The following is a 72,089-nucleotide window of genomic DNA, read 5'->3' as shown; positions in this document are numbered from 1 at the left end:
TCTTTTTATTAAGTAAAGCATTTTTCAAATCCTACCACCTGAGTCGATAATTCCTATAGAGTGTGCAGAACTAATTTCCTATACTTGTTATATTGTGTCGCTTAGTAGGGGCGACTTTTGGTTTATTTGCACCTTGTTTTGAATATTTGCCTGCGTATTGTCTAATTAGGTGTGCTCCTCATTTACCTATATTTGTACATTCGCCATCTAAAACCTGCAGAATTGCTGTTTTAGCCTATGGGGGACCTTCTAGAACCTAATTGGAGTCAAAACTGACCTATTCGGCCAAAAAAACCCTTAGATTTAATTTTGGTTGGTCTTTTTGAATTCGTATTTTGAAGTTTTTATAATTCCAAATTCGACCCTTGATAAATCTGCCCCTTAGTCATTATAATATTTTTAATAACATACTATTTTCTGAAACCTTCTTTTTGTAATGTAAAGCTGTTAGCAAAAGCATCGGAAGTACTTCTATTAAACTCTGCTTTAAAAATGTTTGGAAAGCTCCAGGGGCTCCTATTGCAAGTGATTAAATAAAGCAATTCTGCATGACAGATTGTATTTCTTCCCCTCCGAAAAGAGATTAGAACCAGAAGACAATGCGGAGTTTATGTGTGAATTTATTTATTCAGTTCAGAGATGGAGTAATGATAGATTTTAACAGCTATTTTAACAGCTTATAGCTCCCTTAGGGCATTATTTACTTTAAAACTATTGCAGTTTTGATCCAGCAGCCTAATATTTTCTTTATTTATCAGGTAACGGTTGAAATACGGTTGACCCTGAAACAAATATTGTTATTTACTGAACTGGTTATATTTAGAGAAGTAATCAGAATAGGGAAGATATACCACATTCAGGCTTTCAAATCCAAATCATTCTTGTTTTCTGTCAAGTACATGCTGAATTGTCATACAAACAGTGGCATACAGATACAAACTACTGTTTCACAAATGACAAACAGGGTCCTGCTTATTAGACTTTACATCCTAGGTTACTATGCCAACATTAAATTGATGTCTCATGTTTTTGGCTAGCTTTGGATTCTTTGCAGCTGCTCAACAGTCCTTGTTAGCTTGCAATGTTAATCATCCATACGACAGATGGAGGTTTATCCGTTAGCCCAACAACATGGGGGCAAATACTGAAATTGTCACAGCTCACATGTATATGTATTCCCCTAGGAATCTTTGGGTTCTTCTGAACTTCATCCAAAGTCATAAAGGTTGCAATCCAGTGGTTACCTGTACAGAGTAAATCACAAGGCTGATGTTTTATGACTATAGGTGGCTTTTGTGGAAACATTGAGTAATAGTTTTTTACATTTTGACATCATATCTTTTATTCAGTATCTAGAGCCCCCATTTGTTATTATTGCATTTGAAGTCTCTGCGCCTACCATTACCATAAAATGAATAGAAAGAAGAAACGTTCAGATATTTGTAATCATTATTGAATCACACTATTTCATCCTCTAGTAACATCTTGCACTTGTATGTATGTGTAACTTTATTTATGAAGTGCTGCTGGGATAGGTAGTGCTGTACAATTTTACAAAAAGGTACACACAGGGAGGACAAGCATTAACGTAAATGTATGTCTAGTACCTTTCAGCAACAGTACCTTTCAGCAACAGTACCTTTCTTTCCTGTTTTAATCTCTAGTCATTAACCGAGACTGCTCCATCAACTAGTGCTAACCAGCACAAAAATCCATGGGCACATAAAAACCCTCACATACATAAAAAAAACGGAAAATGAAAAAATATAAATATGGATAAATAGGTGTAGTGACCTTATGCATTAGCCTGCAATTAGTTTTTACCCATGATGAAACTGTCTAATGCAGGGGACCCCAATCTCTTTTACCCATGAGCCACAATCAATTGAAAAAATATAACAAACAAGGGAAAGTTGTGCTCACGACTAATTTTTAAAAACATTAAAGGACAAGGAAAGGCAAAAAAATAAAATCCAATTTTTCTTTCTTTAATGAAAATCTCCAATATACTTTAATTAAAAAATGTGTACCGTTTTTATAAGAAACCTGACTGTATGCAGTGAAATTCTCCCTTCATTTACTGCTGTGGATAGGAATTGTCAGACGGTCCCTAACTGCTGAGCAGGGAAACAATCACACTTATGAACAGCAGGGGGAGCCCCCGCCTACTTCCCAGCCATGCAGAACTCAAGCAGCTTTGTTTGTTTCCCTGTAGAGCAGTCGACGACTGTGTAGAGATTTGTATTGGATTTTATTTTTGCCTTTACATCCCCTTTACTGTTTCCAACTCTGCAGGGACAAAGATCATGGAGCCAGATTTAAACAGATAAACTGGGATTCAATTTGGAGGATACTTTGCTGCAGCCACTGGCTCTGCAGAGTTGGAGAAAGTTTGTATTAAAGGACATGTAAACCCTATAAACCCTTACCATGTTTTTAGGTTGGGCACATATTCCCCACACAAAATGCATCATTGTCTCTGTATTGGGTCAGGTAGTATCTGTATCCACTCCGTTAGACTGTACTGTAGTGTTTTCCTGAATGCAAAATGTGCTTCAACTAGGTGGCCATTTTCTATTGGCTACATCATCATTTGCATATCCAGCCACGCCTGATGACCTTTCTCAGAAGTTCTTTTTGGTAATGTAACTTTATTAGCAAGTATGTGTAATCCTACTCACTCCTACATGTAATCTACTCATATGCATAATTCCACGCACTCATGCATAATCCTGATCACTCATATAAATACTCATGTGTACATGTAATCCCATTCACTCATATGCATAATCCCACTCATATGCATAATTAGTTATATAAAAACACATGCAGGGAAATTGCAGATTTTCGCAGTTCATCCCCTCAAATTACATCCAAAGCTTCTCAAGAAAATAGTCCTAAAGTGCATTCACAGCAGTGGCCGGGCAAGGACATTCAAATTTGAAAAATCAATGCAAATGTATTGTAAATGTTCAGAAAATAATGCCAGAGCTTCTGACCTTCCCACATAATTAGCCTAATCCAATTTGTGTTTCATAAAAGTTATGTAAAGCTTCAGGCTTTTTTTCTCTACAGGGTTAACTCTTTCTGCGAAATGTAAACGTTGCATTCTTTAGAAACAAAGCCTAGTTAAAAAAAAAGTATAGTAGAATATAGTACAGATAGAAATGTTATCTACATAGTCATTAATGAAACACTCAAATAATGCATAATGAACAATGTGTTATTATCACTTACATTCTGAAAAAAAAAACAGTATTTCTCTATATCTGCTGTGCACATGTTTACAATGCAGCAGCATATTGCAGCCTTTATAAATGCATAGAAATCATTATAAAGATAATATGTTGTATGGTGGCCCTTGGATAAATATACGTTTTTGAATGGCAAATTTGCAGTTAATTCAGATAAAAACCAATGGATAGGAAAATAGGAAAAGTGACTAGCTATAAAATTTATTTTTCCAAGGAGACTGGCAGGAAATTTACTTTATTCTCCATATACGTAAAAGAAATAGCTAACTTACCACAATATAATCACATGTATTGATAATTAAAATTCGCTGAAACTATTGCTGGTTTGTTTTTTACAGTGTTAAATAACTTTCAGGAATATACAGGAAGACTTTAAGAAGGCGTAATTTACAAATTCCCTGGACTCAAGTGCAAAAGCACTGAAGGGTGCACCTTAGTGCTCATTTACTGAAACAAATCCAATGTGTGGTACATAGCATAGCCAAAGGTTTTTTATGCATCCACTAGGACTCCCAAACTTGGGCACATTAATGGTGCAAATAAGGGCAAGGGTATGGAGCAGGATGAGGGGGGTCTACATGCCTCCCCCAACCCAACCTTTATGAATAAAGCACTGTTCAACACAGACAGCACTTTATTCATCTGGAAAGCACACGTCCTTTTGTTCTATTCTGATCAATCACAGTGGCACAGGGTGCAAAATATGAAAAACATTGTGGCTTCTCTATGGCACCTCTATTTCTACCCTGCCCCACTGATTATAAGCCCTTGACTGTCAAGTATAAACTCTTTGCCGATTTGTGGCTGAGAAATGTTGCATCAATTCAATAAAATGTAAGACTTTATCACATTGATTGAAATACACTGTGTATATTCCATCTCGTTATTAAATTAAGAAGCATCAATATTAAAACCTAAGGCAAATGGTACAAGCCTATAGCAAAATACAAAGACAAAGTCATGGAACAAAGAGACAAAGACAAAAAGATAGCATTGGAATGGTTGCATTGATTTATTTTAAAAAATAAAGCCATCACACTTAGCAACACAGGTGCTTTATCTATAAAGCCCTCCACCTTTTTATAAAAGTCTGTTAAAACATGTCTTATTGCATGCTTTCTCTTGTTGTATTGATTACAAAAAACTTTGAAATCATGTTTGACCAAAATATAATTAAAATGTATTCACCAGGACTGACAAAAATCTATTATCTCTTGTGGGAGGAAGAAGAACCTCTTTTTTGGCAAATATGAGAGGAAAAGTCATCAATATTTTCCGGCGCATCAATAATTTTGCTGAAGTCGTTGAAATGCTATTGACATAATGAAAAATCGTGTCTCAGTAACATTTTTACTACAACTGAATTTCCATTTCTAAATTGCCTGTTTATAAAGATTTAAAATGAAACAGCTTTAAAGCTCAATAAACAGGCATTGCTTTGCGATCAAAGTAATAAACTTTACTATTCTGATGCTTTATAAATAGATCAAAAATTATTTTCTCTATTGATTTTGTGCTGCTGGGCAATATTCGCATTGAATGACTGCAGTACAGTATCATTATAAAATAAATATTTATTCTCCTTGTGAGTCTCTATCAAAATAGAGCTGAGATGAGATTTAAAACTTTTGTAACACTATTTTGGTGGTGTATGATGTGCACCTGGACCCCCAGCTGGCCTCCCCACCCTCCAAACTTGAACCCAACTGTGGGCCTGGATGTGACCCAGCACCCCCGGTAGTTCCGCCTCTGAGGACAGCTGTGTCAAGCACAACTATATGGAGGTACAAGAAGCTTCTTCTGGCGCAAGAACCTTTAATGGATGACATTGTTTGGCTGGCAAGTACAACACTGCAGGTTTAAATAACCCCTAATAACATTTGGGCTGTGAGTGTTAAAACCAAAGCTGGTCCAAAATACAACTTTTGTTCAAGTACTGGACAAGTACAAGAAGCCCATATACGACAGGTATGGGATCTGTTATTTGGAAACATGTTATAATCAAATGATCCAAAGACTCCATTATAATCAAATAATCCATATTTTTAAAAAATATTTTCTTTTTCTCTGTAGTAATAAAACAGTACCTTGTACTAAGATATAATTAATCCTTATTGGAAGCAAAACCAGCCTATTGGGTTTATTTACATGATTTTCTAGTAGACTTAAGGTATGAAGATCCAAATTATATTATCTGTTATCCAGAAGAACTGGGGATGCACCGAATTCACTATTTGAAATTCGGCCAAATCCCCAAATCCATGGTGAAAGATTCGGCCAAATACCGAACCGAATCTGAATCCTAATTTGCATATGCAAATTAGGGGCAGGAAAGGAAAAAGTGATTTCCCTAACCGCCCTTAATTTACCTATGCAAAATAGAATCCGAATTCCGTTCAGCCAGGCACAAGGATTCGCCTGAATCCGAATCCTGCTGAAAAGGCCGAATCCCGAACCGAATCCTGAATTCGGTGCATCCCTAAGAAAAACCCATGTCCAGTGCCTTCTGGGTAACAGGTACCATACTTGTATTACTATTTGTGGTTGTGAGAAGCTGTAACTTTATTGTAATCACACTACACTAACTGGGGGGGGAACATGTTTGTAAACATGGCATAACTGTTTTTTCCAATGACCCTATTTTATTCTCAATAACTAGCATAATTTGAGAAAGAACTCAAGACTGAAAAAACCCAATTGTGGTTTGTCACGAAAAACAAATTTCTTGGGTCTGAAAGGTGATGACGAGGGGGTAAACTTGTAGCACTAATTCTTTCACAAGTCTGGGGGAAGTTGGAGATTTTATTTTCAGCTAAAGTGCAAACTCTCTCGTCTTCATTTACTTTATTCTGTATTAAAGAGAACTCTTGGTTTTAACATAATAAAGTGATAAAGTTATATCTTAACTTGTTATGTACCATAAAACATAATAATCATCATTTTTAAGATCTAACAGGAATTCTATGTACTTGATTTTATCTTGTTATTATTTACCATTTCAATGCAATTTTTTTCAACTATTGATTATAAATTATTAATTTTATGGATTACAGATGATTTGGAATATGTTATGGTTAATGGAAACTGCAATAAAGACAATTGAAATTAAACAAAATCCATAACCTTGAAATAAACTTATTTTTTGTGTCTTGTTAAACAGTTTGTTAAGCCTGTCTTTTGGTTTATAAATGCGCATTTGTGGTCTAAAAAGTCAAGCAGGTAAACATGGAGGTGGTTATGGATTTTTCAACTGTAAAGTAATAAAAGATTATGATGTCATATATTTGTAGCAGGTATCTTTATTGCAAAACAGATATTCCAGTAAGAATAATGCAATATCAATTTAGCATGCTCAGTTCAGTTCACCAGATTATAAAATGTCACTGTGATTGTTTTTGGGTAGGCCTATAATATCTAATGAAAAATTAAATGTGATTTTCTGCTTTACTCCCTGCTTATTGTATTTGTAAGATGCAAGATTCCATAATTGAATTGGTGGAGAATTAGAATGTTGATTCGTTTGGCAATTAAAATTGTGTTTGTTTAACTGATAATTTGTAAATACAAGCAAATTTAATTTACAGTTACTAGATTTGCTAAACAAAATTGGGTCTTGTTGTAGGTGATAGATTTATTCGCTCATTTGCTGAGGGAGGATATTAACAATAGCAAGGAAAACAGTGTGTAATGATTTTCAGCATTGAGCCAAAAAGGACATTTTTCACTTTAAAAACAAGGTACATTTTTGAATATATTTCTTTATAAACTGGTAAAGACTAGTTACTGATGAGGCTATTTTAAAAGCTGAATGTCCTATATAGCTGATAAAAAAATGTAGCACATGGGGGGGGGAATTATTTTTAAAAATCCGAGAATTTCTCATTTTCTCATCATTTTCGGTAAAATAGTCCAACCAAATTCCTATGGATTTTTATCCCTTATTTATAAATAAATTTTTCCAAAAATTTGCTGTGTGGGAAAAAACTCAAAATTGTGAAACAATTTGCGAAGTTGCGCCCTGGGCGCCGAACGATGGCGACTTTTCACTAGCGTTACTTCGGCAGTGTGAGCATTTCATAGCAAAGATGCGCTAGCATTCATTTGTGCCGAAAAACCATCGAAAATTCGCTGTTGAGCTTGCGCTCAGGTCAATTTGCATACAGCGGGTAATTTAAAGTTTTATGGAGGTCTTTATGATAAATGTTGGTGCAAATGCTTTTTGCACATGTCCAGGGAACCTTAATAAAGACAAGAGAGTTAATATAATGCCCTACACATGATCCCACTGTAAAATGAATGTCCCATATGTTAGAAAATGTCTGGAGAAAACCAAAAAAACCCCACAAAACTAAGTTAGGACTTTTCCAGCCAATTCCGTTTAAAAAAAAAGGAAAACTCGCCAGTGTTTTTTGAACTTTAATGCATTTTCGGCACACAAGATATGATGTAAGTGACAGAAGACTGAGGAAGATGAAGCTTCTTCTTAGCACTTTGCCTGGTCTTAGGTGGCGAAGTCAACTTAGGCGAAAGAGGTAAAATCTGCACTTTAGTGAATTAGCGGAGTAACGATCGTTCACCAGAGCAAAAAGTCGCCTGGCTATAGAGTGCAAATTAACGCTAGCAATGGTCCCGTTCGCTAACAAATTGGTGCCTGCGCCTGTTAGTGAATTGGCGATGTCCCTGCGGGTGGCAACGCTGGAAAAAGACGCTAGCGATAGCCACTTAAGCCTTTTGTAAATCAGACCCTTGGTTTAAATAAATTCCGAAAAAATTCAAGTTTTTTTTCACTAGAAATTCAGATTTTATAGTAAAAAAACTGGAATTATTTTAGTTTTTGGCATTCAGACATTAATAAATTACCCCCTTTATTTTAGTATTTGTACACAGGCAGTAGGCTGCTTGGAGTCAAACTGGTGCTGAATTGAAAGTAAATAAGAATTACACAGCTATATGGTACTTTAACCTAAGAAGTACATTTCCTAGCATCACAGAACAAAATAATGCACTTCCCAGGTGCAGCAAGGGAACTTATTCCAACCACACTACACAAAGTCAGCTCACAACTGTGAATTGGGTATTGTGTCTCTGTAATGTCATTCCTTTGGGGATGTCCTATTTATCCCTTTAGCAGAACTTAGGGATGCCTAGACTAGAACAGACTGACTTAAAACCCACTTAAACCCACAGTTTACAGTAATTGTATAGTACAGGTATAGCTGTTCATGCTGTTCATGCTCTGTTTTGAAAATTTAAATGAAAAAAGTAGGCAGCCAAAACCTTGTTTCTATAGACGTCAATGGGAGGTGTATTTTCAACACTCTAGTTTTCTTAACAAGTTGATTTTTTAAATAATAAATTAAATAATGTTATTTTTGAGGGGATCTGATTTTTTTCTGTGAATAAACAAAATCAAGTTTTCAAGTACAGTCCTGTATTTTAAGATGCAGTGTTCAATTTGAAAACCTTCAATAACAGAAAAAAACTTGATTTTTTTTAAAGGGCCCAAATTCAAAAATGAGTACATCTGCTTCCCTGTGTATGGGTTTGTGGCTTTTAGAGTAGGAAAAATGGTTCGGTAATATTGAAAACCACTCCAATGAATGGTCACATTGTTAAATTATTACTGTATTCACTGCATTTATACTATAACAGGTGCAGATATGTAATAGAGGGAGTTATCAAACATTTTGACTCTAATTTAAACTCCCAATAAGGGAAAGGAACGGTACAGAAAGGGGGTTATTAATCAAAGTCCAAATTTATCGAAATATTTTATGCTACAAACTCTGATCAAATACGCTCAGGTTTTTTGTGCTTATTTATTATTAAATTTTCCCGAAAATTTGCTTTGCAGGAAAAAAAAATCAGATTTTCAGATTTATTCGGATTTTTCATCCATTTTTTTCAGATTTTCCCCCCGAAAACTGCATGTGGGTATTGCATGAAACCCATTGCACAAAAAAATCATTGGGACTTCTCCCATTGACTTATATGCAACCTCGACAGGTCTGAGATGCCGGATTTCTGATTCTGACTTTTCGGTCCTCTGGGTGTAACAAATTCTGAATTGTTTGTGATTTTTGCATTCGGAGTTTAGTAAATAACCCCCCAAATGCATTATTATTTTGTTGCCAACTTTTTTTTCAAAAGTTTTTATCTCTAATTTATCCCTTTGCCGTTTTTTTTTGCCAAATCTCCCTTCCCTCCTTTTGCTAAGAGTCAAATCTTATTAGTGATCTACCAACTGCAGACAGAATGGCAATAAAATGTCAATTCTCAAATTCACAAAAAAAACAAACTAAAATTTTACTATTCAGGGGATAAAAGAACTAAATAAGAAATTTTGATGATATGTGTGCCATTTTTATAACTGAAATGGTAAGATCAATGTATGCAGAAAACAGCACATCAGTTTCGATTATATGTTTACAGCTATTCAGTCAAACTAGTTGGCCTGCAAGCCAAATGTGGCTCTCATAAGGATCTTTATGTCCCTAAAGAGATTTCTTTGTATAAAATCGTCATTTTGATATTATCTAGCCATCAGATTTGGTGGTTCAAATAATCTGATCACTTCATGTCTAAAGTGAGACAGCACTGTATTTTAGAATTTACACATATACTAGCGTCCACCATCTCAAGGCATCACCACCCCAGTTGTGGAAACCCTCTACCCCCTTCCTATCTTCATACCCCCACACACTGCCAAAAGACCCAACTGCAGGGCTGAAAACTGCTCCCCACCCCCAGTCCTTGGCAGGCAGTGTGTCTGGGGCAGCAGGGCCCATAGGGTTGTCTTCCCCTCTGAATCACTGACAGTCTGCCTAGCAGTATAAAACTGTCAATGTCTCAGAAACCATGTAAAACTGAAAATTAATGTGGATTGCAAGTGCTCAGTGCACCATTCTGAATAAGTTTTACACCAATCCATATCTTTTTTTTCTTTTATGTTTTGAGGGAAGGGGGAGAACATGCCTGAGCCAGTGACTTGAATTATGAATTCATTCTATTTGCTTTTTTTTTTAAATAGTTGCATACATAATATGTTGCATGATTATATTTTCTTAAGTTTAATATACCATTGTCTAATGCATGCTAGTTTTAAAGGAATACTTTCAGATGTAAGAAACTTATAGGGTTAACTATCCCTGAACCTGCAGAACCCCTACACATAAGTGTCTAATTTCTCGAATCTAATCTATTCATGTTATTCGTTCTTAGAGTAGTAGTGACCATTTTGTGCCACACTTCAACAATGATTGGAAAGGGGTGTCACTTCTACTTTGTCCTTCCTCTTCTGTCCTAGTTGGATTTGTCTTGGATGCCGGTGAGGGACTACCCTGCTAGTAAATTCGGGGAATAGGGGCCCTGTGAATGAGGTAAAGAGAGTTAACGCACATGCTTTTGTTATACTGAAGCACATTCTAGGAATGTGATATAACAAAGATTGTCAGGAAAACCTAGGAAGAGCAGCTGGTTCTTCAACAAGAATTCATCACTGGAAGTAACTCTTTCCCAGGCTCTGGTAGCCTAAGGTGAAGGGACTACAGTACTGAAGAGGGATTCAGGTGATATTCACTCCCTGAACCATTTCTGCTGTAGGGGATCTGGACCACTATTGCTGGAAACCCTAAAGGTGAACCTTGAAAATACCAAGCTGTCTCCACAGTATTTTCACAGAACCCTGATCTGCCTGGCTCTGGGTTAGAGTCTGGGTGGTAAGTTTTGGAACAAGTTCTCTTAAGTGGTCTTAGGAAGTCCTGGTACTACCACCATCTTAGGAAGGATATAACTATAATGGGACACAATTTTGGCAGATATAGATCTACACAAGGTTAGTCTCATTCTCCTTCACTGCCTTCCAGCATTGGACTGGGGTGTCCGGGGGCCCACCAGCGCTGCCATCTGGGGCCCCCCACCCCAGCTGCAAGTGTCACCAACCCCCCCCACTTTTTTGAATTCGAAATTTGAAAGCTTTTCAAATTGAAATTCGACCCTTGATAAATATGCCCCTAAGTAATGTGCCACAGTGATATTAGATGGGCTCCCATGAATGGTTGTAAATAAAATACAAGTAACTGTTAAAGGGGTGGTTCACCTTTAAGTTAACTTTAAGTATGTTAAAGAATGGCTAATTCCAAAAAATAAATCAACTTTTTAACTGGCCTTCATTTTTTCTATTTTGTAGTTTTTGAATTATTTGCCTTTTTCTTCTAACTCTTTCCAACTTTCAAATGAGGGTCACTGACCCCATATAAAAAAACAGAATATCACTCTCTACATCAGGGATCCCCAACCTTTTTTACCCACGAGCCACATTAAAATGTAAAAAGAGTTGGGGAGCAACACAAGCATGAGAAGGTCCCTTGGGGTGCCAAAAAAGGGCTGTGATTGGCTATTTATTGGCCCCTATGTGAACTGACAGCTTACAGGAGGCTCTATTAGGTACTATACTTAGTTTTTATGCAATTAAAACTTGCTTCCAAGCCTGGAATTCAAAAATAAGCACCTGCTTTGAGGACACTGAGAGCAACATCCAAGCTGTTGGAGAGCAACATGTTGCTCACGAGCTACTGGTTGGGGTTACCTGCTCTACATCATACCAAAAGTTAATTTAAAGGTCAACAACTCCTTTAACTGTTATTTTCTTGCCTGATAAAAAGAATAGATATGCATTCAATTTTGAGCCTTTACTTCTCGCTGCAGTCGCCATTGTTATCTAGTAGTACCAAGATGAGGCTACCAGAAGAGCTTGACTTTGGTACTGCTTATATATTTTACTGTTTCAACCTGTGAATTGATATTGTATTAATCATGTGTTTTGTTCTTGTGCACCTTTGTTAGGATGAAACGGTTTCATATTTTATTTCTGTTGTTTTATATTTACTGTAAATAAATCCTGTATTTATTAAATATATGCAAAAACTGGAAAAACAAGTCTCATCTTTTTCTTGTTTAGAGGAACTGTGTTTTTTGATGCTGTTAACCTTTTGGGGAAAAAACAACAATCAGAAGCAAACACTAAAGACGAAATTCAAAACAACAGCAGTATAAAAGCACTATAGCCCATCTAAAACACTGATTGTAGGTTACAGCCAGGAGTCTGTAGCTCCTTGTTTTATTCAGTGAATGACATTTCAAAAGTAAAGCAGTAAAGGGCTACCATTAACAGGTTATGTCAACTGTATATAATGTTCAGCAGCTGCAGGTTCCTCATAGCTGTCAGGCACAAGGACAAATAACCTATTGCAGTTTTTTTGCAAATGCCTCTATTTGGTTTATGAGAAGCTTTTCATATTACAGAGTGGCTACATGTTTGTAACACAAAAGCATTAACATTGTTCCTGGTTGACTGCAGGTTTATTTCTCAGGCTGAGACTTGATATGACTCTTAGATGATTGGTAAGCTTTATTTTAGCATGTTCTGTTTATCTGGGCAATGTACTCCCTTGAAATAGATACCGTAACATCTTCACAGACATGAAATGGCTTTGATTTGGCATTTGTTTTCATCTTTTTGACATGACATATATTCTCCCTAGGACCAGAACTAGTTTATGATCCTGGAAGCCATGGAGGATCATTGGATGCCAAGCAGTAAGGTGCAAGGGGTCTGGGCTTCTTGCCTACCCGATCCTGCTTGTCACTCTAACGCCCCATGCTTATTACTCGAGCAAGGGCAGGAATCTATGGTATCTTGCCTAGGGCGCACTAACTCCCTTGCCCGGCACTGGTTCTCTCCTTGCTTTCCTGGGTTTCATTTTGTTTCTTCCCACCCTCCTACACTTACAGGATTGTTAACTATTTATGATAGAATTTACTAGAAATGTTTGTGTGAAAAGCATCTTAATATGGGCAGGGACTGATGTGAATGATGTATGATCTCAGCCAATTACTGCAGAATATGTGACCACTTTATAAAAAATGGATAATAATACTCTGAAAGAACCAAAATTATCAGGTTTTCTCAACTCATTACATAATGACTAGAACACAGTCACACCAGGAGCCTCCTGGATCATTTTATTTATAATTAAATTTGTAAAGATTGATGTTGAATAATCTAATCCTTGTGTAGTGGTGTCAGCTCTGTTTTCCCTATTTTTACATCTACATAGTAGAAGTTCAGGGTAGAGATGCCCATCAAGTTGCCTAAATAAATCCTACCTAGTTTATATAGTTGATTCATATGAAAGTAAAAAAAAAAAAGAAGCCTTTTGAATATGTCTAAAGTTTTTCTTCAAGGGGAAAGAAAATCAGTCTTCACTCTGTATTGCCAAGTAGACCAGTCTCGGGATCATTGTTGTTCTAGGAATATTAATACTTGTACTTTGCTAGAAGGTATCCAACCCTTGCCAGACAATCCGAAAGTTGAACAGAACAAAGTTTTGAGTCTATGAGCAACATAACCAGGGACAATACTTACCCCTATGCCTCCCTGAGGCAGCCGCACCAAAAAAAAAAAACCCCACTCTCTCCACTGTTCTTAACTTTGTCACATCGGAGGGTGTCTGGGGGGAGCATCACTAGGGTAGAGAGGGCCATTGTGCTCTCTGCACTAGAAAAGCTGTATTTCCTGTTTATTATCGGGAAATTCAATCTTAAATTTACCACTCCAGGAGTGGCTTTTTTGCCGCCCCTGGTAACTTGCAAGGCAGTGCCACCTGAGGCAAGGTTTTTACCTCATGGCACCCCCTAGCTAATAACCAGTGCTTCAATTAGAGTGAAAAAGAGTGGAGGTATGCAATATGCACTGTCGGTAGTGTGGTGTTCCAAAATAAGCCGCTCCCTCAATCATAAAACACTTCCAGTGTTAGGGGCAGATTCATCAAGGGTCGAAGGAAAAATTCTAATTTTCGAATTCTAATTTTTGAGTTTTTATGACCAAAACTGTCAAATTCGACTAGGGGATTTATAAAATTCAATTCTAATTTTTTTAAAAATTGAAATTGGATTTTTGAGATTTATCATACACTGGCCCTTTAAGAACTCAATCCGACTATTCACCACCTTAAACCTGCCCAATTGCTGTTTTAGCCTACGGAGGACCTCCTGGGATCAATTTGGAGTTGTTTGTAGCCTTGCTGACATTCAAGTCTTTTTCGGAGAAAAAACTCGAATCAAGTTTGATTCGAGTTTGTGGGTTGATCCTATTTGCCCGAGTTCCAAAAATTCTATTGTTTTAATAAATTGCAATTCGTCAAATTTCGAGTTCATGGGAATATCTAGAACGCCAAATTAGTTTTCATCCCAAATCTTACCCCAACTAATACTCAATCTGTTGATTGAGACATATCTAGGAAAACACACAGTAATTGTCCCCAAATCATAACCCAGCTGTCCTTCAGGCTGGGTCCCTCTTCCACTGCTCCAATTGTAATTGTTGCTTTAAAGTGCTGGGCTCCTAGTTTCTATTCCAGCCACACTACCTGCAAGGGTTTTGTATGCTCTCCACTAGCTTGTTATTGGTACTACCGTTTCTTCCCTCATCCATGACATAAATGAATGATGTATAATATATATAAAGAACAGTGGAATATATGAAATTATATAAAATGTGACAAAATAAGCAAGGCACCCAATTTCTCTGTTATGAATATTATGAGCAACCCAATGCCACATGTACTATTTATCATTTGTTACTATAAAAAATAGGTAGGTAAAAACATCTAGATATCATGTGCAATGAGGTGCATTGTACAGTATAATTAATTGTGTTGAATTGTCACATAATAATAATAATAATAATAATAATAATAACGATAATAATAATAACGATAATAATAATAATTATAATAATAATAATAATAATAACTATTATTATTATTATTATTATTATATAAGATACTCCTGTAGTAAAACTGATTTAGATTTTGCCGACTAAATCCTTTCATACTATGAAATATATTACTCCCCCATCAGAAACATTGCCTTCTCGCAGTTGCTTGAGATTACAGTGGAAAAACAATTTTTAAAAAATGCATTGCTCATGCTAAGGACAAAGATTAGTGGTGTCGTTATCATGATTTATTCTTTCATCAGCTGTACGTAGAAGGATTGCAGAGTCACTTTTCTAGATGGATAACAAAGTTCTGCTTGAGAGTGATAAATACTTGTCATAAATAACAACAAATCGAAATGCAATGTTAATTTATTACATGTTCTTAATATATAATGGTTAAATATTTTCCAAACTAATGGCCATCTTGAAGGAACATCGCCATCCAAAAAAAAAGGCTGACTTAATTAAAGAGCATGGTGTGATATGCAGAAATGACATCAAGGTTTGATGGACTGAAGAGAAAAATAGTTATGCTATATTCAGTACTTTATTACTAAGGGAAGACGTTTTGCCCTATTGATTTTATTAGACCGTGTTTCCATTAATATGTCAAATGCAGGGAATGGAACTAATACATCCAATCTATAGTCCAACTGCTGTTCAGTCCAACACCACAAGTTTTTGAACATCCCTGGTGTGATATTGCTATTCTCTTTGAAACAAGTCCTGTCCTGTTTCTTTGCGGTAGACATTGGGGCAGATTTATCTAGGGTAGAATTTCAAGGGTTAATAAACCCTCGAATTTGACCCTTGAAGTAAAATCCTTCGAATTTGAATATCGAATTCGAAGGATTTTAGCGCAAATACTTTGATTGAACGATCGAATAAAAAAACAATCCTTCAAAACGAATGATTCGAATGATTTTAAGCGATCGATCGAAGGATTTTTATTCGATCAAAAAAACGTAAAAATGTGCTGGGGAAGGTCCCCATAGGCTAACATTGCAGCTCGGTAGGTTTAAAGTGGCGAAGTATGAAGTCAAAGTATTTTTTAAAGAGACAGTACTTCGATTATCGAATGGTCGAATAGTCGAACGATTTTTACTTCGAATCATTCGAATCCTTCGATTCGATCTAATTCGATCGAATTTGACCCATTCGATGGTCGAAGTACCCAAAAAAATACTTTGAAATTCGAATTTTTTAGCATTCGAATTCTTCACTCGAGCTTAGTAAATCTGCGCCCTATTCTTATTTGCTTACCAGATATACTGTCAATTTTTGCCTAACATAATTGTAAAAGTACTGCAATTTTTGTAGTTACTGAAGTCAGTCCTTCAATGAATGAATTTTCAAGGTATGTAAATTAACTTTCAGCAACTATTATCTTCAAGTTAAATGAGACAGTTGTTGTGAAGGACACACGTCAACTCATATATCCTTCACGTGTCTGATATACCCTATTGAGCTGACTTTTATTAGGCATTGAAAATAACATTGTTGTCAGCAGTGTTCTACTTGCAGAGTGTACCCAGCCTTCAGCTAATAACAACATCGTTTAGAATAAGTGCACCTTATTTTAATAACTTTATAACTCTCAGAGGCTCTAGAGCCCATTTATCTTTATGTGTGGTAAGCACTCTCTAAACAAATCTGTAATATTTAATGAACTGTATAAATGTACTGAATCTGTAGTTTAAGGTGAATTATTCTACTTCTTTAACTTTTAACTTATTCTTATGGCAGAGAGAATTGTGAGAAATGAGAAAAAGACAGTTCCATGCAAACAGAAATAAGTCCTGTGTCATACTGTGAAATCCAGATAAATATATATATATAAATCTTTACCCACCCTTCCCATTCAACAGTTGCGTTAATGATTTCTAGCATTGTACGATCGTATTCCGATCGTAGTACGATCGTACTTCCAATCGCATGATTCAAACGATTTTATGGTACGATTTTCCTTCGAATGCCAACAACTTCCCGTAGGCTAACATAGCACTTCGGCAGATTTAAGTTGGCGTAGTATTGAAGTTTTTTTTAAAGAGACAGTACTTCGATTATCGAATGGTCGAACGATTTTTTCTTCGAATCGAAGTAAATTCGAAGTCGTAGTATCCTATTAGATGGTCGAAGTATTCAAAATATTACTTTGAAATTCAAACTTTTTGTACTTCGAAAATTCACTCGAACCTTAGTAAATCTGCCCCTTAGATTTCAGCCATCCCACTGAACCTCATTGTTACATAATGAAACACCAGGAGCCAGAAATGGTTTAAAGTGGCCACAGCATTTATTCACATTTTATCAAATAAATAGGACCTTGCCAGGCTCACTCCAAGGCAATATTCAAAGCCAGAATTCCATAAGGGATCACTACTATGCTCTGCCGCTCCTCACTTGAGATCAGCACTGAGTCATTATATCCACTGAGTATTAGGCTGAGTATTAGGCTGCCTCTGCCTACAGAGAGGATGGCTCCCAAATCTGCTGGGGAAAATGGGCCAATATTAGTGTAAAAAGATAAAAGGTAAACATCCTACATTGGGAAGCAAGTGTAGCAAGCAAATAGCATTACTTTTAGTAACATATAGTACTTTTCTTCATCGGTGAATTTTCTGGACCATGTTTTAAGGATCTACTGGGCAAGGAGTGGCTCCACTTCCTCTGTAACAACTTAAGGGTATGTTTTAATATAAAACCAAAAAAGGAAAAAGAGTTTGTAGACATGCTGGGGCTCATTTTTAAACACTGGGCAAATTTGCACCTTGGCAGTGACCCATAGCAAAAAACAGAGGTTGGCTTTTATTGCTCAACCTGTAGGTAGCTGAAAAAAGCCACTCACTGATTTGTTGCTATGGGTTACTACCCTGTGGCAAATTTGCCCAGTGTTTATAAATGAGCCCTTACTGTCTCTTAGAGTTAAAAAAAACACTATTATTATGCCATTAAAAAACACAAGTGGCTGCAGTGTGTTAGACGCCAGGAACAACACACAGCAGGCACTTGTGTTTATTAATAGCATAATAAATAGTGTTTTTTACTTTAAGAGACAGTCGGGGGAATGTAATAAAAATCGCTAACGGAAAAACTATTCGCAATGCGAAAAGTTATGCCTTTGCGCGAACAAATTTTGCTTTGTGCGAATTTAATATAGCTTTTGCGAGCCCGGAAACTGTTTAGCGACCACTTCCGACAGTGAAAGATGCGCAGTCAATGTAATAAAACTTCTTACTGAAAAAGTCGTTATGTTTGCTCCAAAAGATTACGACACCTTCAAGCACTTCTTATGAGAGCGCAATTAAAATTCGCAATGCGCAATTAAAATTCGCAATGCGCAATTAAAATTCACAATGCAATAACAGTTTAAGGAACAATATTACATTGCGAGATGTGGATATTTAGTCTTATTGGTGCGAATTGTTTGCGACTTTTATTACATTCCCCTGAGTGTGTCTAAAAACTCTTTTTCCTTTTTTGGTTTTATATTATTGCAGCCGGAGGAGCCCTGCATGAGCTGAAACACACTGAGCTCTCAATAGTCCCTCTTTTATTCAAGAAGCAGGGAACCGGGTTGATTGAGCTTTGCTTTGTGATTTTTAAAGATTATGTTTTAGTGATATCTCTGCAGTGAGCACCAACAGTTTGGTTTTTTGGTTACTAACATTAATGTGAACATGGTCTTAAAAGTTCTTGTGGTAACATGGGTTTAAGTGGGTTTGATTTAAAAGCTGTGAGTGGTCAGCACTGGTTCCATTATCGGCCCTCCACCATGTAGGCCAGAAATATTCCAGCCCTCGGAACCACAGATGTTGGAAATGTAGCTAAAGGATGAGTGTAACCATCAGAGAGTATTATTATATAATTACAAGAGGGTCGTCCATGTGCAGCCCCTCCTCTATGCAGCCCAGCCAGTCACACAGGTGCAACTCCTATACTGATACAGTATACTGGTGCAAAATTCACAATTAAAAGTACAATTTACGATACTATTATCCTGTGAAAATGCTCCTAGCTCATAGTTGTAGCCTTATTCACTAATATAGGAGTTACATTTCTAATGTGCATTTTTCAATATCAATCAATTCACAGTTTGCTTTGTCCATTATACTGCAAGTTAAAAAGTCATTAGTTTCTATGTAATTTAGCATCTATGCTCAAAAATAATCACCTTCACCCTCTCATGTTAAAGAACTGAATTTAAGGGGCAGATTTATTAAGGGTCGAATTGAAAATTCAAATTTGAATTTTCTATTTATTTATGGTCAAAACTGTCAAATTCGACTAGGGAAGTATCCAAACTCATTTGAGGTTTTTTTTTTTTTAAAAATTAGAATTTTTTTTTTTTCAAGATTTATCATACTCTGGCCCTTTTTGGAGCCTTCTTGACATTCAGATTTTTTTCGGAGATTCTAATTCAACCAAACTCGATTCCAGTTTTTTCGGATTCGTCCGAGTTTGAAATAGTAGATTTTAGTCGATTTTTAGTAAATTTTTTAAATTTCCCCGTTCGAATTTTAAGTAAAATCGAATTCATGTGAGTTAAAAAAAAACATGAATTTGAAATTCAAATCTTGATAAATGTGCCTGTAAATGTTAATATTGTTTCCAGCCTTGTTCCCCTATTGTTTCCCACCTCCCACCTGTATCAATCATACAGATACAGTAAGGGGCAGATTTATCAAGGGTCAAATTTCAAAGTGGAAAATACTTCGAAATTTGACCATCGAATTGAATACTATGAAATTTGAAATCAAATTGGTAGGATTTTTGCATCGCACAATCGTATTCCGATCGTAGTACGATCGTACGATTTTCATTCGAATACAAAAAACTTAGAAATATGCTCTGGAAGGTCCCCATAGGATAACATAGCACTTCGGCAAGTTTAAGTTGGCAAAGTATTGAAGTCGAAGATTTTTTTAAGAGACTTTAAAGATACTTTGATTATCGAATGGTCGAATAGTCGAACGATTTTACTTTGAATCGCAGGTCGAAGTCGTAGTAGCCTATTCAATGGTCGAAGTATCCAAAAATAACTTTGAATTTCGAATTTTTTAACTTCGAAAATTCCCTCGATTTCACTTCTACCCTTGATAAATCTCTCCCAAACTGTTGCTTTGACATTTCTGCCCATATATTTTTCAAGAAGGTACTAAGCATTAGAATGTTATTGTGCTATGCTCTCGTGTTTTCCTACATTTTTTTTATGGTTTAAAAAACAAAGTGCTCAGCGCATCCATGTTTCATTCAGCATTACTCTGGCAAATTATTATCCACAACATAAGAAAGCTTATGATCATTATTGACATTCATTGCTCTAGGGCCTTTATTTTAGGCAACATTAAAGATGCAATTTTCAAAAATGTGAAGATGTGCCTATAACCTTTTGGTCTTTTAATTTCTAAAACATTGGCTTTGAAAATGTTAACACAATACAACAAAATTATTTAGTGGCCTTTATTGTTATTGATGTTGTCATTATTATTATTATTGTGGTTATTAGTTGTCAGTTGGATTTAGTCGTGGCAGGATCTCATGGTAGCTGGGTTGCATTTGTGTAGGCTTCTGTAGGATGATCTTTAGGAACACAGACATTAATAATGTAGGAAGTTCAAGTTGGGGCCATTTTGCCTCAAAGAAAGGTGGGGAAATTTTTTTATGTAATGTTCATTTCTAAATCAAGTTTGGCTGCTACGTGGATGAGTGTATAGCTTCCTTGCTTTACCTGGTTACACCTTACTTTGGCATTCTTAGCAGAATTGAACCCCTTGAATCTGTGGGACATAATGGATATTGGCAGACAGAGTATTACCAGCCCTGCACTTGTAATCATAATAATCCTGTTCTGCATGCCAAACTTGATGGAACTTTCATGTCCATAGTGGATTTTCATGTCAACAGTGGATTTAGTTGTACCATGTTGCACAAGTGCACCAAAAAAAACAGGGGCTGAACTGAATGGAAGTTTGTAGCGGGCAGAAATATGGAGCCTAATAGCTGGCATGAGTTCATGGAAAAAAAACATGGACAAGGGGTAAAAAAACACAGACAAAACTTGTGCAACATTTTTTTTCGAATGCTTGCTTATTTAAGAAAAAAAGCTACAAGATTCCTGCTCATGTTTTTTCATGAAAAATAAGTCGCATACCAGCGAGAATCTCATTTTCCCATTCATTTTCAATGAGGCTGAAAATCTCAAAAGTTGAAATAAACTGGGGAAATAAATATATAAAGTTGTTAGAGAATATTTCTATTGACTTCTATACAACTTGCCAGCTTGTACTGTCCAAGTTATTTTTGGCAACTTTTCGTCTTTTATTTTTTTCCTTTAATAAACTCCAAGTAATCAAGGTTTCGGAAAATACTTTTTCTGGAATTGAGAAAAAAACACCAACTTGATTTTTAATATATCGGCCCCTAAGTAAAGAAATTGGGTGAAGGGTGAAATATAGGGAGTGACTGAAAATAACAAAAAAGAGTAATGAGGGCTGTAAAGGCTTGTGGAGTGAACTGTAAACTTTATAATTCTATTCAAGAACAACAGAATTTCCGCCTGCAGCTCATTTTGTGCATAGTATCTCCTGCTACCTACTCAGTCCATCTCTGCAATGCAACTAAATAACTTGTATAGACCAACATTAATAGAAATGCACAATAAAAAAAGAATGGCCCTGAAAGACAGAGCTCCTTATCATTCACTCCAGGCAGCTGTTCAATCTGGTAACTATGGACTTTACAGGTCGTTTATTCCCTGCAAGGCAAGATGCAAATATGACAAATGTAGGTCTGTGCTGTAATTTTGCTACTCACAGGGCTTGGAGCAAAGTGCAAAAAATAATCATAATCCACCATGTTTTCGTACTTTGCTCTGAGCCCTGCGAGTAGCAGAATTACAGCACAGACCTACATATATCCATTATGTTCTCCAACAGTGTATAGTTGTGTGAGGGGCATGTAATCATTCCCTGCTTTCCACTAACTTCTGCACCATTCAGAGGAGCCAATTAGGGAGCATCAGCTGGTACAGGCTCCATATACAGTACATGGTGAACGCACACTGCAAGAGCAAGTTGCGTTTTCGTTTCAATTAAGTGCAGGCGTATGCATCATAATAAATGAACTAGACCAATCATGCTGAGTACTGGGTCTTTCTCACCCTAAAAAAAACAGAAATAACAGAATGAAATAGATAAAAATCAAAGAAATGCTAACCAACTATTAGTTCCATTATTGCCACTGGCAATATGTATGTGATTCTGTTTGATGTCGGAAGCAGAACAGCAGTGGTGGAAAATATGATTTTTTCAGCACTGTTAAAGCTGCCATTTCATTCTTTTATAACATGAACCATATGAAAACTAATCAGTAATGCATAGCATTTTACAAAATGTATTCTCACGACTCATGACTTTCAGAGCAAGAAGCAATAATAGTTTGACATTTCCAGAGGTAGTTGGTCAGGTATCACCATGTTTGTTTGTTTTGGTTAATGTGTCCCTGGCGCAATCTCAATAATTTCTCCAAAACATGCTATTCAATAAAAAAATATTTTATTCACATCAGTAGTTAAAAAACATGTATAGTAATCCCTCTAACGCCTAACGCGTTTCATGCTTACCCAGCACTTAGTCATAGGCAGAATTGTTTGTTTTGGTTAATGTGTCCCTGGCGGCCCAATTTCTATTGACAACTATCTGTATTTCAGTAGATATGGGCATTCAAACTGATTTTCCTTCTACAGTCCACTAGACCTTCTGTGCAACCTTGAGACAGTCTTTCGTAGCGCTTGTGTAACGCAGGGTATCCAATCCCAGAACTAACCCAAGGTTCCGGTCTTGGCCCACTCTTCTGCCTGTAGCAGCCACCTTTGGCTTGGCGTGGAGCTCCTCTACTCAGATGCCACCAGGTCTTATTGTGGGAGAACCAAGATGAGACAAGCAAAGGAACATGGTGTTGTAAAATGGGTAACAAGGAACTTAGTCAAAGCCAGGCCAGGTTGTAAACAGTCAGACAAAGCAGTACAAATTCAGGAGATGGGAGAGTAGTCAGGGGCACAGGCCAGGTCAAAACACAACAAGAGAATAGTACAAAACAGGATCCAAGCAAAACACACCCATAGACCTATTATGTTGGACAATGGAAACTACACAAAGTGCCCTTTAAATATTTGAATTTCAAGCCAGTAATGATGTCATGTTCTGCAGGCGACATGGGAGGATTTGAGTGGGGACTCATTCGACCTTCATCTTCTCCTACGGGAGCGGGATTCTTCTTCGTAGAAAAGAAGTATGGCGGGTTATGTCCCAGTATTGATTACAGGGTCCTTAACAAGATCACGATTAAAGGGTCATGGGAAAAAAACATTTTTTCAGAATGAATCAGTTAATTGAAATCCATTTATCAAAAGAGCAAACAGATTTTTTTATATTCAATTTTGAAATCTGACATGGGGCTAGACATATTGTCAATTTCCCAGCTACCCCAAAAAAACTTTTTTTTTCTCTTTTGAGAAATGGATTTCAGTGCAGAATTCGGCTGGAGTAGCACTATTAACTGATGCATTTGAAAAAAACATGTTTTCCGATGACAGGATCCCTTTAAGAACCGATATCCTCCACTAAGTTGGATATTCGTGGAGTGTACAATTTAATCCACATCCGAGAGGGGGACAAGTGGAAGACAACATTCAACACCAGATGCTCCAGACATCTTCCAAGAATTTGTGAACAACATCTTCAGAGATCGCTCTGGGCAATCAGTGGTCGTGTATTTAGACAACATCTAATCTTCTCCAAAGACTTGGAAAGTCACCGAACCCGGGTGAAAGAAGTACTCTCTCATCTGAGGGAAAACTCCTTTTTCACCAAGCTGGAGAAGTATGTGTTTAAGGTGTCCAAAATTCCCTTCTTGGGTTACATTATTTCTCAAGAGTTCTAAAGTTATGGCAATCCAGGACTGGCCTCTCCCCACAAGTCAATCAAGTAATAAACTGGTATAAATCACCCTTGTTGTTTTTTCTTGAAGGTATCTTAAGCCCCTGCTTCCATCCAAAGCTGAATCCAATAAAGCAAACGAGGTGGGGAAAAATACCAAAAAGCACTTCTAGCTGCAAGGTGCCTTTATTCACCGTCACACGACATGTTTCGAGCTTTCTTTCCCCACCTCGTTTGCTCTCCCCACAAGTACCAAGGCCATACAAAGATTTTTCGGGTTTGCTAACTATTACAGACAACTCATCAAGGGGTTCTCCTCCCGTATCGCTCCTACACTCCTACGCTTATTCCTGACCCCTTTTGTTACCACAAATTTGAATTTAACCCTAGTGACTCCTCTATGGTCCAGACTTCTCCGTGTTTGGAGCCGCAAGGCCCCTGACATGCATATTTAAACCATGTAGACCATTGATTGTTCTAAACAGATTTTATTGAATATGTTCCATTTTATACAGGTAGGAATATACATGTGAGGCAAGTGTCTCAATAACCAGTTGGCTCTAAATTGTGAAATTTGTATTATATGCTAGTATGACAGGGGCATTATAAGACTGTTTACTTTTGAGGTTTATTTTTTTTAAATAATTTGCATTGTTATACAGTAACTTTTCAGTTTGGTGTTAACAACTAGCAACAATGGAGATGTCTGAACTGGAATATTAAGAGAAGAGGGCCTTATTGTAATGTGTACTCAGGTCATTTGAAATTAACTTTCCATACTTCTTCTTTCTTCTTCTTTACCTATCTATGTCTTTTGTCTGAGGGGTGTCAAGGGTCAACTCCAAATCAAATACTGTTTAAAGATCATGTGCCACTTGCATTTTAACAATTCAAGAACATATTCTCATTTTTTAGAGGATGACAAATATGTAAGCCTAATATCATGTACAAAACAGTTTATTTAAACTGCAAAATGCACAGCACGCCCTGGGCTACATTAGTTACATTAGAATATGCCAGAGTTTAAGGACTTATAAAAAGTAAATGCAGTAGAATAAAGCTGTACAAGACCTCCCTGCCATAACTCTATTCTAAACTAGAGCATATTAAAACAAGAGTTGTCTCTACCTAATTTAAAATAGGGAAATGGAACATCAGGCTGCAGAACAGCTGCCATAAATCCTATAGCCATATACTGAAAGGAATTAAGATGGCCAAGTCACAGATCTTTTACGGTACTACAGAGCAGTGTGTATTTGTGTGATATGGACATTGCAGATACATATAAATAAATTATTAATGTGATTTTTAACTGTTTAAGTACATTCTCACACATAAAAAATGTTTTAATACCACATTATAATGAAGTGAGTTCATGATATACGAGTGCTGGGAAGGATTTTCATCATTTTAAAGGGACATTGGCTTGCCAATTATCAGAATGCAATGTAATCCCTGGAGCATGCAAGTTTACATTTAACTGACAAAGGCTAAATTTGTGGCTGTCTCCTTAGCTGCAGCATCTTGCACTAAAAACGAGATTAGGATAAGAGTAGCTATATTGTATGTAGGAAAAGGTGGGTTATCATCAGCTTTTAAATTATCCTTTTACAGAAGAATAAATTAAAACATTTCAATAATACATTTGTCTAGTGTGACTCCTTATTCCAGGTATTGTATGTCTGGCTTGATCATATGTAACACTCTTCTGTGACCACAATACTTTGCGCAAACTCCTTTGCGTTATGGACATCCCACTGTCACAATAACTTTACCAAATTAGGCCTTACTCTTAAGCTATATCTGTGCTATTAAAGGAGGCATATACTGTAGGATATATAAAAAAAAATCTAATTTTGTAGGCAATAACGAATAATACATAGTGCTGGTTTTACTAGGGGTTAAAAATTATTATTTTCTTTAAAAATAGCCCCTTTATTGGAGCTCTCTATAGATGTTGATTGATCCCTGTCCATATTTCAAATGAGGGGTGGGCGTGTCCTAACGGTCCCTGCCAGAAGCAGATTAGGTGGAGGACATCCAATCACAGTCTTGTATTCACACTAGCAAAGGCTGGCTTGAGTTCCCTATCAGGTCAGCCTAGCTGCTGATTGGTTACTGTCCTACAGTGCAGTGTGCTGATTGCTCCCCTGCACAGCCAGAGAATAAAGAGATAAAGTTTTCAATAACTCAGCCCCAACACAAATATTTTTATATGCATATAATGCTCTGGCAGATTTTCATTTTTACACAGTATTTCAACACAATCTTTAAACCTGTGGTTCTGGATGCACAGTTGACCACAGTGATATTAAGGAGTACTTTGCATGTCTCCACCTAAAAATCCTTATATGGGTCAGGTCTTCCCTGGTCATGACACTTATTATTATTATCCACCTATAAATCCTAATAAGTGCTAGGTTTCAAACCAGGGACCTGTTGTATTTCTGACATTGTTCCTCTTGCTTGAGCCACAGGAATCAGTGAGCCTGCAGATTATCTTCTGTGCAGCTGCCTCCAAATCCACATTCCCTTGGTTACGTCCCTTGTCCAGTTGCAATCGCTCATTAGTGGGCTATTTAAGCCTGCTTCCTGAAGTGCTTGATTCGTGATTCTGTTCCGGACCCTGATCCGTTAAACTCATTCCTGTCCTGTTCCCCCTGGTATCTGATCTTCCAGTTTTGATCTCGGCCCCTTAACTGACTCCACAAGTCCTCTGCTTGTCCCAAACTTTGACATGTTCCTGGTTAAATTTGTCTGCTGCCCACCCTTGACCTTCTGCCTGTTTTACTAGTTTTCTGCCTGCTGTGTGTACTAGTTGTTTCTTTATTAAAACGGTTGTTAAACAGCACAATGCTCCCTACCTGTTTAATTACCAACAATATTCCTAACAATAAGGGTTAATGCTTTTTTATTTTTGGTTTGAAGTCAGTGCTATAATACCTTCTGTTTAATAAGTAGGGATGCGCGAATCCAGGATTCGGTCCGGGATTCGGCCAGGATTCGGCCTTTATCAGCAGGATTCGGATTCGGCCGAATCCTTCTCCCCAGCCGAACCTATTCTGAATCCTAATTTGCATATGCAAATTAAGGGCGGGGAGGGAAATTGTGTGACCTTTTGTCACAAAACAAGGAAGTAAAAAATGTTTTCCCCTTCCCACCTGAATTTGCATATGCAAATTTGGATTTGGATTCGGTATTCGGCCGAATATTTTACAAAAGATTCGGGGTTTCGTCCGAATCCAAAATTGTGGATTCGGTGCATCCCTATGATGTAGAGAGTGACACTCTGAGACAATTTGCAATAGGTTTTCACTTTTTATTATTTGTAGTTTTTAAATTATTTTGTTTTTTATTCAGCAGCTCTCCAGTTTGCAGTTTCAGCCATTTGGTTGCTATGGTCCATATTACCCTAGTAACCATGCATTGATTTGAATAAGAGACTGGAATATGAATAGGTGAGGGCCTGAATAGAAAGATGGGCAAAAGTATTAATGATTATACATTTGTAGCCTTACAGAGCATTTGTTTTTAGATGGGGTCAGTGACCCCCTTTTGAAAGCTGAAAAGAGTCAGGAAAAAAGGCAAATAATTCAAAAAATATAAAAAAATCAATAACGTACACCATTTGAAAAGTTGCTTAGAATTGACCATTCTATAACAAACTATAAGTTAACTTGAAGGTGAACTTCCCCTTTAAGTGCAATCCTTACTCACTACAACAGCGAACACCCAAAAAGGCTACTTAAAAACTATTAGAAACCAGTGCAACAGCTAAATAGTTGTGGTAAAAGATCAACCTTACACCTTTTTCCTTGTCTCCTGTATTTTATCTCCAGCACTTTTTTTTAGTTAAAGTTTGGGGAATAGTGATTATAACAGTCTCCTTGAAGTTTTGGTGCAAAGACCACAGTAAAATGGAGAGACTAATACCATAAATTGTACACATACAAACTGTAGCATTAGACTTGAACAGTGGAATAAAACACAGAAGGTTAAGGAAAGAATTTAAAATGAGACTTAAAATTGTATTTTTCCATAAGAAACATAGAAAGATGAAGCAAAGTAAGATTTTACGGTGTAGTAGAAAGGTTAGCGGTGAAGATGATAATAAAAAAGTGAATTTAAGGCATACAAGTTAGCTGTGTCAGCTGAAATCTTAGCCCAATCAAGCATTTAAAAAAGCAACGAGGCAAACAAAAGCTGAAAACGAAAATATCCCAAATAGTTTTTTTAATATGTAAATAGTAAAATAATGATGCAGAACAGCATGTACATCATTGAGGAAAGAGCTTATCAAGGCTTCCTTTTTTAAAGACCTAAATGAATAACTTTAAACATCATAAAATGGTTGACAAGGAGGAGGACGGTTTGAGAAAACTATACCACAAGAGACTGGCGAATTGCTAATGTGGTGCCATTAGTTGAAAAGGGATTCCATTCCGAGCCAAGAAGCAACAGGCTCAGTTAGAGTAACTGATTTTAATAGAAAAACAAAAGAAAGTCCAACGTTTCGATCACATCATAGTGATCTTCCTCGGGGAAAAAAACTAGTTTTTAGCGGCCCGACTGTCCTACTCAAGTGTCTCCCCTTGTTTATCTGATGTGTAGTGATGAGCGAATTTGCGCCTTTCGCTTCACCAAAAAATTAGAGAATTTTCCAGCTAAATTTGCAAAACGGCGAAAAATTCTCGAAACATTTTTTTTTGGCGCAGGCGAATTTTCAACAGAGAATTTTCACGGCCGCTTCGCGAATTTATTTGCTTGAGGCGAATCGCGCAAATTCGACACAAATTCGTGGCTGCCAAATAAATTCGCCCATCACTACTGATGTGTCCAACATACAGTGCCAAAGCTTTTTCTGGGCTACCTCATTATAGCTCCCATAAGTCCACACTAACCTATACCTGAACTCTCCAATTCCCTAACTGGTGCAAAATTGCCCCGGGCTCTACCCCAAAATACTTACTCCAAAATACTTACTCCTTGCTGACTACCTTCTCTAACTCTCACTCCTATAGTGAACACCAAACTACTATTCACTTACTATCCCTGAAGGTTGCAGTCTTCCACCTTGTCTGGCCACATGGTCTTTTGTCCTGCCTGTTGATGATCCAAGGCCAAAGCGGAACTCTGCAGCTCCTGCACTTCCATAAATAGGCTATTGTAGGGGTATTCCCCACAGGCCAACCTTAGGGGCTGGATCCACCTACTGGCTAAACTGTAATATTGACCAACTATTTACATTTTAAAAATTAAAACTATATGTATATACACATATATATATATATATATATATATATATATATATATATATACACACATATAGTTTTAAATTTTAAAATATATATATATATTTCACCTCCTTACAAACACAAATATTATGCTACTAGCTACTCAAATACAAAACTGTTAATAATGTGTTTAAGGATTAAAAATTCACAGCACATCAGTTGGCTATTCAGGCACCAAGCATATTCCCACTATTCTGCAGGTGAAATCTAAAGAAGAGACATAACAACTATTGATGTGACTGTTAAGGGAGAGCCAATGTGCAACACAATTTTCTCAAAACTGGTTTCACTGAAATGCTGTCTCTGAGCCACTGAGTACCTAAACTGAGCAAGTTTATTCACATCTAATGACTGATTAATGGAAACCTATTCCTTAGACTGCAACTGTTCCAACATTCCTATTACCCCTTTTCACCGCATTGACCTGCTACAAATCACTGACTGGAAACATCAAACTCAACTTAAGAAGCAAATAAGTAACAATGAGTACAAGCCCAATGGCCTGATACATTGCTACATTTAAATATGTCTGGTGTCAGGAATAGTAAATGGGAGAAATATATCCTAAGCTGTTACAAAGTTATTGATATATATTAGAGTTTCCCTAAAATAATTGCAATATATTCTAGTAAATGATGTCTCCACTCTGCAATTAAATGCTACATTGCTGCCAGCGCTGAGGGGAAATCTGGGAGAATTATGCTGCATTCATCCCTAGATGATGATTTATCTACTAAATGAATTTCTATTGATGATATAATCACTTTGCTGAGAATTATTTTAGGCAGTTTTATGACATACAATTTTCCACAAATCAGAAATTCCCACCAAGCATGATTATATGACATCCCAGACTCATGCTCATATATGTTCCCACAACTTAAGTAGCTAATACTGTAAAACATTCCATTTTATAAGGAGTTCTGCTACTTTTGCTATTTTTTTTAATATATTTGCCTAATGAAAGAAATATAACTATAAGCAACTTTGAAATATACATTCCTTATTGTCACGATCGCCGCCCGGAGCAGGTCCAGGAGCTCCTGGCGGTGCGTCCTCTCCTGCCGGCGTCGCTCCCAAAATGGCGGCGCCCATGGCCGCCACGTGGGTAGCGGCGCCGGCGCGATGACGTCAGAGCGTCGACGTCGGCGCAAGGACGCCAATGACGTCACTATGGCGCCAAATTCAAATATAAAAGCCCTACCAAGACGCCAGAATGGCACCCAAGTATAGGATTCGTTCCTGTGTGTTTCCTGGGTTTCCTGTCTGCTATTTTGAGACTAATCTTGTTCCTGTTTGTTGCCGACCTCTTGCCTGGACTTTGGACTTTGCTGATTATTCTGTCTGCCCTTGAACCATTGCCTGGACTTTGGTTATTCTTCTGGTTTACCCCTGTTGGACACCGCGACCTTGACTCCCTTGTGGGCTTCCTCCTTGATCCTGACAACCTCCCTGGTGGGAGCATCCCGGCTCCCTGACACTTATTAACTGTCATGTTTATAAAGTTGTAAATGGAATTGTTTTTGAAAGTAGTACAGACCTGTTATCCAAAATGCTCGGGACCCAGAGTTTTCGGATAAGGGGTCTTTCTTTAATTAGGGTCACCATACTTTAAGGGGGGGTATTTACTAAACTCCAAATGCAAAAATCACTAAAAATTTGTGATTTTTTTTTTAAATCACAGATTTTTTGGAATTTATTAAACCCCGAAGATGGAAAAGTCCAAATCAGAAAATCCGGCATCTCAGACCTGTCGAGGTTGCATAGAAGTCAATGGGAGAAGTCCCAATGATTTTTTTTATGTGCGCTGGGTTTCGTGCAATACCCAAGAGTTTTCGAGAAAAAAACTGAGTTTTCAGGGTGAAAAATCAGAAAAAAATCATAAACATCAGATGAAAAATCAGAAAAAATCATGAAAATCAGATTTTTTCTTGCAAAGCAAATTTTCGGAAAAATGTAATAATAAATATGCACAAAAAAGTGAGGGGATTTGATCGGAGTTTGTAGCAGAAAATATTGAGGTAAATTCAGACTTTGATAAATAACCCCCTAGGTCTGTTAAAAAAAATTCATTTATACATAAAGCCAATAGGATTTTGCACCCAATAAGGATTAATTATATCTTAGCTGGGCTCAAGTACAAGCTACTGTTTTATTATTACAGAGAAAAAGCAAATCATTTTTAAAAATATGAATTACTTGTTTAAAATGGAGTTTATGGCAAATGGTCTTCCCATAATTCGAAAATTTATGGATAAGGGGTTTCCAGATAGCCGATCCTATACCTGTATCTGTCTCATACCACTGTCTATACTGTTTGTTCTGTCTATTGAAACTGTAGCAAATGGCAGTTGATTAACAGTGCGAGAAACAGAATTTTGACTGAAGAGGAGATACATTTTCTTGTATTAAGCAAAATAGGTAGAATTTTGGCTACAACTAGTGATGGGTGAATCTGTGACGTTTCGCTTCACAGAAAAATTTGTGAAACTGTGAATACGGAACGCACTGAAATCAATGTGCGTCAAAATCATTTTTATGGGCTTCAATTTTTAACCACGTGACTATTTTGTCCAAATTCATTCAAGTCAATAGGAGTTCGAATAATTTTGACGCATAACAATTTTATGAGCGAGACAATTTTTGACGCGCAACAAATTTTTTTGTTGTGGCAAATTTTCACCACAGTTTTACAAATATGGAAATTCGCAGCAAATCCATGCCTGGCGAATTTATTCACCCATCACTAGCTACAACTCCAGTCCATTAAGAAGGATCCTCCAAGGTCTGAAATGTGCACCATTATTGGATTATTAGAGGCAGGGAAGGATTTTGAAATCAGCAGCATTGAGTCTAAAACATTGCTCCCCAATAAAATCATATTCTGGGAAAAAGGATTTGGTTAATTATATATATTTCTTTGAGCGTTCAGTCTAAAACATTCAGTAATGATCTGTTATATGCTAAGAACTGATTTAAGGAAAACTAAAGCCCAAGGGAACAGTAACATCAAAAAATGTAATTGTTTTAAAGTAATAAAAATATAATGTAGTGTTGCCCTGCACTGGTAAAACTGATGTGTTTGCTTCAGAAACACTACTATTGTTTATATACAGTAAATAAGCTGCTGTGTAGCAATGGGGGCAGCCATTCAAAGGAGAAAAGGTTCAGGTTACACAGCAGATAACAGATAAGCTCTGTAGAACATAATGGTGTTATCTGTTATCCACTGTTTAACCTGTGCCATCTAGCCTTTTTTTAAATTTCCACCAGTGCTACACAGCAGTTTGTTTATATGAACTATAGTATTGTTTCTGAAGCAAACACATCAGTTTTACTAGAGCTGGGCAACAATACATGATATTTTCATTACTTTAAAACACTTTAATTTTTTGGTGTTACTGTTCATTTAACTAAAGAAGTAGCTAGAAATGTTGTACATTATGTTTTGGGCTTCTGTACCAGCCCCAAGCAACCACAGTGATTTAACAATAAAGATCTGTGTTTCCAAAGATGCCCCAGTAGCTTCTAGGGTTGCCACCTTTTTAGAAAAGTTTTACCAGCCGGTCGTGGGGGTGGGAACAAAAGGGGCAGGTCATGATGCAAAAGGGATGGAGCCACATCATGCGATGGCCAGAAGGCGGAAAAAAGGCATGCTTCAAGCGGAGGGCCAAGGGCTTTTGTTAAAGTGGACCTGTCACCCAGACACAAAAATCTGTATAATAAAAGTCCTTTTCAAATTAAACATGAAATACAATTTCTATTTTTTATTTAAGCATTCATAGCTGCTGTAAGCTCATTTAAAAATCTCAGCTGTCAATCAAATATTGTCTGCCCCTCCTCTATGCCCGTGGCATAGAGGCGGGGCAGACAATTACTTTCACTTTCAATTCAGCACTTCTTAGATGTCACTGCTCCCCACACATTCCCCCAGTTCTCTTTACCATATAACTGTGTGGTCAGGGCATGGGGATGGACAGGACATCAGGTCCCCCATTCTGGTGCACAAACAAGATTCTGAGATGATACAAGGCTTTTCTTAATAACAGTGTCCACAAAATGGCTGCTGCCTGCTTGCTATAATTTTGAAATCCCAGACTGAAGGAAACAAGATTCAAATAATTTATATAGTGTAGTTATAGTTCATTTTCCTTGACTAATCTGATAAAATAGGATTTTGAATAATTTTTTTGGGTGACGGGTCCCCTTTAAGAGTATTACAAATTTACTGGCAGCTACATTGCCAGTAAATTTATAATACCAGCCCTGGCCTTGGCAGGTATTTTGTCAGATGGCAACCCTAGTAGCTCCCCGTGTTCTTTTCTGCTGATTCACTGAACTTGCTCCTGTCACTGAGCTTATGGACCATAGAATGCATAGAGTACACACAGAATAGAAATGTAACAATATAAGGCTAAATAGTAATTAATACAGATAATTATTGCATGGTAGCACAGAAACCAGTGCAATTAGCATCAGAATTTAATAATCAGCCCTGTAGCAGCTTATATTACAAACCTCATTTTCTGCTGGATATTTAGCAACGACCCCTAAGATTAGCTTCTCAACAGCTGTTCAGAGCCCATTCATTGTTGCTATTGAGAAGATGAAACTTTAGGCTGGTGCAATAAGTTCAGTTTATAAAATATGGCATTTTTGCCACATTAATTTTAAGGGTTTAGATCTCCTTTAAGCATATAATGAGTAAGCATATAACAAACAAACATAAATATCTTTATTATGCAGAATGATAAGTGACCACTGAAATTTTAAAAAATATAATATGATAATTAGGTTTGGTGGCAAGTAAGTAAATGTTATGGTCAGCAGAATTCTCCTGGTGATGTAGAATGCAAATGAATTCTATCGGTGCAACTAATCAATCAAGCTCCCTTCTCTGATAAGCTATTGGCCTGGATTCTCAAGTGTCTTTGATTCTGGGTGACTGACTCTGACACTGGTTGGTAAATAAATAATAAAATTATTAGAAAACATGGTGCTCCTACTGACACTCAGTTTGATTCTGATATACATATCAAATACATTCTTAAAGGGGTTGTTCACCTTTAAACACTTTTTTCAGATCAGTTGGCTTCACCAGCAATAAAGATTTTTTCCAATTTCTTTCGATTTTCTATTTGAGACCTTTTTTCTAATACTGAAGTCACCGACACTTTAACTGTTCTAAATACATACGTACATTTTGTTATCTTTCTCCCTGCTGAGCAGAATCCCTGAGTTTCATTACAGGCATTACATTTTTTTTTAAATTCAAATCGAATTTGGACTATTCCCTTGTTGAATTACACTAAAATAAACTCAAAATTCGAATTTAAAATTAGAATTTTCAATTCGACCCATGATAAATCTGCCCCTAAATGTAGCAAATTGTAACAGTTCTGAATCATCCTGAATCACTGAGCTGCCAGACTGAAACACTAGAGACAGGAGCATTAAACTTTAAACTTCAATTTTGGGAAAACAGTGAAAAATAAAAGATGAATAGCAATTTTAAAAAGTCTGTTTATGGTGAACAATCTAAAAACAACTCAACTGGAAAAAGTTTTTGGAAGGTAAACAGCCCCTTTGAATGCTATTATAAATGGGCAAATGTATCTGGTATCTCAGCTTTATATGGTTTCTTGTGGTGGATCTTTTGTGTTCCACCCAGAGAACTGCATGAAGAAATGCAGCTTGTTCTTTTCAATGAGTTTGTACTCGATCTGCCATAGAAAAAGTCATTCAGGGCTTCCCTGAGTACAAACTCATTGAGAATCACTCCCCTGCAGTGGAACACATTAAAAATCCACCACGGGGGGAAAGTAAGGAAAACGCTCATCTGTAGGAGTCCTAAGGGAACTTACACACGGGTGTTTGTTCCTGAGCAGAGCACCCCTGTGATGAATTCTTCTTGCGTTTTACATTACATGTGGTCTCAATGAGTACAGCCCAATCAGAAAGCATAGGCTGTGTTTGCTGCTGTGGTCCCCAGTGGTGGAATGCAAGAAGAATAAACAGCAGGGAAACAGTGAAACAAATGCTTGTGTGTAAGGGCTGGACTCCACAAGCGTTTTTCGTCAGATCAACGCCCAGCGAAGAAAAGTTGAAGGTAAAAACGACATTACATCTGACTCGACATGACTGTCAGATGTAAATGCAGAACGCAGCATCTTCATTCAACAGTCTGACCGTGTAGTTTTTACCTGCGACTTTTCGTTCAGTCCAATAATATCTAGATGCCTACGATTCATATCATAGCCTATGATTTGGGGGCACATTTACTAAGGGTCGAATATCGAGGGTTAATTAACCCGCGATATTCGACCCTCAAAGTAAATTACTTCGACTTCGAATATCAAAGTCGAAGGATTTACCGCAAATACTTTGATTGAACGATCGAAGGAAAAATCGTTCAATCGAAGGATTTTCCTTCGATCAAAAAAAGCTTAGAAACCTTATGGGGAAGGTCCCCATAGGCTAATATTGAAAAAAGAGGCAGTACTTCGACTATCAAATGGTCGAATAGTCAAACGATTTTTAGTTCGAATCGTTCGAATCAAAGTTGAAGTCGTAGTCGAAGGGCGAAGTAGCCTATTCGATGGTCGAAGAACCCAAAAACAAACTTCAAAATTCGACGTTTTTTTCATTCCAATCCTTCACTCGAGCTTAGTAAATGTGCCCCTAAGTGTTGCGATAACACGAAACGCATAAGGCTGTAAGCCACACTTGTACTTCAATAAAGACCTTCTTTTACTACTACTGCCTGGAGGATTGCTCTTTGAGTGCCTAACCTACAAACAATACGGTGATAAGAGGGGAGTTCCGTTGGATCAGTAGATGGATGATATATAACAATGAATATACAGTATTTAATAGGAAATATTCAAGGGGTGTAGATTGGGTCTATTTGCTTTACTTTCAGTGGCCATTAGGGTTGGCAGATATATTGCAACCTCTTAATTGCAATCAGTGAAAATATGACGACTGCTATTCAAAGTACATAAAAGTACTTGTTTAATACATTATATAAATAAATGGTGATTTAAAATAAATTCAAAAGGAACCCAAGCTGTAGCTGTGACTGGTTTTCAGCCAGCATGCTCATGAAACAAGACAGCAGTGTCATCTAGTGGAAGAGAGTAGCAAGAATATAAGAGTAAGAATCATTAAGGTCCTTAATTGATTAAAGTGTCGTTGTTACATTTGTATTGTTTCTACTGATCTGTTCTGGGTTGTATTTAAAGGGAACACTGCAAAGGCTTGTGGCTGCTGTGGATGTTAAATTAGAATTTAAGTGGAACATAATCACGCAATACTTAAGGCTGATTAATAAGCACTGATTTGTGCAAGGGGGGGTGTGTATTTAGTAAAACAATATTTAGAATGAGCATTGCTTATTCATAGAAACAAGCATAGAAATTTCCACCAATAATTGTAGAGGTCTATCCTCACATAAGATAATGTAAGGATAAAGGCCAGGGTTGCAATGAGGAAGCATATAAAAGGTGCTACTTTATAAGCTTAACTAAGCCCCCAGTGCTCCTTAGTGACTCTGCTGGGCGGCATGCCGCCCCTAAAATTTGCCGCCTTTGTGGCCTTGCCACAAATCCGGGACTGTCTAATGGGCACATTTACTAAAGGAAGAACTGTGTTTTTTTGGCGAAAACTCGCCAAAATTACATTTCCCAACGACATCACCTATTTACTTAAGGCAAGTAAGACAATTCGCTAGTGAATATCCTCAGCGCTAGAGAACTTTTGAGGAGAATTTTCAGTCAGGTGAACAATCTTTAGTTTGCTTATTTAGCAAAATGTAAAAGTTTCTTTTCATTACCCTTTTCGCCAACAAGTTGTAACTGTTTTAAATCTCTTATTTACACTTGTTTAAACATTTGAAGCTCTTGCCATATTTCTTTTAGGGTGGGCTCATGGGCTATTTCTCTTTTCTCGCGATTTTGCTTCCTTGGACAATTATAATAAAAAGTGGCCACTTTCAGCAATTTCACCAACGCCACTAATAAATAAACACTAATAAATACATACATCGGTCCTTTATATACACACTTGAATTTAAATTGACATAAGCGTAAGTAAGTTAATGCAATTTTCGCTAGAAAGAAAGTAATGCTGGAGAAAAATCACTATGAAATCTTTGTGTTAAGGAATGTTTGCTGACGAAAGTACGCCAATGTTCTTTTGCTGAGACAAAATTACATATTTTGATGAATATGTGTAGGTGTCATGAAATAACGTTTTACAAAGCTTTCCAAAGTGAAAGTTTGGACATAAGCAAATCTGCCCCTATGTGTATTGGCCAGCACTGGACTTGGAGGGCTTCCAGGCCCCTCATTGCTTGCCTCTGAAATCAGTAGCCTATGTGGATGATGTCTCAGTCACTCTGGGGCCTCTGGGTCTCTGGTAAACACCGAAAAGTCGGAGGCTCTCTGGACTCTTTTTCAGATACACCTATGACTTAGTGCCGGAGGGTATGAAACGCGTAAGGTAGGACATGTGGGGTCAGTATGTATCGTAATTTTAATGTAACCTAAATAAATACTTTGTTTTAACGAATGAAAAGCCTTGGGACATATATCTTTGGATATAATTTATTGTGGACTTTCCACTACCCAAATTTCAGATTGCCTCTTCTGAAATTAAAGTTCTTGGGGTCAAATTTGGGAGGAAAGACAATGCCAGGCTAGATTGGGAGTCAAAACTGGATGCTGCAAATGTAAGGGTACACTGGTGGAAAAACTGGAAGCTAGAAAGGGTGAAGCTCATCAAGGCCTGCCGGGTTCCTGTCCTCCTGTATGTGTCTTATGTTTACTCCTTACCAGACGCTTTCTATGTGAGGATCCACAGCCTGTTTTTTTCCCAGATGCTCTTGAGGAGCAGGCTGAATCCTGTCAAAAGGGGGATAACTTACCTGCAGATGAAAGAGGGTGGTCCAGACTGGAAGTCAAAATAGGTCCTGGCATTCCAAGTACCCAGATACTGCTGTGTGTTTCCTTCCCAGGCTACTCCCATACACACCTTTATTTCAGAGCATCATCAGTTGGATACTTGGTCAGAAGCCTTCTATTGCTTTACTTTCCATTATTTATTTATTACTTTGGAGGGTCCCAGGCACTTTCTTGGGTGGGGATAGGGTTAGGGAGGGGTTGCGGTTTGGTGATTATCCAGGTGAACATTTATGGAATTGGACTTGTGTGGTTTGCTATGGAAGGGGGGTGGATTGGAGGTCATTATGGACAGATGAATGGACTTTGAGAAATGGCTCTCCACTGATGGGAGGATATGGGTGAGTTTGGTGAAGGTTCATCACAACCTCATGAATCTGGGAGATACGTCTCAATAATTAGTTTTCTGTTAGTTTTGTTTTGTTAGTTATCTATCATTTTATTTGTTATTTTCATGTTCCGTTTTATTTCTAAATAAAGAAATATTCCTATGTGTATTGGCCAAGCAGTCTAAATTCAGTTTGTATTTATTTTTTTATTTGATTAATTTAAAGACCACTGGGATGCGATTTTAATATGCTTTGTGCCCCTCCATTACTTCAGTGAGTTTGTTTCTAAATTATGATTCTTTTAGGTCTTTACAAGCAAGGAAATGTGACTACTGAAAAGTCATTTTCAAATAAAATAATATATATAGTGGCAAATGGTATCAAATTAGAGATCCCAAAAATGATATTCATTTTATTTTAATGCCAGTAAGACTGAACATATTAATTATATGTGAAAAGCAGAAGAAAAACGAGCATAGTCATAGTATCATATTTTCTGTATGAGCAATAACTGAACTCTAATAAAACAATAAAACCATGTAAGAAGCAAAATGAAATACCACTTTATTATAAAATAATATTTAACATCGTAATATACAATATTTACATCGCTAGCAACAGCTTTACTTTTTTCTCCAGGGGTATTCATTTGGGTTGTGAATCAGATCAAGTTGCAAAATGCTGTAAGAAATATACACAATTATACACGGACATCAATATTCTGCTTTACAGTTGCTTTACTGGCAACTTTGAATTGCTTTTGGGTGACATGGTAAATATATCCATATTCAAAACAATAGTCTCAGCCTTTTTACAAAAGCTTTTCATACTTACAGTAATTATAAAAGAGAAAAATAAAGATTTGAGATTATGGATCGGCTTCCATTCCCCAAATGTTACAGAACATGTAAAACAGCAGCAACCAATAAACAATTAGTTTTGATCAGTGTACTGTAAGTCACAAAAATACAATAAATATCTGATTGGTTGTTATGGGTTGCAGTTACTTAAAATCAGCATTTTCCTGAACAGATAAAGACTACAAATTATTTGGATGGGCGAATTTGACCCGTTTCGTCAAAAATTCGCCACCGGCGAAATGTCGTTGACGCACATTAAAGTCTTAAAAATTTTTGATGCACACAATTTTTTTTTTTTAGCAATAACTACTTAATCAATAGACTCCATGGGATCTGCAAGTTTGAAACTACACTTTACGTAAATACGCAGTGTCTTTAAAATATGGTGTCCAAATTCTCACAGATAAATGACACATACACATTTTTACGGCTGATGATTCCTGCTCCATTTTGCATGTTAATAGTTTTTCTATTTCTAAATAGCTTTTCTATTTTCTTTTTCCAGCCAGCAGAATTATGGGGAACGAGAGCAATGATGAGCACAAATGAGCTTTTTTAAAAACGCCATGTCTGGCTTTGCCCAAAAAGATAATAAGCTGATTTTTCTGTTGGCTAAAGACCTCTAAAAGAATGGGCTGCGCCTCGGTGATGATTGTGAAGGATGACTAGAAGGTTTTAAACTATACACAAATAGAAGAGGCCAGTGAGAAATACGGTGGGGTCTGATGCCAATCTCACTAGACCATTCTAACAGACACGCCATAGATATATGAAAAGGAGCTGTGCAATTGTGAAATTCTCTCCACTGTCAAACCAGGTCACCATATTTACCCAAGTAATTTGGCCCTCTGTATCATTCAAGTTTGACCTGAATGTGAAAAGTTTAGCTTTAACTTAACATGTATGGGGCCTATATGATCATCTCCCCAATCGATACATGATCAGAGATCATTGAGATATCGATCAGGCTCAGTAGAAACTTTGGTTGGATAAGGACAATTTCAGCTCATGGATGTGGCCAGCAAAGGAAAACATCTGGAATATTTTGAGAGTAAAACTTAAAGAGAAACAAACCCTACCATCTTTAAAAAATAAAACACTATATTTAGCTGTTACAAAAATTCACAATTATGTAGTTCGTCCTTTATCTTGACCTTGTCTCTTTTCCCAGAACTCTGGCGTGTCCTAGTAACTACTTTTATACTTGGTATTTCCATAACTGCTTGACTTTTCTGGCTTTCAGGTTCAAAATTCACAATGGTTCTCAAGGGAGTCTTGCGACGTTTCTGTACTCTTTAATGGTGGTTTGTAAATGCAGAATGCCACAAAAAGAAATGCAATAGTCAACACTTTGCTAGCTGCACCTAGAATATGAGAAGGGACACAATCAATTTTGCTGCGCGAAGGCCAATATACCCATTCTTCTCCAACTTACTACTACAGCATGACTTATGAGACAACTCGGCCAAAGGATGCACTTACTGTCTCATGGTCTTCATATTCTACTACCTCATTGGTCTAATTGTCTAATGTTCCTTTTTATTTCATTACTTTGTCTAAGCTCAGAGAGTCAGAGAGAGAGAGAGAGAGAGAGAGAGAGAGAGAGAGAGAGAGAGAGAGAGAGAGAGAGAGAGAGAGAGAACGAACCCAGGGACACAAAGTACAAAGCATTGTGCAAAAAGACCTGCCATGGACTGGATGTAAATTTCCTGCTAAATTGGATTTAGTATTGATGGTATAGATGCATCCAGGATATGGGCAAACTAAAGCAGCTGTTTGTTCTACTGTTACATAGCACCAATAAAACTGCTCCAGTCGAGTTGTAATTTAGGGGCCTTACTTTTACCAATAGGTTGAAGAGAAAACGATTAATATTCACCTCCAAAGTGTAGATCCCAACAATGATTTGTAAACAATTTTTTTTACTTACTGATGGCTATTAAACTGAATGACATTTGTGAGTTATTGTAAGTCCAGCATGCACCTTCTGCTCCGCACTCATTTATATTCCATAATATACATGTACTGTCTATTACAACCCCAAACAAAATTGGCCCAGGAATAGAACCTAAAAAATACAAATGTTGACAGACGTGAGAGGGAGAGTGAAAAATATTTTTGTTCTCATTGTTGACGCTCAAGTGTTTTATAACAAATATTTATAATTATTTCATTTGTAACTTTGTTTCCTGTCAATAATAAACATTTTCTCATTTAAGGTTGTTTTTCAGTTTGATGTAGAGTTGTAATTGGTTTTCATTCTTTTTATTATTTGTGGTTTTTGAGTTATTTAGCTTTTTATTCAGCAGATTTCAGCAGTTTGCGATTTCAACAATCTGGTTGTTAGGGTCCAAATTACCCCAGCAACCGTGCATTGATTTGCATAAGAAACTGGAATAGGAGAAGGTCTGAAAAGAGGCAAAAGTAAAAAAAAAAAATAGCAATAGTAATACATTTGTAGCCTTACAGAGCATTTGATTTTTAGATGAGGTCATAATACCCCCACTTGAAAGCTGGAATAGTCAGCAGAAGGCTAGTAATTAAAAACTATAAAAATAGGGAAAAAATAAAGACCAATTGAAAAGTTGTGTAACACCCTCTTGGCCACCCCCTGGTGCCAAGAGGGTCTGAAAAGAGGCAAAAGTAAAAAAAAAATAGCAATAGTAATACATTTGTAGCCTTACAGAGCATTTGATTTTTAGATGAGGTCATAATACCCCCACTTGAAAGCTGGAATAGTCAGCAGAAGGCTAGTAATTAAAAACTATAAAAATAGGGAAAAAATAAAGACCAATTGAAAAGTTGTGTAACACCCTCTTGGCCACCCCCTGGTGCCAAGGTTGTACTCTGCTTTCAACTCAGTTCCTGAGCTCCCTTTGCAAGGTGAAAGGTACTGGAATTCTTCTCATGTCAGTGCCTCCACCTAATGGGATCTGGGAATGCACCTGCGGATGGCCCTATTAGGAAATATTCAACACACACACACTTTATTCTGTGTAACAAATAACTTTATAAAAGAGAAGTGCAGATTTAAAGGGGAAGTAAAATACAATCACATCACAATATGCATTTAACTAGCATGACCCACTACTCTGGGAATCCTGTGCCAGTCCCATCCTGGCCCTCCATGCCAGGCAAAGTCCCGCACTACTCATTGGCAGATCAAAGTCTCATTCCCTTATCCCAAATGAGCACACTTGGTCCCAGGCAGCGCTAGCAGCCCAAAATACCTTTACCTCAGGTTAGGTACTGGCTCCCTCGTGTCAGGCACAAACAGAGCCTGTGACACCATAGAACCTCCACTGGATCCTCACCCTTTCCTCTACTCTCCCCAGGCAGACTCACCCAAGGGCTCACACACAGAGCTGGCAGGCTCACACAGAGTGGAAACAGGCATCCACAGCGATGAGAAATCTTTATCCAACAATTGCAGCTTTGATGAATCCATTGCTGATCTAGAGCTCCCAGCACTGCCTATAGCACGAGCACACACAGTTCAGTTTGGAAATCCGGAGCTCCCAACCCTCCTGGTCTTGCTCCCAGGCATGGGGTCGCCTACCCCAGCCTGAGAGGCCTCCTGCCTCTACATAGTGGCAGCTGAAATCACTATCTCCTTAGTGAAGTACAATCAGCAGAAATCCTCCAGCAGTAATGGCTGTGAGAACATGGCAATCTCCTTTTATAGGGTGCAGCAGCGACACCTAGTGACACCTTTTGGAATCGGCCATGCTGCACCAACACAAGGGCTCTGCCCCTTAGGAAACCCTGTAGTTAGTCCCAAACAGGGTTTCTGCACCATGAGGCTCCAATCAGAGGGGAATTAAACCTACGGGTCCCTACAGTTGCTTGGAATTAGCCATTCTCTAACAAACTAAAAGTTAACTTAATGGTGAACCATCTTAGTTAATTTTTTTGTGTTCTAGAGGACATTAGAATGCTGTGTTAAAACTTTGAAGTAAACAGTTTTATTGCATAGTAAATAGTTACCTAATAGTCGAATAAATAACCACTGCACACCAAGGGCAAACGATCTTTGTTTGTCTGGCACACACCTATAAATAAAACAAGAAAAAAAATGTATTTGCTTGATGTTTATCATGATATAATATTTTTCCTATACTATGCATAACGCATACTACTACATTATGTTTATCACGATATAGTATTTTTATATAATGTATGCAATATACATTACATGAATCAATACAAACAACCCAAAAGTATAAAAAAAAAGAAAGAAGAAAAAAGTTTTTCCTACCTTAAAATTGCCATAGTTATTGGAGTTGCTGTAATAAAAGTGGTGACAATCACAAAAAAGAAAAACCCCATAAATAGTATCAGGTTGTCACAACTTGTTTTACATTTCCCTTGTTCCGCTTGTGATGTAACACTAATTTCTGATTCTCCTGTGTGGCTTCCAATGCATGAACAATTACTATATACCTGTGAAAAAAGAAAAATATTTCTAATATCTTACTGGATTACAGGAAAATGTGGCTCCTGCCCGAGCCTCTGATATTATGTAACATATAATTCCTGTGCTTGAATTTCCTCCTGGTTGGATCTACCTTTCAAGTAAGGCTTTCAGTAGAAAACAAACTGCAGCTCTCTCAAATGCAAAAATGTAAATCCATCATTTTTTCCTCATGCGTCCATATATAGGACCGACCAACATACAGTTTAAAGGGGTCACCTTTGAGATGACTTTTAGGGGCAAATTCACTAAGATGCGAAGTTGCGCCAGGCGCAACTTCGCCGCACTTCTCCAGGCGTAGTTTCGCCAGGGCTCCGCAAATTCACTAAAATCCGAAGTTGCGCACAGGGGTAGCGTAAGGTTGCGAAGTTGCGCTAGCGTTGATTCGCTATATAAAGCGAAGTTACGCTAGCGAAGGCTAATTTGCATACGGCGCGAAATTCAAATTTCAATGGAGGAACACGTATCTGCACTACAAATGCCTAGAAAACCTTCAAATCAGCAAATAAAAATTTTATTTTGCCCTACACATGTGCCCACTGTCTAGGTAAGTTGCCATGAGTCAGGAAATGTAGGGGGGAGGAAGGGGAGCCCCAAAAAATTTTCGATCTTTTTCAGCCTATCAGACATCATGTAGAAAACACGCCAGCGTTTTTTTGGGACTTAGAAAAAAAATTGACTTTTTTTTAAACAATCCCTATCTACTCTATTGCGCTTCGCCAGGTCTGAGGTGGCGAAGGAAGTCTAGCGTAAAAGGTAGCGTTCAGTACACTGCGCAAGTTAGTGAATTTGCGTAGTTTCGTCGCTAGCGAAAATTCGCCTGGCGTAAGGTTGCGAAGTAACACTAGTGAAACTACGCCAGCGTTCGTTAGTGAATTTGCGCAGTAGCGAAAATGCCAAACGCTAGCGAATTAACGCTAGCGTTCGGCTCTTCGCGGCTTAGTGAATTTGCCCCTTAGTGTGATGTAGAGAGGGATATTTTGAACTAATTTGCAATTGGTTTTCATTTTTTATAATTTAAGGTTTTTGAGTTACTTAGCTTTTTATTCAGCAGATCTTCAATTAGCATTTTAAGCAATCTGGTTGCTAGGGTCCAAATTACCCTAGCAACCATGCATTGATTTGAATTTAAAGAGACTGGAATATGAATAGGAGAGGACTCAATAGAAAGATCAGTAATAAAAAGTAGCATTACATTGTGATGCCCCTTTTGAAAGCTGCTTAGAATCAGAAGAAAAAGACAAATAACTATAAAATAAACAAATAAAACTAACTGAAAAGTTGCTTAGAATTGATCATTCTCTGACATACTAAGGGGCAGATTTATCTAAGGTCTTAGTAAAAATTAGAATTAACAAAAATTAGAATTTCGAGCTAATTTTTGTGTACTTTGAATGTGGAATAGTCCAAATTCGATTTGAATTTGAAAAAAATACAAAACTTTGAATTTCGAAATTTATCAACTTTGATCATTTGCTAGGGATGCACCGAATCCAGTATTCGGTTCGGGATTCGGCCAGGATACGCCCTTTTTCAGCAGGATTCAGATTCGCCCGAATCCTTCTGCCCGGCTGAACCAAATCCTAATTTGCATATGCAAATAAGGGTCGGGGAGGGAGATTGTGGGACTTTTTGTCAGAAAACAAGGAAGTAAAAAATACTTTCCACTTCCCACCCCTAATTTGCATATGCAAATTAGGGTTCGGATTCAGTGAGGTATTCGGCCAAATCTTTCGAGAAGGATTCGGGGGTTCGCCGAATCCAAAATAGTGGATTCGGTGCATCCCTACCATTCACCATCTAAAACCTGAAGAATTGCTATTTTAGCCTATGGGGGACCTCCTATTTAGAGTCACTTGGTGGACTTTGAAAAATCAAAGTGTTTTTTTGGAAAAACTTTGATTCGTACAATGCAAATGCGATATTACTTTGATTCGTATGATTCAAATTCAGACGGATTCGAACGAATACAGACTATTTATCTGTGAAAAAAGCTTTGATTTTCTTAAATAAATTTTGGTTGGTCTTTTTTCAAATTCAAAATTCGAACCTTGATAAATCTGCCCCTAAAAGTGAACCACCCCTTTAAATAAATTATATAATCTGTGTCTCTTTATATTAAAATAGTTAACCACCTGAATAAAAATGCCCCAGGTATCAGAATTGTTATAGAATATACTTGTTGGAAGGTTCCACTCGACATGTAGGGGGCACGTGATTACTGGTGGTGGCCCTGGCTACATTAATAGGTTTAGGTGAGGAGGTTTGTTTTTATTGTATTTAAATATTACCTTTCTGGTATCATTATATTCCATAGACATACACCCAGCATAGCAGCTAGAGAAATACTGCACTCCATCTGATCCACAAACTGGGTCATAGAAAAAGCGAGCACAACTGCAGTTGCTGTTACAAGGGGCATTTAATTCACCAATCTTTCCAGTCCTACAAGCAACAGAAAAGGGAGAACAATATGACAGAATATATACCTGTTATCTAAAGGCTCTTAGAAAAATTTAACTATGAAATGGTATAGTTTTAGGCCTAAAAAAATATATATATATGAAATTATTGTTATTATTTGTTACAGAAAATAAAGCATTTTTAAAACACTGTGTATTAAAAAAATACAATTAATAAATAAACCAAAGTCATACATGGAAAAAATGCCGTAAGAATAAAACAATTTATTTTGCAATTTAATAGTCTTTGTTAGATAGTTAGTAGTGATGTGCTGGTCAGGGTTTTCCTGACCCACACCAGACCCTAACCCGACCTTCTCCAGCCTGTGCCCACCCTCATCCGGGGACCTTTTATGGGCCCGGGCCGACCCACCCCGCCGATGACGTCACAATGACGTCACAAAAGGGACAGGGTGAGCAGACGCGAGACTATAAAACCGGAAGTCGGAAGCCGACATTTGAAGTTGGCCCCCGCCAGGAGCAGTGCGAGGTCGACCCGAACCCACCCGACCCGCGGGTATCGCGTCGGCCCGCACATCACTAATAGTTAGTATACAGGTATGGAATCTATTATCCTGAATGCTTGAAGCCTTGGGTTTCACAGATAAGGGATCTTTCTGAAATTTGAATCACCATGTTAAGTATGCTATAAATCATTTAAACATTAAATAACCCCCGGTGGGATTATTTTGCCAACAATATGGATTCATGCAGTTTAGCTGGGATCAAGATCTAGGTACTGTTTTATTACTACAGAGAAAAATCATTTAAAAAAAATCTGAATTATTTGGTTAACCTACAGTATATTACACTGAGCCTTTCATAACTGATACATACTTGTTTGTGATGTAACCATTGCATATATTTTCTAAAGACATGTTTATATTACTTAGTAAACTCCGTGACTTTTTGAGTTGGCACTTGATTTGCACTAGATATGTGGGAAAAAACAGGGTCGACCGGCACTCAAACGGATCCACAGGACCAGAATAATTCAGTTAAAAAATAATTTTATTTATACATATATAGGCTCATGACTAAGTGCCCTGGATGGATGCGAAACTCGTAGGGTGGATGGAGATTTACATTTTTAACTTTGTATAAATAAAATTATTTTTTAACTGAATTATTCTGGTCCTGTGGATCCGTTTGAATGCCGGTGGGCCCTGTTTTTTCTACATATCTTTTGCCGTACCACTTTCACTATTCGGTGAGTCATTTACATTTTATTCTGGAGCACCTTGTCCTCTTCTAACTTGATTTGCACTGTTTATGCAACTTGTTAAAAATGAATAAAAATTATTATGATAAAAAATAATAATTTGCTTAAAATTGACTCTTCTTTAAATAGGAGCTGGCCTTTAATGCTGTAATTCAGGTACCAAACCTGTATTGCAAGTTTTCATTGTACTTAGTGTATTTAGACATTCTTAAAGGTATCCTTGAACTTTTCTTTTTGAATTTTTTTTGGCCGTTTTCGGTCAAAGTAAAATCTTTCGACCATCGATCAAACGATTTTCAAAAAAAATCTTTCGACCTTTTAAACTTCTAGTTCTAGGAGGTCCCCATAGGCTAACATAGCAATTCGGCAGGTTTAAGGTGGCGAAGTCGAAGTTTTTTAAAGCGACAGTACTTCGATTTTCGAATGGTCGAAGTATTTTCTATTTGAATCGAAGTCGAATTTGGCCTATTCGATGGTCGAAGTACCCAAAAAATACTTTGATATTCGAAGTTTTTTCATTCGAAAATTCACTTCGACCCTTAGTAAATGTGCCCCGATAGGCTGGTTCTGCTTCCAATAAGGATTAATTATATTTTAGTTTGGATCAAGTACAAGCTACTGTTTTATTATTACAGAGAAATAGGAAATAATTTTGAAAAATCTGGATTAATTTATTATAATGGAGTCTATGGGAAGACGGCCTTTCTGTGATTCGAAACTTTCTGGATAACGGTTTCCAAACAACAGATCACATACCTGTACGTTATTTACTAGTGCCGGCAAGCTATTAAATATTGCTACATGGAAAGCTCAACAAATCACCCCTTTAGCTACAGTCACTTATAAACCTGCTTTTAATAAATGACTGCATTTTTTTTTTAAATATAAAAAGTCTGTGTGATTAAAATGGTTGTCAGATCATGGACTCATACCTCCCAACATTTGAAAACAAAAAGATCTGCCGCACACAGCGAGGCAAACATTTTTGACCACACCCATTTTATGGCCACACTCCCTATAACCATGTCCATTTTACAAAATTTGTCAGGTTATGAACGTTGAAACACATATCTGGCAGTTTTAAGGCTATGTTTTATGTGTTAAAACAGTTTGGCTGATGAAGGTGAAATTACCCTCTGGTCTTTTTAATAAAAAGTCGGGACTGTGGGCTGAGCTGTCAAAATCGGGACTGTCCCACAGAAAAAGGGAGGTATGCATGGTTTGAAAACTGTACACATACAAAATATACAGATACAGCATACTGCATAACTAATTAGTAAGAATTCCAGGCATATACTGTAAACTAATTACTAAACAGCCATGCAGTTTTTAAATGTTAAGAGTGCCCGGTTTGATTAGTAGATTAATACATGGTTCTTTAACATAACCAGACATTCCATGTAACAAGACACTTTGTTGGGTTGCACAGAAAATAAATAACCATAAATAACCATGCATTTTTTCATTAAAGAAGTGGTCACCCACATATATTTACTCCTGTATAGCAGTATTAGTCTCTTACCCATTATATTGCACAGATACACCTGCGAATGGATCATTACTACATCTTGCAAAAATAAAAACGGTTGTCAGTGCCACTGAGATGAAGGATATTATAATTGAGAACCTAATCATATTTTTGCATTCAAATTTAAATTTGGAGACAATTAAGCCTCCTAACATTTGTCCAATTGCCGCTCCTGGTATTAAGACACCACCTGGAAATAAAGAAACAAATCTGATTTGATTAAACTCTGAAAATTCTTTTTACCACTATTTTTATAACATGTTAACATGACATATTAACTAGGGATGCACTGAATGCAGGATTCAGTTCAGCATTTAGCAAGGATTCAACCTTTTTCAGCAGAATTTGGATTCAGCCGAATCCTTCTGCCCAGCCGAATCCGAATCCTAATTTGCATATGCAAATAAGAGACAGGGAGGGAAATGCGCAACTTTTTTTCACAAAACACGGAAATAAAAAATATTTTCCCCTTCCCACTCCTAATTTGCATATTCAGTTCAGTATTCAGCCGAATCTTTGGCAAAGGATTCAGGGATTCGGCCGAATCCAAAATAGTAGATTCGGTTCATCCCTAATATTAACATGGGGCGGCACATTTATCAAGGGTTGAATTTCGAATTCATGGGAGTTTTTTTAAACAAACTCGAATGAATTCAAATTTGACTTGCGGACATTTATTTAAAAAATCGAATTCGTAAAAGTCGGACCCCTCCCATTGACTTAAACAGCGATTCGGCAGGTTTAAGGTGGCGAATAGACAAATTTGAATTCTTAAAGGGCCAGAGTATGTTAAATCTCGAAAATCTAATTTGAATTTTTTGAAAACCTCGAATCGAATTTGGATAATTTGACAGTTTTGGCCATAAAAAATTCCAAAAATTCTCAATTTTCAATCGACCCTCAATAAATCTGCCTCTTAATATGTCAACTGGCAAGTTTTTAAAGCAGGGATTTTCATTCTACCGTTCTCTAACAAATTATGCACAACCAATCTGGATCTTCAAGGGAGGTTAGTTCAACTATAGCTAGAGGCCATGAGGGATTGAGGATCCCTGTTTTAACAAGACTTGCATTTATACCATATAAAACAGGCTGAATAAATATTCACTATTCTTGAGCCTAGATTGGTACATAACTGGTCCCTGAATGGGTCTACCCAACCAAAAGGCAGGTTTAGAAATACCAGATGGTGACCATATCAGATGATGCGGCCCTCACAGGCTGCACAGGCCCTATTATGACCATCAAGGTTTAGTCCCACCATGTAGCCAGCCAAGGAAGCTCATCTGCTCATTTGGTGCCCTTGCCAAACAAGCTAAACTACTTGTGCATGAACCTTACGCACATCTGAACAATGTTGTTATTTATTAGTCTATTTGTTTTTAGATATTTAATTTGGAGTCAATGCTTACACTAGTCTTACATATTTTCTATTTTACATTAACATCATTTTTAGTGCTTTTATGTGTGTGATGAACTATAAAACAATCCAGCTGAAGACAGATGTGGAAAGCCAATCAATAACACCCTACCTGATTGGCCCTTTAAATACCTGTTCTCTATTTCTAAAGAAAATGTCTTCCATATAAATAATACACACATCAAAGTATCAACTAAAGACAATTTTTTACTTACCTCCTAAAATAGCTGCAAAACTAGAAGTCAATGAAAACTGGTTTTCAATGAATTTAGGAAGGAATGCTGCAAAGCCGGTTGTGATAAATGCATCAAAGCAACTTGCAAATGTTAAGGTGATAAGAACTGGATTTTTCACCAGGAGCTAGTAAGGATAAAGGTATTAATTAGTATCTTTATTTGAATATAATTATACTAATTAGATGCATATAAAGAACAGAATCTTCAGACACAATAAGACCTGTCCTGTAGAGTTTACAGCTGGCAGATTAAGTGAGGCACATTGGCCAATCCCAACCATACTAACGAACTATATAATACCTACAGGAAGCAAATTTAACAGAACATCCTGTATAGTGAGTATTTCTGTGCAAACTGTAAATTTCATCCTACCATGCCCCTTATTAGTAGATGGATATGTAAATGGAGAAAGAGAGAGGAGCCACCGCTTATCCTGGTTTCATCTGAGAAATGTTGGTCATCATCAAAAAGAACAGACCAAAGCTATCTGCCCATACTTCTGTATAAAAGGAAATCACACAAAGTTCAGCCACCCTTCACTGTAAGACCCTGGAAGCAAAATCTGGTTTGTGGTCTATAAACAAGTCACGATGCCTTATGTACAAATTATTGTAGTTGTTCTTCTTTGTGAGCAATTAACCAGCCAAAGAGAGACTACCAGAACATCAATGAACTCCCCATTCTCACTCACAGCCACCACATGCCTAAAGCTTCAACACCACCAGGGAAAAGGTGACTGCAGTATTGGATGGTACTGAACAACTTAAGGGCTATACACTATTGGGCAGATTTATTAAGGTTCAAATGGTAAATACGAATTTACAAAAAAAAATTTTGTCAAAACTCACAATTTAGAATTTAAAACCATCTACTCGAATTTGAATTAGAATGTGAGATTTATCACACATTGGAAAAAGTTCTAATTCGATACTTTGCCACCTAAAACCTGCCGAGTACATGTAGAAGTAAATGGCAGAGGCCCGTTGAACCATTTGAAGATGTTAATTGCCTTCCTGTCATTCGACTTTTTTTTCGGAGGAAAACTCAATTTGAATTTGATATGGATTTTCGGGTCGTTCCCATTTGATCAAAAGCTAGACGTTTGAGTTTTTTCTTAAAGGAGAACTAACCCTAAAAATTAATATGGCTAAAAATGCCATACTTTATATACTGAACTCATTGCACCAGCGTAAAGTTTCAGCTTGTCAATAGCAGCAATGATCCAGGACTTCAAACGTGTCACAGGGGGTCACCATTTTGGAAAGTGTCTGTGACACTCACATGCTCAGTGGGCTCTGAGCAGCTGTTGAGAAGCTTATATTAGGACTCGTCGCAAATTATCAAGCAGAAAATGAGGTTGGCCTGTAATATAAGCTGATGCTACAAGGCTGATTATTAAATTCTGATTCTAATTGCACTGGTTTCTGTGCTGCCATGTAGTAATTATCTGTTTTAATTACTAATCAGTCGTATATTGTGACATTTCTATTCTAAGTGTACTGTATATTGTGAGTGAGTCCCTAAGCTCAGTAAGTGACAGCAGCACAGAGCATCAACAGAAAAGAAGACGGGGAGCTACTGAGGCAACATCAGAAGTACAGATCTTCCCTGCTAAAGGGCTGGCATTGCCTTGGGCTGGTACAGATGCCCAAAACTTAATGTACAATATTTCTAGTCTACATTGTTTAGTTAAGCTTTAGTTCTCCTTTAAATAACCTCCCATTTGAGTTGTGAGTACATTCAGATTTATTAGAGTTAAAAAAATTTACATAACTTTTAAATTAGACCTTTGATAAATAACCCCCTATGTGTAGATTCATTTTTTCGTGGGACTGGGCTGGATTACTGGCTTTTTGTGTTTCAGTGTTGTTGAGTCTAAGATCCCTGGAGCATAAAGGAATTTAAAGCTCAATTACATAATGACAAAACACCTTTAAGCTTTTAATGGTGCATTCTGTAAGATCTTTGCACAAACATACCGAAATTGCCCAACGAGCCCACTACCTCATTGTTATACCCATGAATTCTGCTTAGCATGGTTTATGCTCTGTAGCAAAATACTCCTCTATGCAACCTGATGAAAAGTACTAAGATGCAGCATGAGGTCATACAAATACATCTATGAGGCATACAGTCAGTTGCAGGAGGGGAGCATAAAATAAACAAATTGAACAACCCCACCCCTAGTTCTACATCCCTTGCTTAGTACAGGTATGGGGCCTGGATTTTCTGCATAAGGGGTCTTTCTATAATATGGATCTGCTAAAATTAATTTAAACGTTCATTAAACGCAATGGGATTGTTTTGCCTCCAATCAGGATTCATTATATCTTAGTTGTGATCAAGTGCAAACTACTATGTTATTATTACAGAGAAAAAGGAAACCATGTTTTTTTTAAAAAACATTAATTATTTGATTAAAGTGGAGTCTATGGGTAGGGATGTCGCGGACTGTTCGCCGGTGAACTTGTTCGCGCGAACATCGGCTGTTCGCGTCCGCCGCAAGTTCGCGAACGTCGCGCGACGTTCGCCAATAGGCGTTCGCGTCAAAATCGTTCGACCATTCGACCATTCGATCGCTAAAATCGAAGGATTTTCGTTCGAATCGAACGATCGAAGCCATTGGATTGAATGAAATCATTCGATTGAATGGTTTCGATCGTTCGATTCGAACGAAAATCGTTCGATCGAACGATTAAAATCCTTCGATCGTTCGAATCGAACGATTTTCGGATGTTCGAAGTTCGCGAACTGTTCGCGAACTGTTCGCATTTTTTGCCGGTGTTCGCGAACGGCGTTCGCGAACACATTATCGGCGGTTCGCTACATCCCTATCTATGGGAGATAGGCTTCTGATCTTTCTGAATAATGGGTTTCCAAATAACAGATCCCACACCTGTATACTAAATAATTTGTTGCAGGCTTACCAGAAGTGCCAAAGGGAAGTCTTTACAACTTTTACCAAGATTCTTGCTTTCCACAATACTTTCACTTCCATTGTTATGAGCTTGGGAAATTCTTTCAGACTGTATTCTTTCTGTACCTACATAGTATAGAAATAATAACTGGAGCACTAATAATTTGACCTGAGGCTGCTGAAATACTGTTTAGTTATTAAATATGAAAAGTAGTGATGGGCGAATTCGCAGCGAATTTGCGCGATTGGCCACCAGCGAATAAATTCGCGAAACGCCCGCGAAAATTTGCGGCAAAAATTCGCCGGCGTAAAAAAAAAACGGACGCCGGCGTCAAAAACAGGCGCCGGCGTCAAAAACGAGACGCCGGCGCCGTTTCACGAATTTTTCGCTGTTTCGCGAAATTTGCGAATTCGCCCATCACTAATCAAAAGTTAGAAAATGTAATAAAAGTAGCAAAGAGAAAAACAATTTGCACAAACGAATAAAACCTTCCTTAGACTGTTATTACATTGCAAATTTTAATTGTGCATTGCGCACTTTTAAGAAGTGCTTGAAGGTGTCATCATCTTTTGGAGCAAACGTAATATCTTTTTGAGTAAGACGTTTTATTACATACACTGTGCACTGGCACAAACAATAAAATTTGCAATCTTTCTTCCATTGTCTGTAGTGGTCGCTAAATAGTTTCTGGGTTCACATAAGCTATATTAAAATCGTGCAAAGATTTGATATAGGCATACATTTTAGCATTGCAAATAGTTTTTTTCATTACCAACTTTTATTACATTCCCCCATTAGACTTTTTATGCCCCAAAATCTGCAAGGTAGAGATGTCGCTGCAGAAACTAACAGAAATGTCTATGAGCACGGGACATTAGAAGTGACTTTATGCAAAAACAGAACGGCATTTGATTACCTTGTTAAAAAGAATACAATGATATCTTATATCTCTGGTTTTTTTTCGTTAGGAAAACACAGACGATTTCCTAGACTGGAGCAGTTCAGTCAATATACTAACAACAATGAACAACTGTCCTTCCTGAAACTATTTATGGCAAGAAAAGAAAAGCTGTAGAATTAAGCCAATACATAGATGGTGGCATTTGATATTGCTATATAGAACTATAATATACAATTAAAGGAGAAGGAAAGGCTTGTGCCAAATGTTAGGCACCCCCAAATGTTGCAAGCCTTTCCTTCTCCTTTAATGGAAAAAGATTGAGGGCAACAGTATGAATGAAATTCCCTTCAGCTGAGCAAAATAAACTGCTTTCTAAAATATCACATGCAGGAGTGTCTGAAAATGAATTCAAGGAGACCTGCACACACAATAGGATTTGTTTTGAAACATACTATGCAATTGTGGCAATTTGGTGGCCAGCAACAGTGACACTGGAATTGTAGGAAAACACTACATAGCTAAAAAAAAACAAAGTGAATGATATTTGCCAGAATCACATATTTACAATATACTTATATGACTGTTAGTCATGTTTTATTAACATTTTTAAGTACGTTATTGTACAGTCCAAAAATATATCAAATACTTACCAGGCAAATGTTTTGGGAAACAAGAGAAAGGTGCAATCAGCATCCAAGTCACTAGGCCACAAACTAAAAATCCAATCCACCAGGCTCCAAGCCAACGCGGGTCAGTTGGAGTAAGATTTACACTGAAAATAAAACAAATTTAATTGAGTACATTTGACATATTTGATTAATTAAAAAAAAAAATTCCAACCCCTTATTTCAAGAGTGACCCCTTATTTTCTGGATTTGAAATTTAATGCATTAATAAATATTCATTATATGCACAGTCCCTAAAAATGGATCATATATGTATATATAGCTTTAATTTTTGCATTCTGTTGGGAAAAGGAAAAATATATTTTCTCTAAGAATTTTAAACATTATAAGTGTATTTGCATCAAATTCTTAACGGGATAATGTCATGGAAAAACATGTTTTTTTCCAAAACACATCAGTTAATAGTACTGCTCCAGCAGAATTCTGCACTGAAATCCATTTCTCAAAAGAGCAAACAGATTTTTTTATATTCAATTTTGAAATCTGACATGGGGCTAGACATATTGTCACTTTCCCAGCTGCCTCAGTCACTGTTACAGACTTAAAAGACACATTCTACCCTAGTCACACTTGTTATTTGCAGAAAAGTAATTGAGTCCTTGCACTAATCTTCCAGTAATGGATGAAAGGGACACTGTTAAAGTTTGTGGCCAGGGAGATCAGTGCAGGAGAAAACATTACTTTTTTTTTTCCGTTTCAGAGCTATTTAACTTTTTATTAACTGCTGACATAATGAATTTTGACTGTTTTCACTATACAGTTCCATGAACTAACCAGCAGATGGTGCTGTTATTACAAATATCATTATTTTGTCATTTAATAAAAACTTAAATAAACTAAAAAATAAAATAAAAAGGAAACCGTAAACATTCTTAGAAAAGCACCCGGTACAATTTTAAAGGTCTACATATCCTTTAAGCTCTAAAGCAATTGTATTCTGGTCAGCTGGTTTGGAGGCCAGTGAGACAATATTATGAAATATGTTATGATGGATTGTCATAGGTGGCAGGTATAATATATAAATTTTCAATTTTGAAATTCCAATCTTTTCTGAAGTGATAATGATTTTTTTGCCACAATACCACATTGTTGTTTCTTTTCTTTTTTTTTCAAAAAATTGAAATCTCACTACCTAAAACCTGCCTCGATAATACAGCCTCGGGTTTTAAGCAATACATTCAAATTAATTTTTATGATGATAGTAACATTCCTTTAATAAGAAAATATGAATAATGTGTCAAATAACTTGCCTTTGTCCTTTGTCAAAATCTATGTATATGTTTAAGAGCTGTCCTCCGACTAAATATCCAACAGCAGGGCCTACTACAGACAGGCCATAGGCTATACCTGAAAAATAAGCATGTTGTTGTTACCCTTTATTTATATAATCAACATGTTCTACAGTGTTTTTTAGAGATTGCTTACCATTTAGAAAATATTTAATTTTTATACTAGAAATTTAAGAAGAGACATACATCAGTAAAATAATTGTGTAACAACTAATCTTTATCCAAATGTACAAAATCACGTTCAATTTCTGTAGACAGTAACAAAAAACTCAAACTTACACTTTACTAAAATAGGAAGTATATTTTGTGTCGATTATGTGTTGTATCACCAGGCTGAAATCTAGTTTGCTTGTAATTTATACCACATTCTAAATTGTTATGAAACATTGAATAATCATCTGTAGTCTGTATTTATTATTATTAGATTTGAACTTGCCCTGCTCTTTTCCTTCTGCATTTGCAGCAATTACAGTTTGTTTTCTTGCCACAAATGGTGGAAATTTAAAGGAGCAGACTGAATATTTTGTGTAAAAAAACAAAATGGCTGGTATCAGAGCAACTGCTAATTCACTGTAGTAGATCCCCATTGGTGGGGATTTCATTATTAAAGGAACAGTAACATCAAAAAATAAAAGTGTTTTAGAGGAATGAAAATATAATGCAGTGTTGCCCTGCACTGGTAAAAGTGCTGTGTTTGCTTAAGAAACACTACTATTGTTTATATAAATAAGCTGCTGTGTAGCAATGGGGGCAGCCATTCAAAGGAGAAAAGTCTCAGGTTACACTGCAGATAGCAAATAAGCTCTGTCTGTCTAATGGTGTTATCTGTTATCCATTAGTTAACCTGTGCGATATAGCCGTTTTTCAATTTCCGCCATTGCTACACAGCAGCTGGTTTATATGAACTATAGTAGTGTTTCTGAAGCAAACACATCAGTTTTACCAGTGCAGGGCAACACTACATGATATTTTCATTACTTTAAAACACTTTCATTTTTTGATGTTACTGTTCCTTTAAGGCTATGTCACAGTAATGGAGACAGACTGTTAACAGTTCACATATATTTCTGACAGATCCAGAGACACGGTCTCCTCCCACTATTTATCTGGGCTGCAACATTCTAACCTCCTTCAAAAGCTGTTAACTTTATAAAACAAAACAAAACTTATGCAAATACATAACAAAGCCCTATAGAATCAACTACATGATTATAATTTATTACTCCATATTACTTACTAAGCAGTAAAATAAACAAAATACCAACCAATTAGCAACAAATTTATGCAAACTGACTCAGGGTGTTTCTATGAGGATTTTTGTGTTTTAGATTGACTGAATCCAGGTCGTGCATAGACAGTTACAGTCACCAAGCGCAAATTCGCCAGCGTGACGTCATTTCGTTACTTCGCCGATTTACTAACGGGCACTGGCGTAAATTCGCTAGCGAAGTGGACCAACTCTAGCGCTACTTCGCACCCTTACGCCAGGCGAAGTTGCGCTATGGCGAATGGGACGTAACAACACTAATTCACTAACTTGCGCATTTTACTGAACGTTACCTCTTGTGCCAGACTTGCCTTCTCCACCTCAGACCAGGCGAAGTGCAATAGAGTAGATAGGGATTGCTTCAAAAAAAGTTGAAATTTTTTCTAAGTCCCAAAAAACGCTGGCGTCTTTTCCTTTTTTAAGGGTGATAGGCTGAAAAAGATCATACATTTTTTTGGGGTACCCTCCTTCCCCCCTACATTTCCTAACATATGGCACCTAAACTATACAGTGGGCACATGTATACGGCAAAATAACAACTCTTTTTTATTTTATGAAGCTTTCCCAGGCTTGTGTAGTGTAATGTATTTGCTGCTACATATATATCCATTGTACTTTAACTTGGCGCCGTATGCTTGACGAATTAACGCTAGCGCAACTTCGCTACCGTTCCCCTCCCTGAGCGCAACTTTGCATTTTAGTGAATTTGCATAGCGCTGACGAAACTACCCCTGGCGAAGTGCGGCGGAGTGTGGCGAAGCTGTCGCCGGCACAACTTCGGATCTTAGTGAATTTGCCCCTTAGACAGGTGTTAGTGCTACAGTGCTAACACCCAATTGAAAATGCATGTTCAAATGCTCAAACAGGCAGGGCCGTGTTTATCATATAGGCACTTAAGAGCCTGAGCCTAGGGTGACAGCCTACATTGTTAATTCATTTGTCGGGCGGAGAAAAACCCCTCTTTGTCTACCGTTGGACTTATTGTCATGAAATCTGGCGATGGGAAGGTAGGGGTATTAGATGTGGGTACCCCCATGCACAGAATGTTGAGGCGTCATTTCTGTCATGTGTATATGCCGAAGGGCGCAAAGAGATTGATGCCTATGGCAGCACCAGATCAGAACGCAGGCTTGCAAACAGGTGGAACATATTCTGCTGAATCTGCATATCTACTGAGTTTGATAAATGTGACGATTCCTTAACTACTGCTTACCAGCTCCAGATCTATTAGTAGGTTGTAATCTACAGTTTTAGCCCCATGCTTTCCATGTTTCCAAATAACTCATTTCCCATAAAAATAATCCTTCAGTGTTAAAGGAATTGTTCAGTATAAAAATAAAAACTGTGAAAATAACAAATGTTTCCAATATAGTTAGTTAGTCAAAAATGTAATATATAAAGGCTGGAGTGACTGGATGTCTAACATTATAGCCAGAACACTACTTCCTGCTTTTCAGCTCTCTTGGTTTCCACTGATTGGTTTCCAGACAGTAACCAATCAGTGACTTTAGGGGGGGCACATAGGTTCATAACTGTTGCTTTTGAATCTGAGCTGAATGCTAAGGATCAACTGCAAACTCACTGAACAGTTATGTCCCATGTGGCCCCCTTCAAGTCAGTAGTGTTCTGTTCTGTCATTACATTTGTGGCTAACTAACTATATTAGAAACATTTTTTTATTTTGCACAGCCTATCTAGTCACCTGGTTTATATTTTTACACTGAACTGTTCCTTTAAAACATTTTTAGAATAAACAAAAGTATTACTGGCATAGATAAATGAACATAGGAATATCCTCATCTATAATTTAAGCAATTATTAGAAGATATATAACAAATTAAAAGAGGGTTACTTTTAACACGGCCACCCCGGTGACTGATTCTCATTACAGGAAAGGGAAATGGTGCCACTTACTGGCTGAATTGAATATTGCCTGAACTATTTACATTACAAATAAAATATATTTCACCTCCTTACATACTGTTAAAGGTACCATGAAATCAAAATAGTCGTTGGCCAATGGTATGTACAGCAGGATGTTGCCTACCCTAGTCATAATATTATTTATTGTAATTGTTTTCTCATCCTCTTTAATGTAATTGACAGTAACTTAAAAATCTAGCCAGTAATAGTTAAGAGAATGATTGAAGACAGGCAAAAACTTTACTTTAAGGTCCCCATAGACGCAAAGGTTTTTCTTGCCGAACGACCGATTTTAGCGAAGTCCGACCAATCCTTCGAAATTATCGTGCGGATAGTGGGATTCGAACGATCGCACATCTTACGATTTTTCGGCCGACATCTGTCAGAAAATTGATTGGCCAGGTTAAAAAATCTTGCAATCTATCTATGTCTGCAGGGACAAGCAGGCAGCTCCCCTTTGTTTTCCTGGCAATATCACCTGAAATGGTCTTTTTAGTTGATGGACAATTCATACGATCGTTTCCAGATAATCGTGGTCTCACGATGACGATCGGTTCTTTTAAAAATCTTTACATCTATGGCCAGCTTAAGGCAATGCAGAATCTGCAGGTAGCAATTTAATTTTAGCTCTAGAATAATTTGAAAAAGAATATATAAATGCATGTGTTTGTTAATATGTCTATTAGATTAAAAAGAATTATGCTTGTACAGTAATACTGGCAAGAACAAAAAGAGTGAGCTCATTTTCTTTCTGTGTTCAGTTCTGCACAAGCAAGCCTGATTTCTTATATCAGAAATGCATTTGAAGTGTACCTGGAACCAAACACTTACCTTAATAATGTTAGGAAATAATTCATAGTGTGAGTTACTTACCTATGTAAAGGGATGATTTATGTGGTGGAAGGCTGTCATCAAAATAAGCAGTTCCGAGCGTGTATAGTGGAGTTCCACCGACTCCCATAAGAAGCCCTCCCAGAACAAACACATACAGAAAATAGGAATGGGAAGATCCTTCTGAGCAATTCTGTAAACTGCTGGAGTTTCCTGATACTTCACAGTAGTCTATAAAACAAAGCCACAGTTTATTAAGAACACCCTTTCAATTTTTATTTCGCTCCTACCTTCCATCCTCCCTCTCCTTTTACTTTTTCTTTTTTTCCATCTTTTCCTCCATTTTTTATTTGATTCCCTTCCTTTTTTCCTAATTCTATTCCCATCCTTGTTCTTTCTCTTTTGTATCTTTCTGCCTTGTTTTTCTCTATTTTATCAAAAAGTAGACCAGAGATTGGGAATGTATCCCTGCCTCAACATGGACTGAAGATCTCAAACACATTTGTGCATCAGTTCTACTAAATCTAGTACATTTATATTTTTGGAAACCCTAATAAGTTCACAGGAATCTGAATAGCAAGTTACTTGCCACAATCTAGGATGCAAAATTGCAGGAATAATACAGGGGACAGTTTAGGGCAAATGCGTAGTTGCTACAGTGAGTAAACATATGTTCAGCGTAAACTATAATCTCGCACCATATTTTATGCACATATCCTGGCTACAGTTTGCTGACATCTGTGCATGGCAGTAGATAAACAGGTTAACTTACCACTGAGCTTGTTCCCATATTCATATAAACCAGAAAAAAAGTTTGGTATAGAAAAAACAAATGAACCCAGTCCAATCATCACAGCTGAAAATGCTAACCATCTAGGTTTATGTCCTCGCTGTCCATAAAAAGACACAAAAAGTGAAAGAAGGCAAAATGCGATGTCATAGCTGGCCGCGATTAATCCAGTCAGGGAACTGTTTAAGTCAAAACGCTTTTCAATTGTGGAAATAACAACATTCACCAAACCATTTACTGCAGTGCCTGAAAAACATGACATGAAATTGAGTGCCAGGTTATCATTCACAATATCTATGACAAAAATGAAAGGAGAACTAAACCCTATAAAGAATATGGTCTGAAATGCCATATTTTATATACGAAGCTTACTACAACAGCCTTAAGGTTTAGCATCTTACAGTAATGATCCAAGCCTTCAAAGTTGTTACAGGAGCTCCCCATCTTTGTTAGTAGTGTCAGTGACAGCACATTAGCAGTGTGCTTTGGGTAGCTGTTGAGAAGTTTAGGAGTCATCACAAATTATCAAGCAGAAAATGAGGTTCATCTGTCATAGAAGCTGATGCTACAGGACTTAAATCAGTTATATTCAATATATGCAGGGTAGAGTGGGTCCCTAAGCCAAGATTACTGTTCTGTGGATCAGCAAAAAAGAAGATGGGGAGCTACTGGGGACATTCTTTGAGGCATAGATCTTCCCTGCCAATGGGCTGTGTTTGCCTTGGACTGGTACCTAATTTCTACCCTATTTCTTTGTTAAGCTTTATTTCTCCTTTAAGTAGAAAGCAACATTCTAATATGTATCTGGTATGCAGTGATGGACACAAATAATGCATGTATTAAGGATCAATTCTGAACAGGATTTTCCCAAAATAATTTGTTCCACCCTTTCCCTTTTGTGGTTCCAAAATGTGCCCTGGCCCCTTTAGCTCATAACAATATGAGTAAAATAAAAAATATTCTCTAGTGGGGCCAGCCTCATACTTTGGAACCACTGATTTGCTATATTATTCCACAGGTATGCTTCAGACAGATGGATGCACATTATAATTTTTCACTTTGATGCACTACTTAATGAAGAATATACCACTTGGGCACTAACTACATTTATATACCGTATATACTCGAGTATAAGCCGAGTTTTTCAGCATCCAAAATGTGCTGAAAAAGTCTACCTCGGCTTATACTCGGGTCAGCGGGCAGTAGCCGATATTGCAGTCACTTTTAATCATTCCTATACCAACAGTTCACTTGGGGAGAGACTGCAATATCCCACAATGCCCTCTGTTGGTTTTATGAAAGAATAACAGTGCGCCCTCTGTTGGTTATATCAAAGAATAACAGTGACTGCAATATCACACAGCGCCATCTGTTGGTTGTATCAAAGAATAACAGTGACTGCAATATCACACAGCGCCATCTGTTGGTTATATGAAAGAATAACAGTGACTGCAATATCACACAGTGCCCTCTGTTGGTTATATCAAAGAATAACAGTGACTGCAATATCACACAGAGCCATCTGTTGGTTATATCAAAGAATAACAGTAACTGCAATATCACACAGCGCCATCTGTTGGTTGAATAAAGGATTAACAGTGATGGCAATATCACACAGCGCCATCTGTTGGTTATACGAAAGATCAGTGATGGTTTTATGACACACAGCACTTTCTGCACAATTCTCTGTCACCATCAACTTTGCAAAGAAGTCCGGTCGATCGCTGGGGGAGTCTCTTTGGCGGAAGGTGCGCTGCTGGGAGACAGGGCTGTAGTTGTGTCTAGGCTTATACTAGAGTCAATAAGTTTTCCCAGTTTTCGTAGGTAAAATTAGGTACCTCGGCTTATACTCGGATCGGCTTATACTCGAGTATATACGGTAATAAATATAGAATATATTATAATAAAGCTGGAATGGACTTTTGTTGAACATGCTTTAAGTTTATGTACATCTTATTACAATGATTTGTGTAATTGGCATTGAGCCCCCATACAGATGCACACAGGCAGATTAATGTACAGGCTTTCCTATGTTATAGCCTTAGGGCCCAGTGTGATCAGGCACAGGGAGCCATGACAGATGTATTAGACCTTCAAAGAATTGAGATTTAGTGATGGGTAAATCTGAACCTTTTTGCTTCACCGAAAATTTGTGAAACTGCAAAAATTTGCCATAATGCATTGATGTCTGTAGGCATCAAATTTTCATTCATCACTATTGAGGTTTATTCATCTTTGGGAGAAAGATTTACACATATGCATGGAGGAAGACCAGTGGTCTGATATCATCAGAGACACTATACACTGCTCTATTAATGTAGCTATTCAAAAAACATCCCAAAAAGTGTTGCACCAATAGTACCTAATACCCACATGGCAAATGGTACGTGTTCCCCATAATCTTTAGAAATTACGGTCAACAGGAAACTTTTATGCACATTTGGTGGGAATGTTGACCTATAGAAGCCTGTCAGACGACTAACTTCCCATCATTATTCCTATCCAATACAGAAAATGGAACATATCTGTGAGACAATGGCATAGGAGAAACCTCACTCAATCCCCCTTTTCCCACTCTGGCATCATACTTAGCCCATACTGTTACAATTTGGTGATAAAAATGACAGTGCCCATAATGCTTGGTTGTATTTGTTTATTGTTATTTTGTTTAACAGGTTCAGGACATTAGATACAGGTATGGGAACTGTTATCCAGAAACCCATTATCCAGAATTACAGAATGAACATCTCCCATTGACTTCATTATAATCAAAGAATCCATATTTTTAATTGATTTCCTTTTTCTCTGTAGTAATAAAACAGTACCTTATGCTTAATCCAAACTAAGATATAATTAATCCTTATTGGAAGCAAAGCCAGCCTATTGGGTTTATTTAATGTTTACATGATTTTGTAGTAGACTGAAGGTATGAAGATCTGGAAAACCCTAGGTCCCGAGCATTCTGGACAACAAGTCAATAACGGTGCTAAACTATATACACTATATATAACTAATCTGCTTTTTGAATCCTTGGGTGCACAGCTGTGATCCTCTCTGCACAGGTGAATTGTACTATATAATAATAATAATAATTGTGTCTCATGATTGGGAGATGGGAGTGATTTTGTAATCCCGCCCCTTAAACTACACTTGACTTGATAAAGTGTTGATGTAATGAAACACCCATAATAAGAAAGAATAATGTTGGTAAAATACATATGGAAATGACTTATGGGGATATATATATATATATATATATATATATATATATATATATATACACAAAGTCAATTGTGGTGAGCGCACTCTTACCGGATTTCTTAGATGATGGGTGCGTTGGTCAAGTTTTTGCATATGTAGTAAAGAATGGACCCGCACTCCAATGTTCTTAGTGAAAAAAATTTTTGTGTTTTATTCACAATGCATATCCAACGTTTCGGTCCACGTTGGGACCTTTCTCAAGGATCCTTGAGAAAGGTCCCAACGTGGACCGAAACGTTGGATATGCATTGTGAATAAAACACAAAAAATTTTTTCACTAAGAACATTGGAGTGCGGGTCCATTCTTTACTATATATATATATATATATATATGATATATAGTGCCTTAAAAATGTGAATTTATATGCACATAATTAAGTGTACCCCAAGACTTTGTGCAACGGAAAGTGATAATGTGCAGGATATCTAGTATAGGTAAATCTAAAAAAATCTAAAAAAAATCTAAAAACAGTGCAGGAATGACTATCTTTTCTTTGGAAGTTACCACCAGTGACTAACCATCTTGTTTCCTGTTTATTCACTACAAATGCTCTCAGCTGCCGCTGTTTCCATACAATATACAGTTTACATACACCGATCCATACAATACAACATACAATATTATTGTATTAAACAATACAAGGCTCATAAGATGGTGAGCTCCTGTGAACAACTTTAAAGGCATGGTTTAAATGCATTACAGGTATGCTATGGCAACCCGTTCAAATGAAGGAACCTGGAAGTAATAAGCCACTGAGTATACTGCTAAAACGCAAACTAGGCGCTGATCTTCTTTTTTTTCTTGTGAGATTTTTTTCATGTACAGCTGAGAGACTGAAAATGATTGGCAGAAGTAAACAAATCTAAAGGACTAATTTTTTCTTATCTTTTTTATATTTACAGTATATAAAGTGCTGGTGGCACAGATAAAAGTTTAATTCACCTATCAGAGTGTTGCTGAAGTTATTATTATATAGTGCAATTCACCAGTGCTGCTGGAGTTATTATAATATATAGTATTCTGGACAACAGGTCTGTTTCACTTTGTGCCTTGATATTTCTACAAGCTGGCATTTGCCCAGTATTTGCAGTTCCTGGACAATCTTTGTTTTATGCAAAATAAAAATATTTAAAAAGAAAAAAAAGAAAAGGATGTATTAGACCTAACTGCGAATCAAAATCTGACCCTAAGAGTTTGCTGGGAGATGGAGAGGGAAGAGTTACTGCACATCGCTATATAAATACATGTTAATAATAATAATTGTACAACTACTGTAGATCCTGGATATTTACAGCTTACCACGGAGGGAAACTTAAAACCTTCTACTAGACCAGTATAGCAGGAATTCTTAGTAAAATATAGCTGAACTTTTATTGTCAAACCACTGATTGTGTAACTAGCTAACTAATAATTAGACTGCACTGTAATTGAATCTTCTGTAAACAAGAACAAGAGCTATAATTCTAAGGTAAAAATAGGTATTGTAAAGCATTCAGGCTGCTCTAAATTGATTCTTATTACCTTTTCTTTTCATTTGCCATCCTTTTACATGTTTCCATCAAAGGAGAATGAAAGCGAAAATTCAGTGAATTTCTAGAAATGATATACCTTATGTTTGCACGTGGACTTCTGTGCCATCCAAAGGTCAACATTTAGCAATGACTATCTTTTCTTTGGAAGTCACCACCAGTGACTAACCATCTTGTTTTCCTGTTTATTCGCTACAAATGCTCTCAGCAGCCACTGTTTCCATACAATATAAAGTTTACATACACAGATCCATACAATACAACATACAATATTATTGTATTAAACATAAATGCAAGGCTCATAAGATGGTGAGCTCCTGTGAACACAACTTTAGAGGCTTCCAATAAGGATTAATAATATCTAATTTAGATCAAGTACAAGGTACTGTTTTATAACAGAGAAAAATTAAACAATTTTGATAAATTGTGATTATTTGGATAAAATGGAGTCTATGGGTGATGGCTTTCCTGTAATTCAGAGCTCTCTAGATAACGGGTTTCCAGATAATGGATCCCATACTATTATATGGCTGCTGAACATGGTAAAGTAAATTGTGTATAAAATACAGCATTTCTAGCCATAATGGTGTTAGGCATGTGTTTTTTATGACCAATAGATTGGCGGTTCTCTTTCTTAGGAGGAAAAAATGATACAAATGGGCCAAAAGTATCGGGATATCTATATAAGACGCTATACTATAAAAGAATCAGAGCTTGCAACTGCCAGGGGACCCAGGAGTATAAAGGGCCATATGTGGAACTGAAACTTTTTGTTCACTGATCCGCACACACCCAAATTTCTGCAGTGGGGAAAATGCCCCTTCTTTATTGATCTATATCACCAACATCAACATTTCGGGGGGTACAAACTCCCTTCATCACTACTGCAGAGTGAGTACATTCCGGATGTGCAGTGTACCTATTACATATGTGGAATTGAATCATAAGTACTTTCAGTATATGTTTATGATGAATTTCATTTTTAACGACCTTAAATGATTTTGCTGTACGGCCTAGTAAAACCGTAAGCCAAAGAAATCATCAAAAATTTTAAACACTAGCATTTCTTTGCCAAAAGAGAGACCAAATGGCTTATTATAGGAAAACTATACCCCCAAGATGAATACTTAAGCAACAAATAGTTTATATCATATTATGTGGCATAGTAAAGCATCTTGCCAAACTGATCTATATATTTAAGTAAATATTGCCCTTTTACATCTCTTGCCTTGAACCACCATTTCGTGATGGTCTGTGTGCTGTCTCAGAGATCACCTGACCAGAAATACTACAACTTTAACTGTAACAGGAAGAAGTGTGGAAGCAAAAGACTCAACTCTGTTGTTAATTGGCTCATGTGACCTACTGTAACATGTATGGTTTCTTTGGTTGCTTTGTGTCCACCGTGAATCCTACGATCCCAATGACTGGCCCTTATTTTTAAGCTGGTCTTTAACATCTGCAATTGCATTGTGCAAAGTGCATTTTCAACGCCATGCTTGTTTCCCACAATGCACTGTTCTCCCACCTTAATTCTGGTGCCATTGCACCTGCTAATAACATCTGTTCTGTGCCTACTGCAACTGCACCCAATGCAAAAAAATTGACACAAGTGTTGTAAATCGCCCACAATTACTCTCGAAGTCTTTTGCTTGTTTGTCTGATGTCATTTCCGGTGTTCAATGTGTGAGTAACATCATCATCATCATTTATTTATATATCGCTGTCAAGATACGTGTATGCCCTATTCTTTTTGTGCAACACAACTGTGGCGACTTTCGCAGGGTGGTGAGGGAACCCTAGAGCTACCGCATGATCCGAAGGTGCCATTAGCTCCAGGGGTCCCCTGTGGCAATAGATGCAGCAGCACTCGATTCAGAACAGAAGACAGGAAGAACTGAGATGTGCCAAGCTACTACAACTATAGGGAAGTGTGAGGAGCACTTTTTAAAGGAGAATTTAACCCTAAACTTTAAAAAACCCTACCCCCCTACCCTACATAGACCACCCTCCCTCCTCCCCCAGCCTAAGTCCAAACCCACCAAACATATGGATTTGGGCTAGTTGCTGTGGGTTTTGACTTTCAAATCCCATACAATTTCTTTTAATGCAGATTGAAGTGATGTTAAGCTGGTCTGTCCCTGCAGCTGTGTAGAGATATTGTGCCCATCCCTGCAGTGTGGTGGAAGTCATAGGACCAGGAGGGTGATATCTGGCAGTCCGCTAGTGTCCAGATCCCATCATGCTTGTGTTGTACTTAGTTGGATTGGGGTACAGATTGCAGTGATACTGCCATTTACTGTCTGTCACCTGAAGTGCTAATGCCACACAGTAGTAAGTGAGCCGCTATTGTATGTTAACTTGGCATGAATGTTCCCATATAGAGATGTAATATTCTGTAACATACTGTGCTTATGGCACCGATCATTAGGATCCAGTTGGACACTGTTGTTAACAGTTTTCTACTTTAAAACTGTCTTACACGTGCGTGTGTCTGTAATCCCACCTACTGTCTGATATGTCTAATGTTACCTAGCCTTGCAGTGCTTATTAAATGGGTGGATCACTTTTAAGTGAACTTTTAGTATGTTATAGAATGGCCCCCTCCCTTGTGATAGGAATATGATGGTTTAAATGCAGTACTTGAACAGATACTCATGTCTCTGTATTCTTGCCAGCAACACAGTAAGAGGTTCACCAAGATAAAAGGGAAGATGTTACTTGGGATGCATATGGGTTCAGTAAAGGGTACTGCAGCCCTTTTTTTTTATATAAATATTTTTCAGTGTACAAATTGGACTATTTTTGGGCTACTTTTAAAATGGCTTTGGCTGCTTTTTGGCTAGTTTTTTAAAGTCTTTGGCTGGTTTTAAAATGTAAACTTGGCAACCCTGCCCTGCAGAGCTATGTGAGGAGGAATGCGCTTACCTTGCATGATGGCCAGGAGACTGTACATGACCAAGTAGCCCATGGGGTTGTTGCAACACTGCACACAGCTCGGGGTGAAGCTGCCCCAGCCACATGGTCCTTCCTTAAACTCTTCCCCTGGAGCTTGGGCTGGTGATGGAGAGGATTCCGGCTCCTTCTCTGTGGTGCTATCAAAGTCTTTCAGCCCGACCTCCCCATCATAAGTATAACCTGGGTTCTCTATTCCCTCCATGACATACACTTCGCAGCTCAGCCTGGTGCTGGGAGCCCTGAGCCTATTCCCAGAGCAGCTGTATAAGCGCAGGATGCCCGGGCGAGTCTATTGTATGTTCATTCCTGGGTGCCTCCTCCCGTGCTGGCTGCCAAGTGAAGCAAGACTGCATGGTCTCCCTCAGACATGTATGCACACAAGAAGGTGGGGGCACCTTTTCCTCACCGAGAGAACTTCACCTGCCAAAAACAAGACACACTCCCCTTTCTCCAGGGGTCACGTTTCGAATGTTGTGCCAACACCTTCCCAGGTACGATCTCCTGCCCTCGAATGGCTCTCTGCAGATTCACCTCATTATTTACATAATCCGAAACACTGCCTTGTATCAGAGTTCTGTAAGTGACTGCTGCTCTGTGGAGCAATGTCTGTGGCACGAAAACCACAAACCACCCTAGTTCTCTCTTGTGAAACTTTTAGCATTCTTAGAGCTTTTGACAGAGTTATGTTTTATGGATTAAACATGGTTTGTGCTGGTACAGGAAATCTGATAATGAGATTATTTACTTATGTGTTTAGGTAGCCATTATCTACAGCACTGCACTTCTACTGACATTTGTGTGTGTCCAGTGCCCTCCATACCATAGAGGGGTTGTTCACTTTTAGGCTGGTGGCACACGTTACGATTCGGGGGAGATTGGTCGCCTAGCTACAAATCTCCTCCACTTCGGGCGACTAATCTCCCCAAATTCCTTCCCGCCAGAAAGAATTCAGATTGCCGGCAGGGTGGCATACGTAGCACTTCGTTTTCCGAAATGCCCGAAGTTGCCTCACGAATCTATCTCCCCCCGAATCGTAACGTATGCCACCACTCTTAAATTAACTTTTAGTATGATGTTGAGAGGAATATTCTGAGACAATTTGCAATTACTTTCTTATTATGTGTAGATTTTGAGTTATTTAGCTTTTAATTTAGCAGCTCTCCACTTTGCAGTATCAGCAGTCTCGTTGCTAGGGTCCCAATTAACATAGCAACAATGCATTGATTTCAATAAGAGACTGGAATATGAATGGGAGAGGCCTCAACAGAAAGATGAGTAAAAAAAAGTAGCACTAACAATAAGGGCGTTATTTATTAAAACTTGAAATTTTCTCATTATTTTAAAAATGAAAATTCGACCAAATGCCCAACCACATTTTGGCTTAATTCAAACGAAAATTGTGCATGTAGAAAGATTGTAAAAGTCAAAAAATTGTGCGACAATTCGAATCGTAGGACTTTTTCGAATTGTTTGCTGAAAAACTTTATTTTTCAAGTTTTCCAATGAAAACCAGTGTCAAACACCCGAAACTCTCGAAAATCATGAAGGCAAAAAACATCTTCCAATTCAGATTTTTAGCATCTTTGGAGCATACTAAATCTCCGAAAATTCAAGTTTTTTTTTCTCTAAAAATTCAGATTTTTCTCCTTAAAAACTCGAACAGAAATATTTTCAAATTTTAAAAATTTTAATGTGTATCCTTACAGAACATTTGATTTTAGATGGTCAGTGACCCCCATTTGAAATATGGAAAGAGTCAGAAGAAGACAGTAAATTATTTTAGAAAACTATAAAAAATTTAAAATTCTGATCTGATTATCCGTGTTTGACCCTGCCTGTTCCTGACTACTGTCCAATCTGTATCCTGACCCTTGCCTGTCTACGACAACTCTCCTGCTTAACCCCTTGATTGACTACCCGGTTTTGACCCTTGCCTGCCTGACGATTCTGATATCCGCCTGCCTCGCCCCAGCCTGTCTGACCATCCGCTTGCCTAATCCTCTTGTACCATGACCTTCGGCCCAAAAGACTCTGCTTCCAGCCGTGCCCCTTTGCCAGCCAGAACATCTCGCCTTGTACCCCTCGTTAAGTCCAGGTGGCACCCAAGTAAGCTGAGGGCTCCTCCCGAAGCCCAACGGTGGTCACACTACTGGTGAAGCCGAGCCGAGACCAGGGTACTTGGCACTTGTTCTGGTATTGGGTGCCGGTCGTGACATTATCACGGGCCAAGGAGGACGACGGTCACGAAGCTGCTGCTACCTCTGCTACACCATCTCCTCAAATTTCCACTGAGATGTTACTCTCTACTTTGCTGCAACGTATGGAAGAGCAAGAGCAAAAGCGGAACTATTTGCTTCAAGGGTTCCACAATCTGACCCGTCAGTTGGGGCCTTCGCAGCAGCCGCCTAACCCTGTTCCTGCACCTTCTGTGGGTTCTTCTGCCAATTGGGGTAACTCATCTAAACCTCATGAACCCAAAATTGTATTCCCCGAGAAATTCAGTGGGGATCGCACTAAATTTTTCGTCTTTAAGGAGGCATGTAAGTTGTACCTTAGTTTTTTCCCTCACTCATTCCAATCTGGTGAGGAGAAAGTAAGGTTCGTAATGACCCTGCTTTTGGGTGTCCCCCATATTTGGGCCCTAAGGCTGCCTTCCTCTGACCCTGCTCATTATTCCCTTGACACTTTCTTTAACAGCATGGCAATTCTTTACGATGACCCGGATTGTGCATCTTCTGCCGATACCGCAATTCGTAAGCTGCGCCAAAGGAAAAAGGATGCGGAGGTGTACTGCACCGAATTCCACCGGTGGGCAGTGGAAACTGGGTGGAACGAGTTGGCTCTACGGAGTCAATTCCGTTTGGGGTTATCTGATTCAGTAAAAGATAGTCTGGTTAATTACCCCCTACATTCTAACCTGGATGGTCTCATGTCCCTCGCCATCCAGGTAGATAGAAGGCAAAGGGAGAGAAGGG

At 37.6% G+C, this 72,089-nt stretch overlaps 1 protein-coding gene across 1 annotated transcript; it reads right to left on the bottom strand.

Annotated features, from left to right (window-relative positions):
- Positions 1-39,098: 39,098 nt before the first annotated feature.
- On the bottom strand, positions 39,099-69,700 carry LOC108705276 (solute carrier organic anion transporter family member 4C1-like). Its single transcript, XM_041580453.1, has 13 exons — positions 69,085-69,700; positions 61,348-61,611; positions 60,618-60,806; positions 56,516-56,612; positions 55,230-55,351; positions 53,688-53,803; positions 50,740-50,884; positions 49,099-49,294; positions 46,184-46,337; positions 43,677-43,861; positions 43,406-43,470; positions 41,349-41,486; positions 39,099-40,782 (listed from the first exon to the last, which is right to left on the bottom strand). The coding sequence occupies exons 1-13, from the start codon at positions 69,314-69,316 to the stop codon at positions 40,664-40,666; spliced, it is 2,022 nt and encodes a 673-aa protein (XP_041436387.1). The 5' UTR covers positions 69,317-69,700; the 3' UTR covers positions 39,099-40,663.
- Between the last annotated feature and the right edge of the window lie 2,389 nt (positions 69,701-72,089).

This window comes from Xenopus laevis, chromosome 1S (assembly GCF_017654675.1).
Source record: "Xenopus laevis strain J_2021 chromosome 1S, Xenopus_laevis_v10.1, whole genome shotgun sequence".
Taxonomy (NCBI): domain Eukaryota; kingdom Metazoa; phylum Chordata; class Amphibia; order Anura; family Pipidae; genus Xenopus; species Xenopus laevis.
This window is presented reverse-complemented; position numbering and strand designations above follow the sequence as displayed.

What these genes read in the sequence shown, in the direction of transcription:
- LOC108705276 (XM_041580453.1), bottom strand. Translation starts at nt 69,316, where the DNA reads ATGGAGGGAATAGAGAACCCAGGTTATACTTATGATGGGGAGGTCGGG. An exon ending in TAAATCATCCCTTTACATAG is followed by an intron (nt 56,613 to 60,617) that starts GTAAGTAACTCA and finishes CTTATTTTTCAG; the next exon opens with GTATAGCCTATGGCCTGTCT. An exon ending in TTTCCCAAAACATTTGCCTG is followed by an intron (nt 53,804 to 55,229) that starts GTAAGTATTTGA and finishes TATACTATGTAG; the next exon opens with GTACAGAAAGAATACAGTCT.